Genomic DNA, 72,089 nt, shown 5'->3' on the forward strand with positions numbered 1-72,089 from the left:
TTAGCTGATCATAAACTTGTTTTCGTGAAATTTTAGTCAGTCTCAGTAATGAGAGGACCCCCATCATTTCTACTACAACCAAAATTAATGTGGCTAAAGGTTTTACTTTCTAACTAGTTGTTATATGACTTTAATGCCACGAGATTTCAAAATTCGAAAACAATTTTGGATAATTTCGTAATAATGGTTTTTCTTGAAATCTTATCACATTATCCTGATATTCATATCTCCCATTGCCTTAATGAACAATTTCATTGGATCACGGATAAAGTTTTCAGAGAAAAGCTTATGGATTAATTGTCTTCGACAATTTCTTCTCCCACTTTGCTGAATTTTTGGTTTTTGCCTGTATTTGTTGTTGTTTCCACTGTCATAATACTTATTGTGATATCTTTTTGATTACCTATGTTTGACAATTATTCTTGTCCACCAATCAAGTCTTAACTGACTTCTATTGAAACCTATTGAATTTAAAGGCTGTTGAGTCTTTAAAAATGATTTTTTTGAGAAATTCGTTTAACATCAACAGATGTTAAGCTTATTTGTGACCTGCATGTCAGTTTCAGTAATGATTGGACACCCTTCCGTTCTATTTGAAAAAAAAATTATTTTAGATAGCCGCTTAAAATTCCAGCTATTAGTGTCATGACTTCGATGCACAAGTTTTTATAGTTTTTTTTCAAAAAATTTTGGAGATTTTCTTTTGTAATTTTGGAATTCTAACCCAATATCCTAATACTGATAGTTGCATTGGCTCAGAGAAGACTTTCAATGGATCATACATAAAGATTTCACAGAAAAACTTGTGGTTTAAATGGTTTCGACACTTTCTTCTCACACATTTCTGCTTAATTTTTAGATTAAATTTTTGACTATTTACTTGCGAATGACAAACATCTTTGTCGTCTCATCGAGGCGTCACGTAGCGCATTTATTAGCTTCCTTTGAAAGCTATTGAAATTAAGGGCGTTAGACTACGGGTTTTCTCTAAACTTTCGCGCTTTTAAGGTATTTGTTCATGTTGTTGATTTATTGGAGTCAGATTGTTAGGAAAAAGAACCCCATTACTGTAAAAAAAAGGAATGAAAGTAGAAAAGTTTTTACTGAAAGGTTCAATTGTTAAAGGCTTCGGCACTTTTCTCGCTCATTTTTTATTTTGCTATTTTTGCTTCTTTTTTATTCTTTAGGCAGCCGTATAAAACACTGACCGGTCCCATAAGCTTGTGATTGAGGATTGAATGAATGATGCTACCTGAAGCAGTCAGTTTATTGCTAATAGTCTTAAAGATTATGATATTATACATTTTTATGATTTGTAAGGATTTTTCAATTTTTTTTAGTTTTTGTTCTTTTCTTAACTTATAACTTATTCTCATCATCAAGGTTTAGGACATTCTACATTAAGATTTTTCAGGATTTTTCAATTTTCCAGTTTTTTGTTCTATTCCTCAATTTGTAACTTATTCTCATCATTGAGAGATCCCGTACAATTCCCTGTATTTTATGAATTAACATGCTTACTGATATCATGACGTAAGTGATGTTTTGTTTGTTGGACAATATGCGTTTTCATAAAGTTATTTCAGTGGTGTATTTGTTTCTTTTCCTCTTCCTTTAGCACAACCGCGTAATAACAGATCCCAATGATTCTCAAATATGGTCCAAACTTATTTATTCGTTCAAAATAATTTTGGCTGAATTAGTATAAATAGAAATTGAATTAAAATACATATTCAGATAATAGCTAATGATTTTAATGGCGTCACTAATTTGTGTTTTGGTAATTTCTGTAATTTGTTGTTCGTAGTTTTTTTGAGATTGTCTACATCTTCAGTCCGTTCCTATGGCTTAGTCTAACCAAATACAGGTCCTATTTGTTTCCTTCTGACTTTTCAGTAACTTTGTCAAGAATTATTCTGTTTAAAGCTAATGATTTTCAATGATTTTGAAGACCTTTGAATTTATTTGGTTTAACAAATGTTGATTTTTTTTTAATTTCGCCTCATTATTTCTTGTTTTTGTTGACTTGTTACCTAGTCTGATTATGAAAAATGCCATCTGATTTTTTAGTAAGGAAAAAGTAAATCTGTGTCGTTAGGGTTTTGTCTGCTTGCAATTTGACGTTGTTACTAGGTGCTTTTTATATATTGAGTTTTGTTTGTTTTTCCTTTTTGTTGTTGTTTTTTTTCTCGTAGTCATTTTAATGGCAGATCTCGTTGTAATGAGGCATGGCAATATTCAATTCAATTATTAGTTTGGTTGTGTAACGATTTTTTTAAATCTCAAAAATCTATTTTTGATTATTTCTTCGTCAAAAATGTAAGTCAAAAGACAGTTAAGTCAAAAATGTTGATGAGCGCGGGTCAGAACATCATGTGCAAACGCACATTAACGAGCCTCCTTGTTGAATTATATAAGACAATGCTTCGTAGCATCATTTCCGAACAATGCAGTGCAGTGCTTTTAGAAAAAACGTTGTGATAGGGGAATTTGAATTAGGTAATTACTAGCATACAGAATGAAAGAAGCACATCTTTATCACAGCTTTTGTCAACATTTAACGACTTCAAAAGAGGATCCAAATAAAGAGACAAAACAAGGATATGGAACAGCATATAATCTCAAAATAGGCAACAAATAACAAACAACTTGTAAGTTTAGAATGTTTTATGGAGCCAGTTAAAAGGCGTGATTAATAGTTTTATGGAGCTAGTTAAAGAGCTTAAAAGGCGTGATTAATATATCAAGGAAATCAATAGTTTGTCTTCATCGTTTCTTGATCACATCCAAGAAAATCTGCACCATTAATATTACGCAAATAGGTTACGAATTCTTTCTGATTAGAGCTTCGTGTCAAACCATAAGAACTAATTAGCCAACATTTCATACATAAAATATCGCTGGTTTTCAAAGAACGGACGTTATGAGAATTTTCCTGCCACCCAAAAATTGTCCTTGTTTTTGTTTCAAAGCTTCCAAACCCAGATTCCGATTGTTGAACGAAAGCTGAGCAGTGCAAGCACGCGTGATCGAATCATTGCATATGTTTAACATTTCAGGGTTTGGGTTGAAATCATTAAAGAAGTCCAGAATGTCGCTAGGGTTTACATCAATTGGAAGACCAGAGAGCCGAAGGGTTATAGGGTCGAAACCCCCAACTGAGGTGTTAGGGGGTGCTTTTGGAGTCGGAGCTTGAAATGGAGAGTTTATCTGACCAAAAGATGATATCAACTTATGAAGCTCGTTTCCAGTTACAATTCTGATGTTGACTTTATTGGGTCCCAGAAAAGTCTGGTTCAGTTCGAACGCAGTGGTACATTCGGCTAAACTGGCTAGCAGTACAATTGCATCAGCTATTCTAGCAAGTTCGTTAACTCTCAAAATAATTCGGCTATCTTGCAAAGGCAGAGATTGGAAGAGCTGAATTATGTCATTTTTAATCACAGTTGTCGGTAGGTTCGATAAATGAACCGCAAATTCTGGCTTCTTAGGTGTCGTGTCAATAGGCGGTAGAGGCGGCTTGTTTGGGGTAGCTTCGGTTTTGACAGGAGTTTCAGGTTGATTTTGGGGTGGTTGTTGCGCTACTACAGCTCCGTTTGTCTGTTGTGGGGGTTGTTGTTGTTGACTAGCCTTTGCTGCGTTATTTACCGAAGATCCTTTCTTCTTAAAATCTGATATCATCTTTTCCATGTCCATTTTGCGTTTTGGAGTAATCGTAACCTCGCAATCACTGATTTTAAAGCCACTTTTCAAAGTGCAAAATTGAGCATCTAAGGAATTTTGCATTTGGACAAAAGCGGTTGAAACTGCACGCATGAATGTCACGCTAACGATCTTGCAAGGTTTGAGCAATTCCTGCAACTGTTTCGCCTCACAGCCCTTCGGGATTCCCTCCATCATAGCTATGACGTAATCGCTACTCAACGTTTCCATATCTGCAATCGCAATGGGTCGAAGCTGGGCCAGGGGAAAGCGTGAAATCGCTTCAGCAACTGAACAAGTTTCTACTTGTATTTTGCAACCAATAAACACCGTATTGTTAACTCCAAGAGCTTTTTCCTTCTCAATCGAGTTTTCCAAGATCACAATTGCTTCTCGCTTTTCTGAAAACATGGCGATTCCATTACTACGTACTCTAATTCCCGTGAACAGTTTTTCGACATCAGAGGTCGAGACTCGCGGCGGAAGTTCGGAAACCTTGACGGTCGAATTGGGCAAACTTCGATCACGATCGCCTTCGACCACTTCCATAGATTCCAATTTCAAATCCTGCGTGGTCTCAATGAACTCGGGTTCCGGCAGACGTTCCGGTTCCTTGGGTGCAACCGGTTCCGGAGACTTCGGTTTGATAGTTGCGGTAACAGTGGGCGATGGTTGAATATTGTTGGTGCCATTTTTGAAATCCTCTTCGTTAATTTTGCACACTATTACTTCAATACTGCAAATGCTTTTGCCCTCTAAACCAAGGAAGTGCGATTCCGGGTTCTCACATGTCATCAGATACGCTTCGGAGGTGAAACCCCCTGGGTCTTTTCTGAGAACTATATGCGACTCAAACGTAACTTGGAGAAACTTTCTGACCACGTCAAGACTGGTACAAATTGGCTTTTTAAATAGTATTTTGTAGAACTGCTTAGGATATGCCGATCTTTTCCCACCACGCGATGACGACGACTCGGAGCTTTCCCGAGAATTCGAGGAAACTTTTTCAAATTTGGCTTCGATTTCTTTAGCTTTACTTTCTTGTTTCGATTTATGTTGAAGATAAATTTTAGAGTACTCCGAGCTTTCAATAGCAAGAATACGCATTACATGATCTCCTAATTTCTGATTGTTCATTCGCAGAGCTATGATTTGCTCTTTGTCTTTGTCAAATTCAATGTACGCTTTCGATTCGTCATTGGGGTCAAAAACTACGTGCATAACTTTCAGTTTCTTGAAGAACTCGCGAATATCCCGCTTGTCGAATTTTCCTTTCGGAAGACTCATTATTTCAACACAAACATCGTCCGGGCATTGCTTTGTTTTTGTTTGTTCGCGTTCTTTGGGTTGACTATCGTTGTCACCAGAATCAAGACTTCGAGGAACCGAGCGACGTCGACCTGATTTGGAATCCGACTCTCGCGCGTTTTTCATCTCAACGTCGCGTGATTCTCGCATAGCTGCAGGAGGACTTCGCGACTGGCGATTGTTCGACGGTTCCGAAGATTTGAAACCCGATATTTGATTTTGGTGATCTTTAACCTTTTGGTACATTTGCCCTTCGGATATTTTACCGATTTCAACAGTGCTGCCTAAAACGTATCGACCAGAGTTCGAGCATAAACGCTCAGCGTCTTTTCGCGTAGTTGCTCGGACAAACGCAAATTGTGGTGGTAAGTTGCTTTCTTCATTCGCATAAGCAACATAAATATCATCAACTTGAAGTTTTTCACCTTTGAGGATAAGAGACATTATGTCATCATTATTCACGTGTTCAGGAAGGCCCGTGATCTGAATAAACTCTCCTTTATAGTGATTTCTTTTCAGCAATTCAAATATTTCTCGATTCATTTCAGATTGAAATTCTTTGTACGCATCGTCAAAATCTTCCTTTTTACAGATGTAGATTTTAGAACTTTCATTTAGCAAACGTCTGCCTTGTAACTGAAGACAGCGATCCTGATTGCGTTCATCGTCAAATCGCAAATAGACAGTGCATGAATTCCGTTTGGCTAAAATAATCGGCTTCATGTTTGACTTGCAGTTGTTCCCACCTAGGAAGTCCCGAATGTGAGTGTCAGTGACGTCAATTGATACACGGTCCAACATGCAGTAGAAATAGGACTTGGCGACTTTGCTCGGGGGTGGGGATGCCGACGATCGGGAATCGGCAGTATGCGATCGTTTGTTGCCACTTCGGTCACGCGATGACGACCTTCGATGTCTTGACCGATCGTGATCATCCGATTGCCCTTTTGAACTATTATCTCTCGATGAGGTTTTCGCTAAAGATGGCACATCATTACTGCTTCTGTCTGGGCTGTTCCGTGACGCATGTTGCCTGTCAATTCTGTCAAACGTACTTCTATCGCCTAACTTACGATCCGACTCACGATTGAAATCGGATGGCGAGTCGACGATGTTGCTCACAACCGACGTTGCAACTGCCGGTCCGTCCTTGTTCGGTCGGATGAATCCAGCACCTGGCGGCATTCTCAAAACGGGTGCCATATTAACTCTGGGTCCCATCATTCCGGTGCCAGGCATTCCAGTCGGACTACTCACACTAGCGGGCACATTGTTTGGCATCATGTTCGGTACCGTCATGCCAGCTTCATTCGGAGGCTGAGTTACTGGTGTCTGCGATGACGAGATAACCTGACCCTGTCCAACAGCTGGACCTCTTTGAAAGGGTATTCTAGGTCTGTTAAAGCTATTGGGTTGCGGCGCTGTAACGGATGGATTTGGCTGCATTGTAGAACCTTGGGGTTGAGGGGGTCGCTGTGGAGTACCAGGACGCATTCCGGACGCCCTCACAATATCAAAAGCTCCGGGTCTTGCGGGCCGGTTCTGCTGGGGCGTTGATGTCATACCAGGACGAAATCCCGGTTTTGTACCGTCCATTTGACCTCTCACTGGCATATTACCTCGAACGGCAGGAAATCTTGAAACACGAGGGTCGAAACCACCTCGAGTTTTAAAGCCAGGACCCATTGGACCCCGAACTTGTGGCTGCATCGGATTCTGGAACCCAGGTCTTGTTTGTCCGGAGGCTCCTGTTGGCATATTCTGTTGCCCTCCTTGTTGATTTGACCCCCTGGGTCCTTGAAACCGTGAATTGGGATATGCAGGTGCGCTTTGATTTCCATTGGAATTTGGAAATTGGGGTTGCCGAGGTCTGAAACCAGTCTGAGCCAAACCATACCCTCCGTTTTGCCCGGGTGCCATTTGATTGATCGAGGCTCCTGATCCATTCATAGTTGCCTGGTTTTGCTGCAAATGGTGCGTTTGCATACCACTAGCCGGAGCCGAATATCTAGAATGACTTCCCGCCTGTTGAGGTTGTGGGTAATATTGCGACGTCACCGGCATTGCGGGCGGATACCCGGGGTTGAAAGCCGGGGCATTTTGGGCCATGGCGGCCCCACTTCTGAGTTCGTCAATTTTAGCCTGCATTTCATGTTTGCTGCTGAGAAAGAGCGCAACTTGGGACCCCGAGAGATCTTTGTTGTTGTTGAGCATCGCAAGTCGACCGTCCTCGTCGGATGCGAATGTGATGAAGGCCTCCCCATTGTCTCCTCCAATAATGTGTACTCCTCCATCGGGAATACTCAGTCCTAAAAAAACGCCTTCCTACTGATCTCGACAACCATATAATGACGTCATTCAAAGTTTATTTTTCCATGAAAATTTCATTTTATCCACGGAAGTCTTCAAGTGCGTTTTGTTATTTTTTAACTTCATGGCTTTCTCTCAAAAGCTAGACCAATTTGTAATTGAAAAGTTTTCACATATCATAATTACCATCTTGTATGGTTTTATTAAAAATCTTTGACAAATTCATGCTTAGTGATTAAAATTTTTAATTTTTACCGTTAACAATCCGAAAATTGAAACTTGTGCTACTGAGTAAATTTAACACGTCACATTTAAAAGTCAGAGCCAAATTTCCAAATATTTCGAAGGAATCAGTTCTTTCCTTATTAATGTTAATTATGGCCTTAATTTGAAATCCCAGTTGAAATACAGCTGGGAAATGAGTTTAATTTAATGAGCCCCATCTGAAACAAATCAATAATGGGTAAATTACGGGTAATTTGGCGTTGCGTAAGTTTCTCTGACACCCCAGACTTATTTTAAACTAGGAACTAGCTCAATATTTTATGATTCGTTTTAATCGCATTATCATATTATCGATGAACTTAAAATAGTTTTTTAATACCCTAACTCGACCTTCTTATCTTTCCAGAATTCAGAAAATTTAGCGCCCGAGGCATTTATTCAATCCTCAATGCTATCATTCATTCTGCAAAAATATCAACAAGTAAATAAAAACTCGTTCGTAATTCAGGCCACATGATTTTGCATCTATTCATCTTTCTGTTTCTGATTTTCTATTTTTCCATGAATTGCAGTCAGCTTACAACTTCATTCCCATTGTAGGTTAGTTGACATAAATAACCATTTGGAACTAGTATTTACTGTTATGGAAAAAACAGGTTATATCCTCAAAATTTTATGGCAAATTATGTGAGCGATAGTTAATCCCCATTTTATTTAAACAACAGTTCTTCAACTATTCACCGAACCAATTTGTTCGGTATTGTATATTCAGCACTTAGATTGAGCATGTTAAAAGTTACTAGATCGTCATTTTAATCGAGCTAAAAATCTGCGTCAACCATATTAGCAGTCTATTTTATGTAACACTACCATTAGCATATTCTGACGCTGTAGTTATTTTTCAACTATGCTCAATTCACAGAAAAAAATTTAGCTATGCAAAATAAACCAGTTCTGGACTTGGGTGTTACGTATATGCTCAGCGGGAGAATAATCGTTGTTAAACTTTCCCAAAAAATTAGTTTTGGCCTCAATTTTAGGTCATTCACGTCTGCTTTTAAAAAGTTTCCCCATATAAGACGTTCTTTTTTATTTCTGGTTGCTTCAATTTGACTAAACTATCAATGATTTATAGTTTATAGTTTACTTAATACTCAAGGACGTCACAATTTTGATAGACAGGATAATATATCGAAAAACCAGTTTCAAGCAGCATAATGTCCACCAACATAAAAGATCATCTTTACCTGCATTTACTAAAAGATAATTTACTAAAAAAAGAAAATTTCTTCCAAGTCAATAATTGTCTGATGTTCAAAAAGGACAATTTCATTGTGTCTTTCAGTCAAGGCATGATATTTTCAAAAAGAATGTAAGAACGGCACCAAGAAAATTCTCACGTTGACCAGTTTCTACATTCGTCGTGTTTTTCAGACAACCACGCTCATCTTTACGACAAAATGGATTGTCGAATATTTCTGCAAAATTGCTCGTAGATATAAAACACTACAGTAAAGGCGAAGGCATTTCGCTCATAACCATAGCACTAATCCAAACATTTTATTTATGATTCTTTTCAATCGGTCCATTCTGTTTCTTGCAAAAATCTGATCCAAAAATTTTACACCAGCGCTGATTAAAAAAAATGCTGATTAAAAGCCAATGGAAATGTCCTAAAAACACACTGGTATTGATATTTCAAAAGTATTTACCTATTTTTCCAAAATTATGTTAGTTACTTTTTAACGGTTAATTGTCGCATATGAAATAATCCTTCCCTAAATAATCTTTTCCTTCTGCAATTTAATATAATCAGTCTGTTTGTTGTTTTTACATGAAAAACGAAAATCTCCATTCATTTAGATTTCTCCTTTCCTTCGGTAACTGCAGTATACTGTTGGCAAGTCTGTTAACACCATCTGATGACACCATTTCGTAGAGCAATTCACAGCTCGCAAACAATTAATGTTTCTATTTAAATTGTAGATTTATTTAAATTGGTGTCAGGACAATTTACCCAAAGCCATTTAACCCAACGCCATTATACCCAACATTCAATTTTACCCAAAACCAACTTTAATTTACTCTATTAAAATTACCAAACGCCTATTTAGCCATTTATATAAATGGCCCGTGTGACCTGATATGAAACTATCACAACCGAACATCGGATAATTGAATTAAAAGATCGAAGAGCAATGGGAAAAGTGGCATGGGGTAAAATGGCATTAGGTAAATTGTCAAGTAACCATTTAAATTAAAAGAAACTGATTTTCATAAGATAATAAAATCAGCTACTTTAAGTAAACCAAGACGCTATATTCCAAGAAAAAGTAAACTAAGAGAAAGTTAAACCAGACGTTATATTCCTGTTTTCTGGGTAATGAAATAATGAATTATACAAGAAAAAAAATCGAAAGTAAATATGTGTGAACAAAAAAAATTGTGAGCCTTCGGGTGCACTCCAATTTTGACATCTAGTTTCAAGAACATCCTGAAGAGACTGAAAAATTACGTTCTTAATGAAGCTCAATAATCGTGTTGTTAGTTTTTTGTCAAACTTCTTGAATTGGTGTACAGTTATTAACGTTACAACCGTTTTGTTTTCTATTTTTAATCTTGATTATTCGCTTACTTTGACCAAAGAAATCCGAAATAATTTAAGAAAACGGAAACATGAGAAAACATGGCGACTAATTATAGCTTGTCCCATAAAGTTGAAGCAATCGAACGGTTCAAAAACACTCTCCACATTGCTCATTTGATTTCGGCGTTTTTCGGACGTTCGATTGTTCCATTTTTATGGGACAGACTATGAACAAAATTCAATGGTGTGTCAAAATTTGTAATTTTTTCATCGTTCCTCAAAAATTTTGATTTAATATTCAGTGATAAAATTAAAACTGAAGATAAGAAAACTTTAACTGACGCTTGATTAAAATGGTGTTTGATTTTTGCCTAATTAAAAAGTGATACTTGAGTCACAAATAACCATTTCTGTTTAAAACTCATTGTTGGTAAAAGCGTATTGGCTCCTTGAAATCTTTTTTTGAGGTGCAAACATAATTAAAGCAATAAAGGATACATATCTTGCCAAGAAATCGCGCACCATAAAATATACGCAAAAGAAGAAATCAACGCGGTGGTCACTTTTTGTTTAAAGAACAAACATAGCTGTTAGAAAATAGCTGCAAAAACTTCAAAAGATTGTCGTTTAAAAAAATGAAAAGAATTTGAGTTCTTTATTATTATTATTTATGTCATTGACTAAACGTATGTCAATTTTTGCCATATTCGCTTATTTAAGTACTCAAGAAAAAATTAGAGTCAGAAAAGATCCGTTTTTACAGTGACTCCCAGACACTTGAGACCACCCAAATGTCACGACAATGAAATAATATTGTTAAAGACAATTTTACACAACAGAACGCCAAAAATGCAATGATTAAAAAAAATTGCTCAAGTTATTGAAGATGATGTCTTGAAAACAAATCTTAGGCACCCAAAATTGACCCATTAACTCACCAGCAAGCTTTTACAAAAAATATTCGCAAATGGAAATCAACGGAAAACAATAATTTGCAAGAAAACGTGACACAAATTGCAAAATTCACTCCAAATTTCTGTGTTGAAGTTCGCATTGCTAGTATACAGTGAGTGCACAAGCTTAATTTCGGGGTATAACTGCCTAATTTTGGGCTCAAAAATTTCAATTGGAGCCAGAGTATTTTCGGAAAATAGCCACTGTTGACCAGAAAAACAAAATTGACAGTTTTTGTGCCTAAGTGTCACAAAGTGCTCCAATTTGATGAGGTTTCATTTGGATTATAAATTTCAAAATTCTTGGATTTAGAAGGAATAAGAAGAAACGCAATATTAGCCCCGATTTGCTATCTATCACAGCTTTTAAAATTTTGCGTCGAAAACCCAATACCGTGCATCTTAAAAAACGGCTACGTCATTACGTATCCCTACCAGCGTGCTGAGGATGTCTTAAAGAATTCACTTACCAAAATGGCTTTCAGTTTTCTCGGATTTGCGTCAATTCCAATACCACCAACACAACACATTGCAATCCCATTTATGCAAATTTCTCATGGTAGCAAAAACCAAAAAACGTGAGACATATCCTATATGACTATGCGCTCTCGCATTGCAGCATTACTAGTGGGAATAAATTTACTCGCATCTTAAATATTCCAATTTGACACTGGTAACGACACGTAATGGTTTTAGCAGATTTGGGGAGAAGGCGTCAAAACTACTTAAAACTTATGATTTAAAAAAAATATCGCCGTATCATTTCACTCGCTTGCTTTTTATTGTAAAATGTTTTAAATAATGGTTTTCACGAGATTTCAGTCCATTTCAAAACTTCGGTTATAAATTGGTCAATGTTTAAGATCATTCGACTAACAAGCCATTTGATTAGCACATCTGTTTAATTTTTTTAGCCATTAGCCAGGCCAGGTGACCTATTATCTTGTTCACGACTTACCATTCAGGGCGCCAGACAAAAACGTTAACGTTACATGAGAGAGCAACCACAGCCAATTTTGATCATCCCAAGTCAAATCGTTTTTTGCATTTGCTATCGTTTTTTTTTTCAAACTAAAAAGCTGCCTTCAGAAAAAAGGGATTGCAATTTTAACTACCTTTCAATCAGTATAAATTGCATGTCAAGTATCGAGTTTCCATGCTAAAAACTTTTTTATCTTTTCCAGTAACTTACCTGATTATACAATCCAAGTTTTTAATCATTACTTTTAAATTCTTGCTCATCAAAATAAATCTATAGATTATATTGTTGTTGTTACGCATGAATATACTTCGCGCTATTTATCCATCATTTTTGATTTTCATTGCAATTTTTTAAATCAATTTTGTAATTGAAATTGAGTTGGTTCCTTCAACATGGCAATAGATTTCATTTTTCGGTATCTCCGCTGAAATTTGTCAGTTAAACACGGGTTGATTCTCCAGATAACAAGCTGGCAACTAGCAGTAGAATAATTGAGTGATAGTTTTAGTCGCACATAATTTTGAAATCAATAACTTTGATCTCCCGTCTCATGTTATCGTGCAGTATACTGGTAACTAATCATTAATTTTATCAGATTTGAGAAAAGAATATTTAAACCATTTTTCATAATTGGTTAATCGCATAATTTATCCAGAAGTACTATCTGATATTTTAAATGAATAAAATCAAGATATCATTTTCATTTCCATTTTCTTTTCTCACTTTTCACAATAGATCTTACTTCAATGCTGCTTCAACCTTAATGCATATTACTTCAAGGCAATAAATGGTTTCATTATCACTATGATAACTTAGTGAAATCAAGGGCAAATTCTACGTCAGAAAACGAAACACCTTCACTCCTTTTCCAACAACCCAGCTCAGCAAGCAATAATAAGCTTTGTTGGTATTCCATAGATCTCCGCCACAATGTTCATATAACTTAAACCTTTATCAACAATTTTTGGGTTCTAATTTACTGTTCGTTCAAGCAATATTTTCTAGTCAAAGTTTTGCTAAGAGTTTTTATTCTTTCATTCTTTTTCATTCTGATTTTTCATATAGAAGTGTCTTACGAAACATTATCACAAACAAGAAATCTATAACTGCAGATATATTGACACTTTCAGTAGTATATAATTAAACGTTTATTTCATTTGCTCAATCGTCTCCGATAATGCAAAAAAATATTTGTTTATAAAATTTCTGGATTATTCTACCAGAATCATTCGTTTTCATACTGATTTTTCATATAAAAGTGTCTTAGGAAACATTATCATAAACAAGAAATCTATAACTGCAGATATATTGACACTTTCAGTAGTATATAATTAAACGTTTAATTCATTTGCTCAATTGTCTCCGATTATGCAAAAAAATATTTGTTTATAAAATTTCTGGATTATTCCACCAGAATCATTCTTTTTCATTCTGATTTTTCATATAAAAGTGTCTTACGAAACATTATCATAAACAAGAAATCTATAACTGAAGATATATTGACACTTTCAGTAGTATATAATTAAACGTTTAATTCATTTGCTCAATTGTCTCCGATTATGCAAAAAAAAATTGTTTATAAAATTTCTGGGTTATTCTACCAGAATCATTCGTTTTCATTCTGACTTTTCATATAAAAGTGTCTTACGAAACATTATCATAAACAAGAAATCTAAAACTGCAGATATATTAACACTTTCAGTAACATATAATTAAGCGTTTAATTCATTTGCTCAATTGTTTCCGATTATGCAAAAAAAATATTTGTTTATAAAATTTCTGGATTATTCCACCAGAATCATTCTTTTTCATTCTGATTTTTCATATAAAAGTGTCTTACGAAACATTATCATAAACAACAAATCTATAACTGCAGATATATTGACACTTTCAGTAATATATAATTAAGCGTTTAATTCATTTGCTCAATCGTTTCCGATAATGCAAAAAAAAATGTTTGTTTATAAAAATTTCTGGATTATTCTACCAGATTCAATTGAAGATCGATTTGATGCAGCGGTTGAGACTACATCCCTTTTAGGAGCATAAATGCTGTGGGAGTAATGTACAACGAAATAAAACCCTAGGCCTTTACAGTTTATCCCGTTTCACATGGAGAAAAAGCAAATAGCTCACTAGGCGCACCCGGTTACTTGACAATTAACCCACTTCCATTTTACATAATGCCTTTTTACCCAACCTGAAATTTTACCTAATGCCATTTTACCCAATGCGATTTTACCCAATGCTATTTTACCAAATGCCAATTTACCCGATGCTCATTGATCTTTTCGTTCAAATATCCGATGCTCGGTTTTGAGTTCAACATGCCATTTGAGGTTGCGATAGTTCCATATCAAGTCCCGCGTATCATTTAATTATAAAGTCGGCTAAACAGTCGTTCAGGTAATTTTAATAATAGGGTAAATTAAACTTGGCAATGGGTAAAATGACAGGTTGGGTAAAATGGCATTGAGCAAAATGGCATGGCACGGGCGCACCCAGAGCAATTGCTGTCCAATGGCATCAATCAACTTAAAATTAGAACCAAAATAGTATTCTTAATCAGTTTTGATAACCAAACGCAGTTAAAAACTAACGAACAAGAAACACGAAGTTGCCAGTATGATAACTTCGGTTTTAAAAATTGGCTGAAAATGAGTAAAATTCAATAAAAACTTTGATTAGCTGGTTCATTACAATTCTGTGTTCCTGAAATGAAAAATTGAACTCACTTAAAATTTTTTAATAATAATTTTTTTATCGGCAGTAATGGAATTATCCAAAAATAGCATCCGGGGAGCAAGGAATAGAGGAACACCAGATAACGACTGAACAAACTTTGTAATTGCATCTTTTTGCGTAAAACGACACGCAGTCAAATATTTCAGACGAAAAATAATTTTGGCACTTAAGTGTAGAACATCCATTTATTTACCAACGAAGAAAAGACTCCCTAGCGTGAAGAAAAGAGTAGGAAAAATCGTTAGAATCCAATAAATTGGGGTTACTTTTAAATAGATATGCTAAAAAACAGTCTCCAATAATTTTCCGATGAAGGTGCAAATTATTTCCTATTTTCTGAAGCATTCGGCTAGTGATGGAAGAAAAAATGGCTGTATAAAAATGCAAAACCTGATGCTAGTTAAATTTCTGGATATGGTTCTTCACAATTGCCATGTACAATTCTGTCTGTAATCTTACAAAAAAAATTGTCCGTGATCTATTTGTCAGTGCTCTATTTGTCAGTGCTCTATTTGTCCGTGATCTATTTTCATTTGAATTTTTTGTACAAGTACAGAAAAATTATGAAGAAGCATATCCAGAAATTTAACTAGCATATCTATAAATCTATCATCGACTGAAAAAATCAATTTTGTGACATTAGACACAAATAATTGCCAATTAAAACAGGCGATTAAACTTTCGGCTCTTTTCTGTTATTGCTTATTTAAATAGCCATTGCTGGAAAAAGCCGAGCAAGTGAATTTTATAATAAAAGAGCATCTGGACTTGCATGCGTGACTATTTAATATTATTACCGAACAATTTTCACTTTAAAAACAAAATTTTAATCTAGAGTTGAAAGGAATCGCAAACCCTTCTTTGGATTAAGTGGAACCCATTGTTTCTTCTCCCTAAGATATTTGGGCATAAAATAACTTACTAACGTCGGACGTTTTCGTGTTACTCGAGGTATTAATTCCTAAATTCTTATATTCTTTACATACATAAATTGCCATCTTTTTCACGCGGCTGAGTATCAACCTAAAATAAGTTCCATCCATGGCTTTAAATTGTTAACTTATTCTGATAAATTCGGACTTTACCACGTGGCATAATTTTTCAGCTTATAGCTCACACATCTTTTCACAATTTTGGATGCAGTTTCGCATTTTTTAGCCCAAACCACCATCTTCCGCGAAAATGGGTAGATTTTAAGCCCACATATAAGTAATGTTTTTTGTATAGATATGCACATATATATTTAGAAGGGTACCTGAGAAAAACTTCCTAATATCAGCAGAGCTCGCAGTAAGGGGCAATCCATGCAATCTGATAGTCACTCCCAAATTAGATCCACCGCCACCGCCACTACTTCCACTATTTCCACCTGGCAATCCACCGCCCATGCCAATAGATGACGCTGCCGCCACCATTCCACTTGGACCGACACTTGACGAGGCAGGCGCTCCGTGGTAGCCGGGAGGCATTCGCCCGGTTCCCCCCATTGCTCCCCCTCCCCTTCCCATGGAAACCGGCATACTGGGATTGTTGTTCATTTTATGCTGGCTTTGATGATGCATAATGTTTGCTTTCTCATCGGTTACACGCACAGCAATCAGGCGTTATGGCTACTATCTCTTTCGGTGACAGCAGATTCGAAGAGCGGAGAAATTGCTTTGTGTTTCAGTTGAGGCTTTCCAATTCTAGTCAATTAAACTGGACAATTAAGGGGTGTTATTTACAAACTTGTAAATAAATACAGTACAGCGCTGTCGTCGGTTCAAGCACTATTAATGTATCTAAAAGCAAATTTAATACCAATACGTCTTACTCTTAGTATATTAACAATAACAACAACAGACAGACAACAGGGACAGTGGTCTAGTGGTATGATTCTCGCTTAGGGTGCGAGAGGTCCCGGGTTCAATCCCCGGCTGTCCCCAAATTATTTTTCATTTACTATTTACTAATCAAAGAAGTTAAATTATATTTTCCTCAAACGCCGTTTCCTAATCATAGCTATAAATCAATATATAAGTTGATGGCAAAATGGCTATATTCAGTCACCGTTTTATCTTTTCCGGTACTTTATTCTCTATCGGCCCACTTGTTATAATGACCCGCAGTTACAAATGTGTTGCTATATAACGCTACTAAATAAAAGGATCTATTCTGTTTCGCCCCAGCCCATTCCCCCCCCCCCCCCCCCCAGTGTGTTTTACGCCCCCCAGTTACAAATTATATGTTGTTATAGAGCACGTTTCTATGTAAGAAAATAGCACGTGCGCCTGGGGGGGCGTAAAAAATATACGCCCTTAAGCTGGGGGGGGGGGGGGGGGGGGGCAAAACAGAATAGATGCTAAAAATATCACGTGCGACTGAGGTCACACAAGTTATAATAGGGGAGGGGGGATCAATCCTTTTCCCGTTATTGCCCTTGTCTTAAAGGAGTAGCCTCAGCACCACCCCCCCCCCCCCCCCCCCTTGTTGCTGGCCATATTGACTGCTAATTTGTAATCGGATAATTGAACGAAAAGATCAAAGAGCATTGGGTAAGTTGGTATTGGGTAAAATGGCATTGGGTAAATTGTCATGTAACCTATATAACGACACATAAAACGTAATGGGGGCATAAAAACAATGGGGGGGGGGGGGGCGACACCGAGTTGAATCGGGTAAAAAGTCATGTGCCTTTTAGTCATCTGTTGAAAGAGCTCTGATACCATTTCAGCCGATGAATTGTGACACTGCATAACTGATAATTTTACACCTTAATAATTATACGAAAGCCTTGCAGAAAAATAGTTTCATCTCTTTAAAGGCTACACAAGCTATTATCAAAGAAAATCGAGCAATTTTTTGACCCCAGGCGAACATGCTATTTTTTACATAGTAACGCCCTATATACAAACACGAAATTTGCAATCTTCTAGCCATAAAGGACAATGATGTCACTTCGTGTCAACAATATTTACGAGACACGAAATATATTAAGTTTTAAGAGCCAAGTGACCTTTTCTTTCGAATCTTTTCTGCTTCTATTTAGTAAGCACAAAGACCCATTCTAAGAAGCTACTGATCAGCATGGGAGTAACTTCCTTATTCATTGCTAACTTATAAGTGTTGAAGTTCCTCAATAAGAAAAATGAATCTAAAATATGATAACAATTCACACCATTTTTTTTTCTGAAACGCTAATAATTTGGCATTAATCCAAAACCACAGGGACACCAGCACGTTTTGTTAGAACTATTGAAATCAAGAAAGGTATGTCCCGTGTAATAAGTCGCCAAATGTAATTTTTGAAAATTCGCCAAATTCCGCGTCCATGCCTTAAATTATCAAAATGGACATACCTTCAAAAACGCTATGTTGAATACAGCTTTCTGATAAAGTATTTTTCCAAAAAAGTAATTAATAATCTTTGGTTTATAAATACATTAAAGTTACTTTTCTACTCTTGTCAAACTTAAATATTCATTACGCTAAAATATACTTCATTTTCATAAGCTATACTTCAATTGCATTAGTCAAAATCTGTCAAGCAGCCTATTGAAAAATCAAGTATTTTTATTTCCTAAGTTTGATAATTATTCTCCAATCAGACTCTATCTCGGAATACAAATAACTTTTGCATCAGTTGACCTCCAGCTAAATGCCAAAAATAAAGTAACACAACACGACCAATTTAACATAAGCATTGCTTATACCATTGAATTAGTTAAGACAAACGTTTGCCCAAACTTTTCTGAGATTTTTGTTATCAATAAGTTTTCGTCCACACTCTAGTGTGAGAATTAAAAACAGAACAAAAACAAATTGAGTTCTGACTGAAACACACAGAACAAGGGCACATTATGATCTCCTGTCACAGGGTTTTCACTTCATAGACTTCCAATTCCTATCGAGTTCCACAGACAAAAACGAAAGTGATTGACAATGCAATGTTATGAACAGCAGTCGAAACAAATCAATTTTATTGAAGCACTTCTCAGACCAGCCGTGACACAGTTTCGAAAGTTCTTCAGAGACAACATATAGAGACTTTCCCAACTTTCAGGTAAACTTAAACAGCCCGATTCCGAAATACTTCAAATATTCACTATAATTCCTCACCAAGAAAAAATGTTGACCTGTCTCCTACAAATTAGCACACCTGTCGTTGATTATGAATCCGCGCAACTTGCATATAGGGGAACCGGTCTTTTGGAGGAAGTGAGTTGAATGCACTGAGCTATTCCAATAGGTACAGCCGCCCGAATCTCTTTTTAGTTCAAGTCAATTACTACTTCAATTAAGTCAATTAGGTGTATCGAAGTTCAAGATGAGAACATTGAATTTCATGTTTATTCTGTAAAATTGAAAAGCAAGCGATCCGCAGCGCTTCAGCAAACACAATAATTATCATTTCTCTAACTGTGGACACTATTTACACCATTTTTAAGTATCGCAGAACGAAGTTGCCTAAAAAAGCCGCAAAACCTTACTGACGGCTTGACTGAAGACCTCACTTATTTTTTGTAGTTTGACTTAGTCTCGTTAATCAACGGTCCAATTGGCTTCCAAAAGAGGTTGAGGTGAAACTATTTAATGATTTCAGTTGATACCAATTGCTTCTATTACTTTTATTGATATACATGAATATTTGTCTTTAAATAATCAAGGGTTTTTGAAATTTTAAACCTGTTTTATTTTATTTCAGTTAACTTGTAGCTTAGTCTCATTAATGACAGTTGCTACACTGTTTATTTGTTTATTTCATTTTGTTTGAAATCTTGTTTATTCTATTTTGTTTTCTTGTCTTATTTTCATATACCTGACAAGTCCCATTGGCGTTGAAAGGAGACCCAGCCAGGAATATTTAACGTTTTCAGCGAAGACAACAATTGCTCCGACACAAAAGCAGAATTTTTGATTTTTATATATAGATATTCAATTTTGGCCGCAATTATTGTTGTTGTCTTATTTTATAGTTTATCTTGTCTCGTAGTCCCATTAATGGCAATTGTCATCAGACATCTAATGCGGCATCAATTATTTGTATGCTTGGCAAAGTTTATAACATTTCTTTAAAGTTTCCTATCTCTCCCTCATTTATAGACAATGAAAAAATCTGGAGACATCGGGTCGGAAAAATAAGGGACTGGAAATTACCGGGCCTCCTTGTTTGTTTTTAGCGCCACCTCCTATACTGCTGTTTCACTTAACGCTAGCTTCCTATTTCCTGCCTGACAACTTCTGAACTGCATAAAAGGTGCCAAATAACCTCATTTTCCAAACTTGCTTGCCAACTCCACAAACTTGTTTGCCATTTTTTCTTAGAAGAATATAAACAATTTTGGCGAAAACTTCACACTTACAACTCCTTTTTTGGTCAAAAAAGTATCCATTTTACTGCAAATTTTAAAATTTTCTGTGCTTTTTCCTAATTCTGTTCAGCAAAGATCGCTGTTTTCAAGTTTTTTGCAAGATTTTTCCAGGGGACTTTCACTATGGTACCAAAAAGCTATTTACAGCAGGCTTTCTACTCTCTAAGCATAATGTGTGCTCAGTAATCATAATTTGTGCTACGACGTCCAAAAGGGTAAGAAATTTTGAAGTTTTGAGAATTAATTCTCGTTCTAACCGCTAATTTCAATATTAGGCGCACAAAAAGCACTTTTACAAGCTGCCCGCTTTGAAGTCACGTTTCGGCCCCCAAATTTTGACGTTTTTATTATCAGGTGACGCATAATCATTCCAAGGTATAACAGATCCTCTTTAAGAAAAATTAACCAGCTTACAGAGAAAATCCAGATGGAAGTATGTCCTTTTTCCATATGAAGCTGTATATTCAGTCCCGCGTAAAAATTGTATTAATAAGAATTTTCAACATCAACGCAAAAACATTGTTAAATTGTCGGAGGAATGGCCAATTTGAACAGACAGATCTTCTCCGTAAGTACTTCTGGAATCACTTTGCAATTTTGAGGAGCTAAAATTCTATCCATTTTCAATCCATTTTATGAAATCAATAACAAACGTAAATCATGTTAGTACTGAAAATTCTTCTCAAAAACAGTGAATTTACCATGTAATATTGAATAATTTTATGCGTTTACTTTTGGCAATGTGTGAATAGCAAACCAATTTCAAGTAGTAACCCGACGCAATATTGGATTTCCACAGACAATACAAAAAAAACTCAATTTAAAATCACGATCGAGGACAAATCAGATTGGCTTATACCTCTTTCTCATGCTGTTGTACAACTTCCAGAAGTGCAGCCAGACCAAATCTCAAAAAATGAAAGAGTTTTCTCAAGAAATGCTGAAAACTGTTTTTCATTAAAAGCATGTATTATTATGCTCAAGAATCCCTTATCCTTAAGCAAACTGTTGTTCTTAGTGTTGCATCTCAGCGGTGCGAAATTACTAAAACATAGCAGGCAGATTGTCAGAAAATGGCCACAATAGCTTTGTAGATCTGCAGTCTCAAAAAACAGTAAAAGACAGACCAAAAAAATTCGTCTTTTCATTGAAGGCCGATATGTTATATCTTGATTAAAAATCTGTACAAGTTTTTGCTGCCTCTATTAGCTGCTCTCAAATAACCTTCATTTAGAGTGACACACACCCATTCGACCTTATCACTTTAAATTAAAGTAAACAAAAGTCAATTTAAGAGAGGAAGTCATTTTTGAGAGTGGGTTAAGTCACGAGTGACCGAAAACTTAATTACGCGATTGAACCAAAAACCTCGCTCCACTAAGGGTGAAAAATGACGTCACACACGCACTTCAGTTGAAATTGCATGAACGAATTAACAAAAAGCAGATTTGAAGTGATTGTGACGTCATATGGTCGTAACAAAAATCGCGACGAAATGAAAAAAAACCAAAAGAAGGCCAATAATAGCCCCAGCTATCGCTGTGTGGCTATTAAACACGAAAATGAACAAGGGATTATTTAATGTTTTCGGAGTTCAATGCTCTCAGATTGAGGAAAATATCCTGTTAACATAGAAAGTAGGAATGAGAGGCGCTGGAGTCATCAAACAGTCAGAATCTGAATCCAACTTAAAAATTGAGCATTTTGAAGCAGCGATTACGAAAAGAGACAAGATTTTAGGAAAATTTAGAAACACTCGAAATTTGGAGCAAAAATAACGCAAAAAGTCTGAAGAAAGTTGTTTGAAACTTTACACATTGCTTACTAAACGTTGAAACAGCTAGAAGCGTAATGACGCGTTACTACAAAACTGATTTTAGTTCAAAATTGTATTTACCTTGTTTTTTTAAAAAAATTCCCTGTACGTAGCTTTTTGGCACCATAGTGAATAAATTTCAGTTAGCTTGTTCGCTTTTGGTAGTCAGCACTAGCGATGTTTTCTGAAAAAAAAACAGTTTTGCTCAATTTTTTGGCTTCGATTAGCAAACAGTCCTCGCAAACGGTATCGGTTGCTTCTCACTCTGGCATCCCTGTGGTAGTCCGATTTACTGAATTGATGCCCAGTTGAATACACCGCTAAGATGCAAAACATCAGTTTCATGACTAATCAAATTTGACTAATCAAGTTATCAAAGTCAACAGAAACTAGAGCAAAACAAAGCCACGTTAGTCTAAAGTTTGAGATAGAACACTAAAGATTCTGAACGACTACGCGTATTGCATGATATTCTAAAAGCTGCAGCCAAACACTTCATTTTGATTGGTCGACAAATCTCCGTGGTTGAAATTCAGTTCTCACCAAGTTGCAACAGATTTTAAAATATCTATCATTGTATCACTTCATTCCCAGACATATTATGGCATATTCTGTGCCAATCCCATTGCGTCCTCTCCGAGTCACCAACCTCTGATTGCGAAAAAACCGACGAGTATACCTTATTTTCCTTACCTTCTTAACTGTTTCGTAAGCATTTTTCTTCAAAAAATTTGCGTCATTTAGGTGACAAACCCTTCAGCAAAAACTTTCTGCTAGAATCACCATTAGTTCATATCTGCTACAAACATATTTGGCACAATGGCGTCCTCGCAACGGCATTCTATAAATTTCACAAGCAATGGAGCTTGGAGAATCAGTCATGGAAAACAGCAACAAGAATGAGAGCTTTCTACTCCTTCGGATGACTTCTCGGAACCAATTGAGTCAAACTGGAACAGGCCACGATGAAATACCGATGATAACACAGTTTGCTTCGTAGCGATTGCAGCCGTATCTTATATTTTTTGTACGCTCATTTCACAGAAGAAAAATTCTGTGTTTAAAGATTTTAAAAAAGATGGAAAACAAGAAAACAAGGATCTGAAGACATGCTCAGGTGTTCAATTTATCTCCGAATTTGTTTTCTAAATTCGCTTATGTGTTAGATGTTTTCTCATGTCTTCCTTCTAATAGAAAATCGTAGTCTCTGATTCCGTTTTTTTTTTTCACGTTCAGAATAATATCAACCCCATTGGTCAATTCCATGCATTTTTCGATGGTAATGCAAATCCGAGGAGTGAAAACTTGCTGGTAAGACAATTTATTTCGAGTTTTTAATTACTGTAGAAAATTTCTATCATTATTCCAATTTCATTTGCCTTAAATCGGTTGTGCGTTAGGTTGAATTTATCCTTTTAATCCTATCAGGTTGTGCTTTTGTTAAATCAGTTTCTGAGGGAAATTTTAAACTCAGACCTCTGATTAACTTTAGTTTAAGTTAGCTGAAGTTTTAAATAAAGAAATGATTTATAAACTACTGAATGTTGATCATTTTATTTTATCATCAACTTCCGAGCTGTCAGTAAATGTAGTATAAAATGAACTATTATCACCAATGATTTTTTCGCCGTGAAGCAACTTTTTGGCGATTACCGTAAACCCTTTAAGGTTTAAAATATCAGATTGATTGAATTTGGCCAAGCAGCATGAAGAGTATAGCATAACTCAAACCAAGAAACCTTTATATCTTAAGTTAAATCTTAGCCAAAAAAAAAAGTTTTTCCATGACCTAAAGGCGTTTCTGTGACCATAATTTTCAAGTCCTAAAGCCCCTTTTTGGCTATTACTGCAGACTCTTTTAAATTTATTGAAAATAAATTGGATTGAGTTTTTCGAGCTTCGTGAAGAATGCTGCAAAAATTGTGTCCAAGAGAAACTTACAGCTCAGTCTAACTCCATTATAAATTTCTCATCAACTAAAGGTTTTCTTCAGTCTTCGCACAAAGTTTTGAAAACAAAACATAGCCGGCAGACTGCCGGAAAATAGCCGCCGTTGATACACTTGATACAAATAGGGATTGAAACAGAAAAAGAAGAGGCAAATTGACCAAATTCTTTTCTGCTTTTTTTAAGAGTCAAAAAGTGCAGTTTCACTTAGATTCTCAAACTATACTTAATTCAGCTTAAAAACTGAAAGCTAATAAGCTTAATACCAATGTCAGCTAGCAAAAACTAATGAACTTTGATAACCTAATTCTCAATGGCTTAATGACCGAGCTTTATGGATTTATCCAGTCTCTTTTCATTTTGATCTTTTGACTTTGACAGCATTCATCGCATTGCGTAATTCAATGCGGGAAATTACTTAAACTCCATTCAGTTGATACACTGAGTGAAGGAAGTCAGAAATCAAACGTGAAAATTGTCACTTATGAAAAACGTGATCAAAAAGTAAAGCGAATTCAAAAACAAATAGCAGGACGAGTCCTGACGTACAATTCAAAGAAATTTCATTGACTATTTAAAAACCAGACCTGGAACGGACTATGAGTGAATTGGAAAAACCATCTCCAAAAAATCGGATCAAAAATACTGATAAATCAATGTCCAAAAAACACTAGCGAGAAAGAGAAATTGGTTCAAACAAAAAACTAGGCCTAGTATGGACTAAGAATTTGAGAAAATCATAAAAATCCGATCCAAAAATCGAAAAACCAGTAAAAATCAAAGAGAAATTGCTGCATATGAACTAGAACCACTAGCGGGAAAGCGAATTTTCGTTCAAACGCCTTTTTCTCACTAATTTAAAATAAAAGTGAAAAAAATGTACGCCGCAAAACCACTCCAATTTGACTTCAAAATTTATGAAAATGTGTGAACAGATCTTAAAAGACAACGCCCCAGTACAATTCAAATTCGCGTGAGCGCTTAAATAATATCCGTCGCGAGGATGACGGCCGCTATTAAAATCTGCTTATTTTTTAAATTGTATCTCAACTCTTTATCGAGTTCAGTTTCTATAATCTTATTCAAAAGAATTTCTATATTCGTTCTGACAAGAACCTAATACCTTGTTAGTTACTGCGTTAAAATTCAAATTATTTCATTGACACCTGTAAAAAAAAATTGCTCTCGTACATTATTGATTGCTATGAATTATTGATCATCACTTTTGATATCACTGATCATCAGTTTTCATTTGAGATATCAGCGAAAAGGATTGGTTTGCAATCTGTGGTGTTACTGTTTATCAAAAATTATCTTTCAAATCGTTCTCAACAAGTAATTATAGATGTATTTCTGTTGATGTTATGCCACAAGGTTCGGTTTTTGGGCCTTTACTTTTTTTCTTGTTACATGCTGCCTGTAGATGATAAGCTGAATGAACTAAAAATTAACATTTCTACGCAGATGATACCGTTTTTTATTTTGTATTCGATTCGACCCTATGTCAATGGATGTTTGATGATATTTTGACTTCGATTGAATTTTGGTTCAGCAAGGCAAAATTTAAATTGAATGCGGATAAGAGTGAGTATATGATTATTCGGAAATTTAAAAGTGTTGAACATGATCTTTTACGTCTGCCAGAAGATGGTGACTACACTGAACAGGTAAAATTCTAGGCTGTTGTATTGATCGTCAACTTACTCTGCATCCCTCAGCTTTGTTCACCATCCGACCACGTCACCTTTGTTCCTTCGAATTCATTTTATTATCTCCATTAAGTGTGGTCAATTCAATACCAAGTTAAAACATCAGTTCTAATTGAGTTAATTGGACTTTTAGTTTTATCAGGTATTGACTACAGTAACTCGCTTTATCACGGTCTGCCACAGTTTTTGGTAGCAAAACTTCAAGGAATAATTAACTCGATTGTCACCTTCAACAACACCTCGTCGTACCTGAAGCAACTAAACTGGTCGCCAATTAGGCAACGCATTGGGTTGAAATCTTATTGTATGCGTATCGCTTCTTACATTAGCCTGGCAAACTCACACTATATTTATCGGAACGATTGAAACGAAACACGATGGTTACAAGGCCTCAATGTTTCCAATTTAATTGTTCCCAAATTTCGCTCTAAGTTTGAAAGACGTTCGCTCTCGCATGCCGTCGATGTTGAGTGGAATAAGATCTTTTGAGTTGGAACATATACCATCTACCATTTTATTCAGGCGAAAACTGACAACAGTTTTAATTTGCCGGCACTGTCGAGATTTCAAATGAAGCTTAAACCAATAATAATAATAACAATAATAATAATAATAATAACAATAATAAACATAGCTGGCAGATTGCCAGAAAATAGCCACAATAGATTCGTAGATCGGCAGTCTAAAAAAAAACAGTAAAAAAGACAGACCAAAAAAATCGTCTTGTCATTGAAGGCTGATCTGTTATATTTTGATTAAAAATCTGTAAAGTTATTGCTGCCTCTATTAGCTGGTCTCAAATAACCTTCATTTAGAGTGACACACCCATTTGACCTTATCTCTTTGAATTAAAGTAAATAAAAGTCAATTTCAAATTGAGAAAGTCATTTTTTAGAGTGAGGTAGGTCAAGTGTGACCAAAAATTGAATCACGCGAATGAACAAAAAAACTCGCTCCACTAAGAGAGAAAAATGACGTCACACACGCACTTCAGTTGAAATTGCATGAACGAATGAACAAAAAATCGCTGTGACGTCATATGGTCGTAACAAAAATCATGACGAAGAAATAAAAAAAAACCAAGAGAAGGCCAATAATAGCCCCAGCTATCGCTGTGCGGCTATTAATAATAACAATAATAATAATAATAATAATAATAATAATAATAATAATAATAATAATAATAATAAATAATAATAATAATATAATAATAATAATAATAATAATAATAATAATAATAATAATAACAATAATAACAATAATAACAATAATAATAATAACAATAATAATAATAAAAATAATAATAATAATTATAACAATAATAATAATAATAATAATAATAATAATAATAATAATAACAACAACAACAACAACAATAATAATATAATAATAATAAAATAATAATGAAGAATTGAAGTTTTCTTTGTTAAGGTTGTATCAACTGCTTAAAAAGATGTAGGTCACGTCAATAAGCCTTGATTTCAGAAATTGTAAACGTGATAGGTTAAAGATCGTACCATCTTTGACAACAGGTGATTATTACATTTTCATAGCTGAATCAAACTCAAAAACAAAAACTACTTTAAAGCAGATTCAACAAATGTTCTGATTTACCTCTAATTGTTTTATGGTTAGAAAAAGAGCAGTCCCTGATGTTCCATAACTTTGTTTAAGCGATCAAATATCAATTCTTCAACCGACAGCACAAATTTACGATACAGCAGAGCTCATCAAATTCTGTTGGAAAACTGCTTCCGGCTCAACAACGAATAAATTACAAATTTAAAAAAAAGTACGCTCAAAGTAATCACATATATTGATTGCCTAATCAAACTGCTTTAAAAAAATTCCTGTTTCACGCAGATGTGTTTCGCTGTGTTCATCGTCTGTTTTAACCTGTAGTTCAGGTTGCATAAATTTCGGTTATAAAAATCAAAAATCAAATTATAACTCCAGCAATCTTTTGAAGCTGTCAACTCTTATCTATCAAAAATATCAATATCGACAGCTAGTTCATAATTTTAAAACTAAAAGGCATCATGTTATTTTTTAATATTTCCCGGAGAGCATTAATCACTCTTGTTGGACGGGTTTTGTAGTCCCAACCATCGATCTTTGCTTATTAGCTAAAAAAATAAGATCACGCCAGGAGTTTAGTTACTCTAACAACTAACAAACCAATTTTTAAGCAATTTTTCAGTGGTAGGAGACTCCATTGAATTTTATTATCACTTTAAAGTCCAGACTTAGTAGCGGAAAAAGAGGTCAACTATAGCTTTAACTCCTGGATTTTTACAAAATATAATTAACTAATGAGAAACTAATGGGTGGTGTCTCAAAAACTTCCGATTTGAGCTAATTATTTCAGCGGAATTTTTTTAGCACCCTTTTAAGATTAACTTTTTCGATTCCAATTTACGAAAACAGTGCTTTCAGTATATGTCCCGGCAATTAACGAACTTTTGGTTGAAGAAAAAAATTACCAAATTAAGTAATTTTGTTTCGAAAAGATTACCAAAGTAGTTTCTATGAGATGAAGTCGAAGACATTTTATCAGGAATCCGGAAAAAAATTTTTTGATAGGTTGAAAAATCAATTATTTTGACTAAAAATATTTATCGGAGAACTAATTGAAGCAAAAAGATGCAATTTCAGCTATTTTACATTGTTATCTCTATAATTTTTGATGTCCTATTACGAATATTCTGAGCAGTTGTGCTAATGGTAATATTAGATTGCGTACCTTCTACCTAGAAGGCGTGTATATCTTCAAAAACTTGTATTGACCATTTCAAACATTATTACTTCCTCAAAATCTTTTGAGTGCCGGAGAGTTGAGTATAGCGCAAATGGCAGCGCTTGACACAATCCCATTCACTTCTACAATTTTCTAGAAAATGCATCCTTGAAGCAAAAGTATTCACTAATCTTTTATGACAAACGCACAAATGTGTCCATTTCGCAAATCTTTCGACCCTCATAAATAGTTTTTGTCCGATTTTTTTCTGAAAGAACGGCATCGGCATGTTGACTCTTCGAAATCATTGAAACCGAGAAATTTTGCTGATGAAAACTCAACGTTCTATACAATTATTTTATCTTCTACCAAATATAGAAATATTTTTGAAAAATTTCCATTGATTCCCTTAACAAGTTTAAATTTGATCTCACAAGTCACGAGGCGCTCAGTAGTTTGAATTTCAAGAACATTGCAGGCCAAAAAATGGGGAACTTCAACAATTTCAAAACAATTGTATGAAATTCAACATCTGAAATTTCCGATTTTTTTTTCTTATATTGCCATCATAAAGTGTAATTGCTATGCTATTCAAAAACTGGCTGTAGTTAATTCGCATATAAAATTTATATATCAGGTGGAATCTTGTATGAATCGTTTTTATGTTTTCATGTCTTTTTATCATTAAGAGACAAAAGAGCTAAAATACTCAGGACCTTGGTCGAGATAATGGTGGCAAAAAGTAGTACTTTAGAATGCGCACATTTCAGCTTGCGTAACAAGTAGTTGTTTTAGACTTCACGATGATGTTCCGAGTGACAACTCCGTTTTAAGTCCTCAGTTAGCATCGCAACTCAACCCTAATAAAGTGAGCTACAATAGCCAAGCCAAGCAAAGGCGAGGAATTCTTACAATACTCGAGGAATTTAAATCCATAAGGAGTTGGAGATCTGCATTTAAAAAATGCGACACTTTACTGAACTCTTCATAATAGTCAATCGAAGTTTGTTACTACTAAACCACTTCTATAACGTACTTAGTGTCAAATTGAAAACTTCCTGCAACTCCGTTTTATATGCAAAGCAAATCGGTACAATCTGCATGATATGAATAAAAAGCTATCTTGCGGCCGTTCAAAAAGGAGCTCTGATCGTAAAAAAAAACAGGTAAAAATGAGGGGGCTAAAACAAAACAGTGTGGTACCGCATTTTATTTTTTTTACTCCGAAGGCAACACATCTTTAAGCAATGCGTTCTGGAATTTACCAAAGATGCTCTAAAAAGAAGCAGAATTTTACGCTAACTTCAAGAAGAAGAATATAACGATCAATTGTAACAAGGAAAGCTGCTAAGTCACGTAAAAAAAAAAACGCTTCGCGGCTCTAAATTAACGTTCATTTGTAACTTTTATAAAGGTTGTTGCATTTGAATTTACAAATTCTACGAGCATGCTCTTCAATCTAACGTTTAATAACTTTCATTTAAGAACCCGAGGAAAAATCTGAAAATTTTACTGAAAATTTTCAGATTTTTTACTGAAAATTTTACGAGCACTGAAAATTTTACGAGCGGGGTCGGAATTCTGTCAAGCATTGACATACCCGTAGACAAAGCTAAAACTAGCTTCTTCATGTCGTTCAAGATAATTCGTTCCCCGTTTCTCTTGACAGCCATTCGACTGAATTGAAGCAATAAAAATTTCAGCTTTTGATGAGCAATTCGTTATCATTGGAAATCTGATCTCGAAACTGTTACCTCTAGTGAGCAGCAGCTTTATTTGAAACGGTTATACTTGTTGGTTCCCTGGAATAGAGAATGGTTTAAAAGGCTGTTTGTCCAGCGCCAGGATAGTTTTTAAACAGCGCCTACATAATTTTAATATATTTTCCCAATTTTCTTTTTCCACAATCAATTTCCTTCACAATCAATTTCCTAGTCTTTAAGTCCCAAACAGTTTTCTTCATTTATATTAACATCAAATTCATTTTTTCAGAGCTTTTCCTTAAGATACATCCAACACTGCAACTATGAAATCACGAGCAATGTTAGATTTTAAACCAATCTTAGACATTTTTCCGTTTTCAAAAGTTTTCTTTCGGTACTTACAACGTAATTTCTCGATGTCGATCAGAGAACTTAAAGGCAGTTTTATAGCGTAGGCAATCTACGATATCGAACCTCTTCAACCTTTTGTAAATGCACTTTACTATTAGCAGTTGGTAAATTGTTTTTAAACAATTGTAGATAACTTAAGATCTTCAAAGTAAGAAATTCGGTAACCCGGAAGATGAACTCGACAGATACAATCGAAACTCGTTTTATTTTTTCTTAGATCACTATTATATCTAAAAAAAATCTTTCCATTATTATTACGTCGTTGGCTTTGCTAGACTCGTCGATGCAATTTAGATTCCAGGAATGGACGTTGCAACTAATATCTGCATCTTAGCCGTGTTCGAGGCAAACCGAAAAGGATCCGCTAAAAATAGAAGGAATTGCAGCTTACCGCTTTAATTTGTTGACGTCCGTCTAGAAAGATAATCAGTCAAATCAAATCTGAAAAATATCCGATTATAAGCCCATATTTGAACAGGTTGTGCTATCACTTTTGCTGCCAATGACGAATATAAAACGAATGGGCTCTAATAGACCATTCTCACATATTGGGCTCTTTCAAACCGCGATCATACCTACTTTTAATGCATAATAAAACTTTTTTATAACCAAATAACAGCTTATTAGAAAATGGGATCTTTTCCGTTTGTGCCCACCCCCCCCCCCCCCCCACCAGTACGTTATGCGCCCCAAGCTACAAAGCACGTGCCATTACATAGCAATTAATTATGTAAAAATATGGCACATGCTTCTGGGGGTGCATATAAAAAGCACCCACTCAGCTGGGGGCACAAACGGAAAAGATCCAGAAAATGGTAACATGAAATTGCGGTTCTAATGAACAATTCTGAAACAGTTTCTCTCGATTTTTAAATGCATCTAGACGAAAACATTGAAAGCTTCTAAGCCAAGGATATACCATTTTTCAATTTTCTGATCCATCTAATGGACGAGCAGTGACCCCCCCCCCCCCCCCCACTAAGCTAAGAACCATCAGAGCAACCAATGAACAGTGCACCCCCACTATGAAACATCACAACAGCTTGATTAAATTAAAATTAGTCAGCTCGAATTCTGCAACAAAGGTAGGATTTTTCCCGTTGGTGCCTGCCAGTACAAGGACGGAACAGTAACCCCCCCCCCCCCCCCATGAATCATCACAGCAGCTTATTTACCGCAAAAACGCACTGTATTTTTTAACTTACAGAGATATGTTAGGCTCTCGGAGCCGCGTCAAAGCGTTGAATTGATGCTATATTAAATAGGTGCGAAGCCCTCACTTCCTCGCAACGACCCTTCTAGGTACTATCAACCCAGTTACATCACGGCAGCCTCTGAGATAGATAATGGAGCGGCTTTATTGCTGTTGTGGTTTATCAGCTCGTAGCTGAGGGAACTTGGTCCCCATCGGCTTCATTAACACAATGCCCTGTTATTTCTGCATGTGTTACTATCGCAGGCCATTTGCCACGAGCAGATGTTGGTTTCAGAAAAAGCTTCAAATTTCTACAGGATCTCCAGAATTTGATTTTTCAGTTCTGCAGATTGACCAATATCAGTGTGCGGAACTTTTCCGTTTATGCCCCCAGCCCCCCACTACGCCATGCACCCCCCTTCTTACAGAAGACGTGCCATTGCATAGTGAATCACTATGTAGAAAAATTTGCTAGCGCATCTGGGGCGCAAATATTAAAACATCCACTGATCTGGGGGGGGGGGGGGACACAAACAGAAAAGATCCCAGTGTGCTTCGCGAGTTGACTTACTATTCTGCATGTTTAGAATTTTCGGCAGTTTAAAAACTCAAGCATTATCAGATCAGTTTTCGGCATCGAACAGTTCCAAAGATCACTGTTCCCAGTGTTCAATTTAACAACTTTTACGAAACTGAGCACTTTTCCCGACGGTGATACAACTGAAGCCATACGGACGACCCAGAAGCAAAACCAATTTGCAAAAATCAAGTTTAACTCCAATTCACATATAAAATTTGAATGAATGCCCTTGTACTGGAGACTTCCAATGGAAAGGTTTTAGAGACAAGCCTTGTATGTAACGAATGAGGTATCATATATTCAAACCTGCACACACAAGCCACCCACTTATAGCCGATTCGCAAGCTCGGGAATTAGAATTTGGGAACTTCAATATCCTCTCTCTCCCTGGTGGACAAATCCAACACTTCTTCAAATTTATTCCAGCTAGAGATAAATACACTTATTGTTCTCTTTCTGGGTGGAAACAATTTGAATAACGAAAGCTGACATAGAAGAAATTGCAAACGTTGAGTTAGCAAATAAATTTACAAATGTTGCAAAAATAGTATTTGTCATCGGAATACCCCCGCGTGATGAAAATTTTGCCAGAGCTCAATTCTTAAACGATTTACTCAAACAAAAGACGGACGTCAACTGGAAATTGCGTAGCTCCAATCACTATCTCAAAAGCAAAAAGTGTCGAAAAATCAGAGACGATGTGCATTTGAACTATAACGGAATCATTAAACTTAAAAATTTGCTCAAAGATAACATCCTTCACAAATTGTACGACCCAGAGTTACGACGAAAAGTTCACGGCCGAACAATTGAGTGCCACAATTCCGGATTTTGCAATTGTTGTTCCTTCAGTGGATAGTCAAAGCGTTTGTTTTCCCTTTTCTTTTTCTGCTCGCAGTGACTTCAGGTTAAATAGAGACAAAGAAAGAAACCTTTTTGTGTATACTTTGCTTGCAGTAACCTTCAGGTCACACAGAGATAAAGACTAAACCTTCGAGGCATTATTTGAAAGCAAATACAACAGTAAAAACCCGATGAAAATACACCAGTCCTGAGAAGTACTAACAGCAGAACAAACGAACAAAAAACACGAAACAGCTGTGCGACTTGCTCTAGCAAAATCAACAAACACAAGTTTTGTTGCGTTCACTGTCACAAATCTCTCTGCCTAAAACCAGAGTGTACTGGTTTCAATAAAGTCGTATCGACGTCCTAATCAAATATAAGAAAAACTTACTCCACATTTGTAATGAATGCGCAGGGAAAAAAGGCAACACGAATTTAATCGAAGCAACTGATAATACAGCTCTGAATGACCAACTTAAAGAAATCCACAGAAAATGTCTAACTTTGCGTACAGTATAGAGCAAACAAACATATCACTGGATAACATGCAAAAGGAGATCAAAAGTCTTAAGAACCCAAATGAACCTTACGCAAATACTGTTGGAGCAAACAACGCCGGAAAAGTAGTGTAAAAACCACAGACTTTCAATAAAAGCTCTCGGAATTAGGGGAATTAATAAGTCAAAATCCAGAAGGCTGCTGACAGAATGCAAGAAGGCCTCTGCCATGTAGAGCAAATATTAGAGCACCTAAACATCAGGGACAGAAAAATTACCAAACTTGTGAGACTTGGAAAATACAATTCTAAAAGTAAAAGAGAAAGAGTAATCCTTGTTCATACAGCAAGCGAACTTAGTAGAGATCTCATCCTGAAATCAGTCAGCCGCTTGAAAGACTATAGGTACAATGATAGATCAATTTATCTCAGTCCTGAATTGTCACCCGAGGACGCAAAAAAAGAGAAAACAACGCTGTAATGAAAAGGCAAGAACCGATCACTATTGGAACAGATTCAAAATTGCGACGTATTCGGCATCTTGAACTCGAGAAGAAAAAGGCGACATTTGGGTTATCATTCCAAACGTCAATGAAGAAAGTCAAACGAGTAAAGAATGACTACATAGAAGCGCTAAAGTACTCACCGTCAATGCTCGAAAACTGCTAGATCTAAACAGACGAACAAGTTTCGCTAATAGTCTTTCAACTTGCGACTATTACATTGTGTGCATAACAGAAACATGGTTAACTGCTGAGGTCACCAACGAAGCATTATTTCTAACCTCTTATTTTAAATATCGAAAAGATAGGAAAATCACTGACTTCAAAAAAAACATGGGAGAGATCTAATGGCTTTTAAGTTATCTCTTAAACACAAAAAATGTGGATTTTCCTTTAATCCACGATGACTTTATTGTTGTTAAGATCAACCTTTCAATGTCTTTTCTTATAATATGTTGCATATACAAAGCGCCCGAGCAAAGCAACTACTGGTGGGCAGTCAACGATTTCCTAAACCTTCTTGAAAAATTAAAAACTCTATTGTGGATACCAATTCGTTAGTTGTGCTTACAGGTGACATCGATTTTACAGAAACTTCTTGGTCGAATGTGTCTTCAACAAAAGACAATGAAGAATTCATTTTAGATCAATTTATAGAAAATAATCTCTCAAAAGTAGCTCCAAGTCAATTAGATGAGTTTTTATGCAACAATCCAGAAATAGATCTCAATTGTACCTACGACCGTTCGCTGTTCAAGAGTTTTAGTATTAATAACAAACCTTGCTCCGACCATTTTCCAATTTGCCCTCAAAAAAACCTCCTACTTGATGCACCATTATTTCAAGCTAGTGACAAGTTTGCTTATAAAAATACTAACTGGAAAGAGTTTAATTACAGCCTTACATTTGATCCCTTCACTCTTTTTGCTTCAGTAATGTCGATTTTCTTTTTGAGCAATTGTACACATGGCTACAAATTCTACGAAATAAGAGAAAATACACAGTTTGTCACAAAAAATTGGGCAAGTTTACAACCATGGATCTCAAATTGAACATCCCATATGATAGATAAGTTAAACACTAAAAAGCGAGTTGAAAAATCTAATCTCAGCTTCAAACAGAAGATTAAAAAAATAGAAGTAGAGGTTCGCAAATAGGTTGATAATAGTCCCTCAGTTTATGAAGCCGAAATTTTTGAAGGCCGACATTTCAGCAAAATACAAAAATATCTTTCTTCAATTCGCAAAAATCCACAAGTACCTCCTATAATGTTTGGAAGTGTATGGAGCTAACCACGGATAAAGAAAAAGCTGATAGCTCCAACTTCTTCTTTGCGAGCGTTTTTAATAAATAAAAAAACAACATGCTCAAAACAAAATCTTAATTTCATCAAAGTTGATTCCACAAAAGCCGAAAACTTGCTCATAGATCTTAATATCCACAATTCTACTGAACCACACGGCATTGGAAATTTGCTGCTGAGAAATTTTAGTAGTTCAATCAAAAAGTCAGTCATATTCTTGTTCCAAACAATAATGAATAAGGGAACTCGTCCTACATATTGGAAAGTCGGCCAAATATGCCCCATTTTCAAAGACGGTAATAAATCAGATGTAACTTGCTACCGACTCATAAGTCTTTAAAACTGCATGTCCAAGGTACTCGAGAAAATTGTTTTTGATGAAATATACGAATTAGTAAGACAAAAACCCTGTGAAAATCAATTTGGCTTCAGGAAAAAACGATCGGAATCTTTGCAGTTACAATTATTTTTCGACACAGTGTACAAAGAGTTTGATAATGAAGCGATTAAAGACTTATGCATCTTATATTTCGACTTTGCAAACGTTTTTGACACTGTACAACATAATATTTTGATACAAAAGCTTTATAACATTGGCGCTGGAGGGAAGTTAATTCAATTGATATCGTCGTATCTAAAGAATCGCAAACAATATGTGAAAATCAACAATGAGGTAACCGATTTGATGGAAGTCACCACTTGTGTCCCACAGGGCTCTGTATTAGGACCTCTTTTCGTCATTATTTTCATCAACGACTTACCTGAACACCTAATTGAAGTAATTTGCTATGACTTCGCTGATGATATGAAACTGAAAAGTGAGAAGCAATGCAATACTGAAACCGCACTTTCTAGTTTGTCATTTTGGTTCAAAGAAAATCAAATGAGACTAAACTATAACAAAACTCACCTCCTGAACATCAATGATAATTAAACGGCGTCTATTGACAACCATAAGCTAGATCAAGTAAAAAATACGCAAGACCTTGGGCTCCAAGTTTCAGAAAACCTAAAGTGGAATGAAAACTGCTCCTTTAGAAAAGGAAAAGATTTAATTGCCTTTTTAAGCTTAAAAGAATTATTTCTCAAAAGTGTGAACAAAAATCTACACTGAACGCTTATTTAGGTTACGTTGTACCGATAGTTGCTTATTGCTCACAGGCATAGTTTCCGAAAAAGTCGCAAATTAGAGAAATTGAAAAGTTATAAAAAATTGCCACAAAATGGATTTTGAGCTATAAACAGCAACTTATTACCTTGAATTTGTTGACTCTCAGCCTTTATATTGAAATGCACGACCTATTATACCTTATTGCATTAAGACAAGGTAAATTTGACGTTGAACTATCGAACTTAGACAGTATTCAGGAAAGTACCACTCGTCAACAGAGCCGAGGTGAACTACAAATAAACAAAAATCGATTATTAAGAAGCGAAGAAAATTTTTTCCAACGGACAAAGATTCTCTACAATTTAGTGCTCAAAGTTTATTCGAATGATGGTAGAAGCTTGAATAAAAATACTGTGTTAAAAATTTTGTGGCATTATTTCTGCAATCAGTACACAGAGGAAAACAAATGCACTTGGCGCAATGTATGCAAGTGTGGAAATTGCAACAGTATTCGGAAACTTATGAATCTGTACAATTGAATGGGAGCAATACGCTGAAGAACGAACTTCCAAGCCTAATCTACTACTACTACTACTACCACTACTACTACTACTACTACTACTACTACTACTACTACTACTACTACTACTACTACTACTACTACTACTACTACTACTACTACTACTACTACTACTACTACTACTATTACTACTACTACTACTACTACTACTACTACTACTACTACTACTACCACTACTACTACTACTACTACTACTACTACTACTACTACTACTACTACTACTACTACTACTACTACTACTACTACTACTACTACTACTACTACTACTACAACTACTACTACTACTACTGTTTGAACACTTAAATTCCATAAAAAAATAAAGGAACAATGACAATAAGTACAAACAAGTTAATGGAATGCATATAATTTGAGCCTATTTGCCTTTATTTAATCCAGGAAATGCTGTTCGACAAAACTGTTGAAGCGGGACTTAGACTCTCTTTTCGCTTTCTGTCGTAAGGTGATATAGCTCATGTTGTTCCTTGAGCAATCTTCTTCAAGTTGGTCCAGCCACGTTTTGCGTTGACCCCCTGGAGCTCGTTTAGCAAAACGATATTTTTCTGTTGGCTCCCAGGTGAAAGCTCGAAGCGCTAGACGATCGTCATTCATCCTCAGGACATGGCCAAACCATTTCAACCGTTTAATCATGATCATTTCAGAAAGTGTCAACATACGTGATCTAGCCAGTACTTCTTCGTTTGTCACCCTCTCCATATATGATAAACATAGTATCCTTCGCAGACAACTGGTGTGAAAGCTCTCAAGTTTCCGTTGCGTTGATTTGTTCATGGTCCACGTTTCAGAATTATATAGGACCAATGATAACACGAGAGCTCTGTATAACTTGCATTTGAGGGGAATATTAAGTTGTATGCTCTTCCAATGCTTCTGAAAGCTCGCAAATCGCTGTCTCCCTTCCGCCAGCTTGACACTGATTTCCCTTAGGTCACCATGTTGCAAGCTCACGAAAAAATACTTGAAAGCTCACCAGATACTTGAAAGCTTCTACATTTTCGAACTCCACTTCATCTCCATCGTGGACACTGCAGGAGAAAAACGCGAGATCTTCCAGCCTTTTCTCTGCCGCAGTATCGTGACTCGTGAATTTGTCGGCCTTTCACAGTCGCGAATTTCCTAGTGCACTTCCGAGAAGTGAGGCCTTTCTCTAGCCCAACAAACTTTGACGCGGTGTCTTCGACACTCTTTGAATTCTTAGACTTGCAGAATCTGGCTTCATGTACTTTGCAGCCTCTTGCAGTGTCGAAGCGACGTTTACAACCTGAACATACACAACTATAGTCATCCGTGACCGCAGATGATCTGTTATTCGCCGTAGACACTAGATCAGCAACAACTGATCTAGATCAGCAACCACTGACCTCTCGTCGCTGCTAACTGTCACAAGCTCTGCCTTCGCTGAACTTTTCAATCTCAATTTCTCACCAGCTAGTGTCTCGAACCAGCCCGCATTCTTCTTGCCCACCAGCACTTCCCTGCCAATGAGGTGTCGGGACTGGTTTTTGGCCTCAATGAGAGTCCCAAAACGGCCTTTGTGGATTCCTGTAAGAGCTTCTACCTTCCTTTGAGCAATGGGTACACTGGCTCCGGGTTTTTCGCATTTAACACCCATATTCTTTGTCTTCCCAATATTGATCATTAGGCCAACAGCCTCGGCTAAAGATTCAATTCTATGTAGATTTGCTTGAAATTCGGAATCAGAGACGCCCAATAGGGCAGCCTCATCGGCGAAATCAAGATCAGCAACACAGCGTCCAATGTCGATTCCTCCGTGAACTGAATTAGCCAAAACATAGTTCATCACAAGGCCAAAGAGAATAGGCGACCATGCATCGCCCTGGCGAACGCCAGTTTTTACGTCGAACATCTGGCCCTTCTCGCCCTCTCCCTTGACGCAGCACTTGAAGCCTTCGTAACTGTTGCGGATGATATTCAAAACCTTTGGTGGGAGCCCGTAATGTTTCATTATCTTGTACATCATCTAGCGGTCCACCGAATCCAATGCAGTGCGGAAATCAATGAAACAAAAACTGAAATCCTATTGGAAGGTCATGCATTTCTATAGTATTTGCCTCAATGCAAACAACTGGTCAGTGCAGCCCCTGCTCTTTCGGAAGCCCCATTATTCTTCTCTTATCACTTGATCAAGTGCATCTTTGCATCTATTCAGGATGATTGATGCAAAAACCTTTCCACGCACCGAGAGCAGTGAAATTCTGCGATAGTTCTCACACTCAGATCTTTTTCCTTTGTTTTTGTATAGCGGGACAACTTCTGCTAACTTCCAGTCTTGTGGAAGATTTTCTTCAGTCCAGCACTTGTTGACAATGTCCCACAGCCATTCAGCGATTCCGTTACCATTTCAGCAGGAATATCGTCTGGTCCACTTGCTTTACCGTTTTTCAGTTTACGGACGGCATATAGAACTTCATCAAACCGAATTGGACCTAGGTCTATTTCAAGACTCTCGGATGCTTCCACTATGCTCAATACAGAATTGCCGCTCGTCGCGGCTGGATTTAACAGATGCTTGAAGTGCTCGGTTCAACGTTCCAACCTTTCTTCTTTTGTTTTCAGAGTCTCGCCTGTGGTTGAAACTAATTTACTTATATGAGGACTCCACGTTTCAACTGTAATCCAGCGTTTCAACTGTAATCCAGGGTTTCTGCACACGCTTTTCTGGGATGAGTAGTTTTGTTGCCGCTTCATTAAGAGCCGTTCGAAAATTTGCCCAAGATTGTTCTACGCCTTCAACAATATCGCTCTCATCAAGATAGCGTTTCACTTCTGCGCAGAAAGCTTCACGCGTGACTTCATCGCGCAATTTGGCAGAGCAGACTTTCGGTTGACTGCGTGGCTTCTGTGCCACTAATTTGAATCGCACTTCAGCAATGACCATTTCATGATCGGTGAGAGTGATCTTTCCCCTCCTTGTCCTAACGTTGTGCAAACAACTCCTGTGCCTCGAACCGAATAAGATATGATCTAACATCTTCTTTCGCATCTGTTGGTCAAGTGGGTTCAATGTACACCGGTGCACTAACCGGTGTCAAAACCAGGTTCCACCAATCAACAGGTCATGAGAGACACAAAAGGACATCAATTTTTCTGAGTTATCATTCTCCTCGCCAATTCCAAAGGGGCCTCGGCAAGGCACGTTGACATCAGATTGTTGACCAGGTTCCACATAGAAGTCTCCGACAAGGCAGACTCTCTACTTTTGTTTGAAACTGGATACCAAGCTGCTCAACTGATTCCAAAAATTGTCTTTTGCTAAGTTGTCAGCATCATTTGTGGGCGCATAACACACAATCACAACAAGGTTAGCTCGTCTCTGAGCTGCAAACTTCACATAAGCCATTCGCTCACTAAAAGCAACTTGCTCAATTATGCTACCGGAAAGTCTTTTCGTCACTGCAGTACCAACTCCTCCTTGTCTCGCTTTTGCAGTCGATAGCCAGGAGTCAGTGAGGAAGAGCTTGTGGTCGCCAAGATCTATTTCCTGCTCCTCCAGTCTTGTTTCCCGCACTCCCAGAACGTCCAAATTGTACTTCTTCAGGTCCATTTTCAGGCTCTCTAGTGAACCTGATTGAGCCGGTGTCCTGACATTGAGGGTTCCAATTCTGAGATTTCTGTTCCACGGGAGATTCTCCGCACCCCATGCACGGGACTCGGGGCCATTTGTGTTTGAACTCATTGCATTGGGTTTTAAGGCTAAAATACAACTAATCGCGCCACCATGTAGAGGACCGTTGCCTCGTTAGCTCGGTGGTACTATGCATCTGCCCCACGGGCAGCTGCTGTACCACTTACCCCAGGGGGAAACGCGGGGAGGAGAGGTTGGATATTGCTCCTACTACTAATGCTACTACTACTACTACTACTACTACTACTATTACTACTACTACTACTACTACTACTACTACTACTACTACTACTACTACTACTACTACTACTACTACTACTACTACTACTACTACTACTACTACTACTACTAATACTACTACTACTACTACTACTACTACTACTACTACTACTACTACTACTACTACTACTACTACTACTATTACTACTACTACTATTACTACTACTACTACTACTACTACTACTACTACTACTACTACTACTACTACTACTACTACTACTACTACTACTACTACTACTACTACTACTACTACTACTACTACTACTACTACTACTACTACTACTACTACTACTATTACTACTACTACTACTACTTAGAGGTTTTACGCCGCTGCTAGGATTTGGTCGGTAGTCGACGATCCTCGCGGGTAAAATTTATAGTTAGACCATCCATGCTAAAAAACAACGGAGATGCATAAGTGAACCGAACCGGAAGTTCGCATGACAGTCTTGGTCTCTAACGATCGGAAAAAATTTTCTGAATACACACTGTTTCGGAAAACCGGTCTAGTGTAGCAGAACCCTAAGTAGTCGGGCATTTTTTGTTTTCGACGTTTCATACCGTGAAAATAATTTTTTTTTTGAAAAGTAGGTTCTGAGTCGGTATTGGGTGTTGGGAAACAATTTTTTGTCAGTGTGTTGTACTCCTTGTCTAGTATATCATCTGTCTTTGCGTTTTTAGATCAATCGTACTGGGAGTTCAAGTTTTGCAGGGTTTTGCCCATTAGCAGCAGGCTCCTCTCTCTTTGGGCAACCTTTAGTGTTTCCGTCTGTGCAATACATATTTCATATTTCAGAGTTGATTTGATTGCTAACAATGAATGATACAGTTTGTACCTTCACGCCGGAACCCCCCGCGCATGAAATTGTGTTGAAAAGCCATGATTATATTGAGACGACTTCGGAAGTTGCTGGCCCAAGCACGTCAGCTCCCACTACTAAACGAAAGCGGTCCCATCTAACAACACCAACGCCCAAGAAGAAGACGAGGAATTGTGCAAATCAGGAGAATGATAAGGACAGCCAGCTAGACTCGCAAATAAGTGCACACCGAACTCCGTATGGCCGCTTGATGTACAGTAAGTTTTTATTTAGTGAGATCAGACTTCGTAGCTATATATATATACGGTATCCATTCTGAGTTTTTTTTTAGCCGACCCGATATCAGAGGCTTCTGATCTTGACGAGATCCAACATTTGGATAGTCCCAGAGTGCATCGTGTGATAAAGAAGTCACGCTGTTATGTGTGCGGAAGGAAATTGGCCGATATGGCACAGCACTATCAAAAATCCCACTACAGGATGACGAAGACTGTGAGACTTTATCTCTTGGATTGTAGAAGGCACTTTAATCGTTCCGGGTCATGTAAAGATCCTGTTTATGATTGCACGCTGTGCTTACGTCGCTTCGTCAACCAAACTGATCACAAGAAGAAGGGAGATGAGAGAAATCGCAAAATTAGCAACGGCCTCCGTGATCACTTTGACAATGATATAGTCCGCATCAACAACCCCAAGGACCCAGGAGAGATGCCTGAATTCATTCAAGACGAGTTATCTCAACTCAGAGAGCCCAAGGTGAATGGAGGAGTGCTCCTTGAGTATTTTGTGCGTGACCTAGTGAAGAGAGCTAGCAGAAAGAATAACAGCACGGACGCAGTTCATAAACGAGTGACAAAGACTTTTCAACACCATATTAATCGTTTGTGGGTTACCACCGGGCAGTTCAAGAGACATGAAGAAGCAGCGAAATTTATTGACGAAATAAAGAAGAATGGGAACTACAAGGCTAGTAGTATGGTTCTTTTCATTGTCGTTCTCAAAAAGTACCTCAGGTACATAAAGCGAAACCAAAAACAGGTGAGACTTCCGTATGACATTTGGGTTGATGTTCTGAGCGAAATTTCAAGTGATTACAGACACCAAATGAAGAAAGATCAAGTTTTGTTGATGAACAAGAAGAAGGAAGAGACCCCGACAGCAGATGAATGTGCATCGATGTTACGCTGTGTCACGGACCACCTTGATAGTCCGACGTCTGATAAGTATTCATACAACTTGCTGAAGGGTCTGGTCTTCTTTTACTTTCACTCCTTATCCGGTACCAGACCTGGACCAATTCTCAACTTAAAATACGAACAGTGGGCACCAATGCGACGAGGCGAACCCGTGTACTCAACAGATCACAAGACAGGTGCTCAATTTGCTGTGAAATTCGAGCTCACCGTGCCCCAGGTCCCATGGTTCGAGAAAATGTTTTCCGCATTCAGGAAGGAGACCGGAATGGAGCCCTTGTACATATTTCCCACCATCCTTAACCACAAAGAGAAGTCGATCGCACGTTTCGTGAAGGACTCGTTAACTGAAGTAGCACCGAAGTCCCTCCTCACTAAAAGTTTTAACCCGACATCAATGAGAAGAGTGTTATCAACTTACATGTATGGGCTAAAAGAAAAGAATCCACAACTCTACCAAGCACATTTAAATCAGACTGCGCACGAGGACAAGACGGAATCGAGACACTACGTGATGGACCTTATAAACACAGGGAAGGTACTGCAAGAATATGGGAAGCTTTTTCGCCTACCAACAGAGAGAATCAGAACCCTCCCCTCTAACTTAACGCCTGAAGAATTCGACGAGATGAACAGAGAGACCATCTATTTCAATTGTAGCGAGCCCGGTGACCCCATTTTCCCCCATTTGTACGAACAAAAGGCTGGACCAAGCGCTAGCAGAGAAGTGAGAGAGGACCTCAGTGATAATGAGTCGGAAATGGATGAGGAGGACGTGACTGCTATGTTTGAAGTGGAAGCCCATGAACAACACGTCGACGACATGGAAGATGACAGCGACCTAGAAGCAGAGGAAATGGGTAACTATCTTCAGTCTGATGGTGAGGGGGGGATGAGGACGACGAAGAAGAATTTGACCCGCAGCAAGAAGATTTCTCAGACGTAGATGAGAATCTCTCGGTGTTTTCTTCCACTGTATCCGCCAGAAAACTCCAGAGTGTGGTCCCGGACAGCAGGAGGAAGGAGTTTATTGCTAGTCTAAACAAATTCTCTGGTAGAATTAATTGGAGAGCGGAGGAGAAAGGCCTACTTTTACTTTTTGCTCAAATAAAGACAACGCCGAATAAGCAGCAGATTTCGGCAACCATTCGTGAAAAACTGGGTAGAAATCCCCATAAAAACACCGTCAACAAGATCTATGACAAACTTAAAGCTCTAGTGAATCGGCTGGCCGAGTAAGAGACCTACAAACTTTAGTACTCAAACTGGTGAGACAGGACTTCATTGCTAACTTTGTTAAACTTCTTTTGTTTTATAGTGATGTTGATGTTGTGTTAAGCTTACTGTTGTTTTACTATCCTTGTTATGCCGTCTCACCTTTGTTTATTGTTTTAATTTGTTTTAGCTACTGTGTAGCCTATCTTTTGTTATATATACATTTATATTACTCGGATTATGCATTTCAAAAACTGCTCTAGCAGTCGGGTCCGTGGCCCGTTTCAACCATGTTTCAAAGCCCATGTATATAGAAAAGGATCAAGAGGAGACGTTAATTCAAATGTTGGGGCTAGATCTTGTTTTCTATTGAGATCAGAATTAGAGACCAATATTTCAAGTGGAAAAGTGCAAGAAGTGGGGTGACTACCCAGTAGTGGCTATCAGTAGGCTACGTGATCAATTTTTTGATGAATTTTTGTGTCAGGTGTCACTGTTATTAGTGAGCACAGATTTCACTCAGAGGCTTGTAGAAACTTTTTATACTTTCTTGCAGTGTCCATACAGGTAGGTTGTAGCTCTAGACAGTGAAAAACATGTTGTTAATCAACAACATGTTGAAAATGAGAGAAGTTTTTATCTTCAATATTAGCAGTAGGCTCCCCTCTCTTTCCACAACCACCGCTATGTAGGTACCACAAATAATGATTTTAGATACCTAGTTCCTATACTAGGATGTCTTTCTAGGCCAAAACAATGATATTGGTGCAAAAAAAAGTCATCCAAAATGTAAATTGGGAATCTCACACACGTATAAGCACTAGCAGCGTGGTCTGCTCACCAACCTACTACTAAAAAGTTAGCCCATCTTTATAGCTTGAAATTTGAAAAAGCCGAAAACACAAATTGTAGTGGTGCTAGAGAGCTTTCAGAAAGACTTTAGATCACTTTCAAGAGCCTTAGGAATGTGCAGAAATCAGCCTATGAAAAAATATTATCACTCACGTCTGTGCTAAAAAGGGGTGTAGCAGCTAGGTCTGATCACCCACGATATTAGGGTCCACTACTAGGCCGGTAGTGGGCATTTTTCCGTCCGGCAAGTTAAATGTTAAGGTCTTATCTAATAGTAGCGATGTCGAGCTACCCTCCCAGCCAGGTTTCCGCTGTCTAAGGCCCCTAGTCTAGGCTCTGCACATAGGACGTAGTTGATCATACTGAGGAGCGGCGTCTCAGACAGCCGCTGATAACTACACCCGCTGCTCTATATAGCACGAAGGTCCCGTGCCCATACTACTACTACTACTACTACTACTACTACTACTACTACTACTACTACTACTACTACTACTACTACTACTACTACTACTACTACTACTACTACTACTACTACTACTACTATTACTACTACTACTGTTTCAACACTTTAATTCCAAATATGAAATAAAGGCACGGTTGGCAACAAATACAAACAAAACAAGAAGAGTTATTTGTTTGGTTATTCTGTGAAGTGCTGTACGACGAAATTGTTGAAGGCATTCTTTGACCCGGTTGCTGCTTTCTCCTGCAATCTGGTGAACGATACTTTGTTTCGTACACAGTCTCCTTCGATTTGACTCATCCACGTTTTCCGTTGCCCCCCAGGAGCGCGTCTAGCATGGACGTATTGATCGGGCGGGTCCCAATCGAAGCCACTGCGGGCTAATCTTCCTGGTTCCATTCTCTGGATGTGTCCGTACCATTTTATCCGTTTGAGCATGATCATCGTGGATAGTTGGGGCATTCGTGATCTTGACATAATTTCTTCGTTCGTTGCTTTCTCCAGATATGACACACGTAGAATTCTCCGAAGACAACCACAGTGGAAACTCTCAAGTTTTCTCTCCATTAATTTCGAAAGAGTCCAAGTCTCTGAGCTGTACAGCACGGCTGATAAAACGAGTGCTTTGTACAAATTGCACTTGAGGTGCACGCTGAGCTGCTTGCTCTTCCAGAGATTTTGGAAGTTAGCAAACCGTTGTCTACCTTCTGCAAGTTTGCAATTGACTTCCTGCAGGTCTCCATGCTTGAGGCTGACATATGATCCGGGATACTTGAACGCTTCTATGTTTTCAAACTCGTTTCCGAGAACATCTTGTACTTTGCAGGAAAACACGCGTGTGGCAACTGCTTTAGGTTTGCCACAGTATCTCGATTGGTGAACTTTTCGGCCATTGACTGTTTTGAACTTTCTTTCACACTTGTCACAGGTAAGGCTCGCCTCTAGTTGCTCGAACTTTGACTTGTCGACGACATTCTTTGACAAACCGGCTTTGCAGAATCTTGTTTGGTGCACTTTGCGTCCGGTAACTGTACTGAATTGCCGCTGACAATTCTGACATCTTAAAGACTCTTGGTCAGCCACCACTGACCGACTCTCATTTTCTAGCGACTCTGAATCTGCTACCGCAGATTGTTGTTGTGAAGCTACCAACGCTGGCTTAGCCACCGCTAAGCTTTTCAATCTTATCTTCCGGCCATCTTGTGTTTCGAACCAGCCCGCTTTCTTTTTCGTTCCCAGCAGCACCTCCGTGCTGATGGTTAGTCGTGACTGGCTAGATGTCTCTGCCAGGAGTCCTAGTTTGCCTTTATGTGTTCCAGTGAGTATCTCCACGTTCTGTTGGATACTAGGCACTGCAACAACATTTGGGCTGTCGCATTTTACGCCCATATTCTTTGTTTTGGCCACATTAATCTTCAGACCAGCGGCTTCCGCAAGGGCCTCGATTCGATGTAGGTTTTCTTGCACCTCACTGTCTGAGACCCCCACGAGAGCAACATCATCAGCAAAATCTAAGTCAGCCACCAATCTCCCAATGTCTAATCCTCCATGCACCGAGTTAGCCAAAATGTAGTTGATGACAAGGCCGAATAGGATTGGGGACCACACATCACCCTGCCTAACGCCCGTTCTGACATCAAATAAGCGTCCTTTCTCACCTTCAGATGATGTTTATCACTTTTTGCGGAAGACCATAGTGTTTCATTATCTGGTACATCTGCTCACGATCGACAGAATCGAATGCCGCTCGAAAGTCTATGAAACAAAAGCTAATATCCAATTGAAACTACTACTACTACTACTACTACTACTACTACTACTACTACTACTACTACTACTACTACTACCACTACTACTACTACTACTACTACTACTACTACTACTACTACTACTACTACTACTACTACTACTACTACTACGGCATTTCTGAATTTGGACCACCAAATCCACGGATTTAGCATACCCCCGCGAACAATGAAAACGCGTTTCGGGTCCAAAACACATGCCATAACGTGATAGGTCAACGTATTTGTAATTCAAAAATCGAAAAAAGCCCCGAAAAAACAGTTCATAGGACCATTTTTAAGTTGATCGAAAATTTTTCATTTTTTTTTTTGCAAATTTTAGTATTTTTTTAGACTTTTTCTCACAATTTTTCCAAAAAAATTGCATTCTGAATAAAGTACGGATCACGCACAATCCGTAGCAAATTGATTGATGGTTTTAAATTGAATATTCGAGGATTTATGAACCGAGGGGAGTAGGGTACCAAAAGCGGCCAAACACCACAAAAACTGCGAAATCCAGAAAATGCATTTTCTCCGCAAATACACGTTCTTTTGCAAAAATTTTTTGATATGTGTCCTGTCGCAGTACTTTAAAGCATAATTGGTATTTGCAAGATAGTGCGTAGTCTTTTTAGAAACGACCGTTTTTTCAGCTTTTGATTCAGGTTTGTACTAGTAGACCTCACCTGCAAAACCCAAGGATCCGAAAATAAGTGATTTGGCAAAAATCATCATAGAAACCTGAAATTTTGCATGTGCCTTCCCTTTAGTACAACAAAATCATATGCAAAGTTTTGAAACAAATGATCTTATTGATTTTGAGAAAAAAGGGTTGAAAAAAAAGCGTTCTTAATTTGGGAGGCGGAAGTTTCCCTTAGTCTGGCCACTTCAGCATTTCTCCTGAACCCATGAGAATTTGCCGCTAAAACAACTCATTTGAAAGTCGAGATTTTAGGCACATGCCGGAGACAAATGCGGCCATAAAAAAATGCCAGTGACAGTTTTTTTTTTTAAGAAGTTGTGTTGATGTCAATTTCGAAATCAGACCGTTCATCAGAAAACTTGAGGCCATTTCAAAGCAATAGTTATTTAACTTTTAAAAAAAGCTGCCTTTGATTGCTGCTGTAATGCAGTGATGGTCTCCTTAAAAAAACAGACCTACAAGTTTTAGAAGGGGGCAAATTGAAACAATTTTTCTGCAAGGAAGTCCTAGAATTTTTCATTTTTGAATGATCACTGACACTGACTTAATTCGTTCTACGCCTCGTTTTTTTGCAGCGATCAGGTATTTATTTTTACCGGGATGAGGCTAAAGTAAAAAAAATCTGTAAAAAACGTTTTTGGTGATATTTAGAGCTGTTGATTGCATCAGCGAAATTTTTCTGAATTTGGGTATGGAAAATTATTCCAATTCCAATCCGCTTATATAAAAATACTCTAGGTACTCTAAACGTACCTAAATGGTCCAAAAGCGCAATTTTTATAATCTTAGCAGATTTGTCTGCAAATGGCATTGAAAAAAAACATGAACCAATGGTTCTGCTTTTATATAAGTATTCGCATTTACTGCAAATCTATAAATCAAAAATATTTCAATTTGCTTTTCTCTAATCAATCCTGTACTTGAGATCTTCTACGCAAAAATTGGACACAAACAAATATGTCCACGTCAACTACAATGTAGGAGCTTTGCAACGATATGTGTTTCATTTGGTTAGTTATTCAATTAACATCCAATATCTTTACTTTTTACAAAAATTTTTAGAAATCAGCACGAAAAATGACAGTTTTGAAAAAAAATGATACTTACAGCCCTCTTACGATCCCAATTAGCTAATGGCTGCAACAAAGGGATTCTTGTCTTCAAAGTGCATTATATATCAATTCACTTGAGTGATTATTCGTTGAGAAATTTTACATCATATACAAATCGAAATTTCAACTCGCTGACCAGTGCTTCTAGGAGACATAAACGCACCTAAACGGTCAAAAAGTGCCCGTTTCTTTTTCCTTGCGCAATTGTCTACACAAGAGCTTTTCAAAACTTTATATAGGGTCATTGTACCAGTCTTAAAAGTGGGCGGACTCAGCCACTATTTACCAAGTCATAATAGCTTCGATTTTTCTTTTATCTTTGAAGCCACTTTAGGTACCCTTGAAGCAATCGTTTACAAAAAATAAAACATACGACTGCACAGCCTATCTAAAATGCATTAAAGTGAGCTATAAAGAACGCAAATTGAGCTAATATTTGTTACGTTCTGAGTAAAACAAACAAACATCGAATCTTGTCTATTTTGGGCCTAAGCGTTCAAAGGGTCGTTTCATGGTCAAAGCGGTCAAAAAACGCATGTTATATTATCATCGCGCAATTTTGTAAACAAGATCTATTCGAAACTTTATATAGAGCTATTGTACTATTAAAAAAATGGGTAGACTTAGCCAATATTTACCAAGTCATAAACGACTCGATTTTTCTTTTATGTTTGATGCCAATTTAAGTACCCTTGAGGCTTTTATTCATAAAAGTAAAAAAAATGGCTGCAAGTCCTATTTTATGAGCTTTAAAATGAGCTATATATGAAGCAATGTAAAACAATATTTGTTACCTTTTCAAAAAAAAACAATCACTAGTTCTATCTTGCCTTTTTTGGACCTAAGCGTTCAAAGAGGCGTTTCATGTTCAAAGCGGCCAAAAAATGCCTGTTTTATTATCTTCGCCCAATTTTCAATACAAAAAAACTTCAAAAATTTATATACTGCAATAATGTCGATCTTAAAATTGGTCAAAAATACCCTCAGGATGACAGAATAGATAGAAAACTTGAAAATATTTCGTTTCTCCAGGTATTTTTGCTTCCTAGAGCAAAAGTTTAGAGAAAGAAAGTGCAAATTTATTGTTTTAATATAATCTCCCTCATTGAAGAAGTTCAAAAATACAATTTTTAACTCATTGGACGCCTATTTATACACCACAGGATGACAGAATACATAGAATCCTTGAAATTCGTTTCTCCAGGTATTTTTCTCCCTAAAGCAATGTTTTTCCGCAAAAAGCCTGGAATTTTTTATTAGCGCAAAATGACGCACGCAAAAGAGGTTTGTGATGAGGGGTCAAAAAAAATCCCCAGTGGGCCAAATGGCCCACTGGGGATTTTTTTTTATGTTTTTTGCAAATAATTTTTTTCTAAAAATAGGCAATTTATCAATTGAAACTGAGTTTCGGTGCAAAAATTTGACACTTGAAGGAAATTGGTGGTTAGCAAATATTTTTGCAAGGCAATTTGTTTTCCTGGAAAGCCAAAATGTTTGAGATAAAAGAGTGATATCGTGCAAACAGTTCTTCAAAAAAGGATCTCATTGAAAAATTTTTCGAAAACTTTTGTGAAAAGAGTGTTTTTACAAATCGCCAAATGCATGAAACGCTAATGTAACAAAACACTTGAAACTCACAGATAACAGACTAATCCAATTGCAGCCGGAACTTCCAAAAAAACGCAAAAAACGTTGTTTTTTAGTTGTTTTTTTAATAGGAACAATATTTTTTTTCACGGCTCTCCACGTCAAAACGAAATACGGCTGTCTTTCCGTAATACGCCTGGAATTTTTTATTAGCGCAAAATGACGCACGCAAAAGAGGTTTGGGATGAGGGGTCAAAAAAAATCCCCAGTGGGCCAAATGGCCCACTGGGGATTTTTTTTTAATGTTTTTTGCAAATCATTTTTTTCTAAAAGTAGGCAATTTATCAAGTGAAACTGAGTTTCGGTGCAAAAATTTGACATTTGGAGGAAACTGGCGGTTAACCGATCTTCTCTCAAGGCCATTCGTTTTCCTGGAGAGCCAAAATGTTTGAGATAAAACAGTGATATAGTGCAAACAGTTCTTCAAAAAAGGATCTCATCGAAAAATTTTTCGAAAACTTTTGTGAAAAGAGTAACTTTACAAATCGCCAAATGCATGAAACGCTAATGTAACAAAACACTTGAAACTCACAAATAAAAGACTAATCCAATTGCGGCCAGAACTTCCAAAAAAACGCAAAAAACGTTGTTTTTTTAGTTGTTTTTTTATTAGGAACAATATTTTTTTTCACGGCTCTCCACGTCAAAACGAAATACGGCTGTCTTTCCGTAATACGCCTGGAATTTTTTATTAGCGCAAAATGACGCACGCAAAAGAGGTTTGGGATGAGGGGTCAAAAAAAATCCCCAGTGGGCCAAATGGCCCACTGGGGATTTTTTTAATGTTTTTTGCAAATCATTTTTTTCTAAAAGTAGGCAATTTATCAAGTGAAACTGAGTTTCGGTGCAAAAATTTGACATTTGGAGGAAACTGGCGGTTAGCCGATCTTCTCTCAAGGCCATTTCTTTTCCTGGAAAGCCAAAATGTTTGAGATAAAACAGTGATATCGTGCAAACAGTTCTTCAAAAAAGGATCTCATTGAAAAATTTTTCGAAAACTTTTGTGAAAAGAGTGTTTTTACAAATCGCCAAATGCATGAAACGCTAATGTAACAAAACACTTGAAACTCACAGATAACAGACTAATCCAATTGCAGCCGGAACTTCCAAAAAAACGCAAAAAACGTTGTTTTTTAGTTGTTTTTTTAATAGGAACAATATTTTTTTTCACGGCTCTCCACGTCAAAACGAAATACGGCTGTCTTTCCGTAATACGCCTGGAATTTTTTATTAGCGCAAAATGACGCACGCAAAAGAGGTTTGGGATGAGGGGTCAAAAAAAATCCCCAGTGGGCCAAATGGCCCACTGGGGATTTTTTTTATGTTTTTCGCAAATAATTTTTTTTCCAAAAGTAGGCAATTTATCAAGTGAAACTGAGTTTCGGTGCAAAAATTTGACATTTGGAGGAAACTGGCGGTTGGCACATCTTCTCTCAAGGCCATTTCTTTTCCTGGAAAGCCAAAATGTTTGAGATAAAACAGTGATATCGTGCAAACAGTTCTTCAAAAAAGGATCTCATTGAAAAATTTTTCGAAAACTTTTGTGAAAAGAGTAACTTCACAAATCGCCAAATGCATGAAACGCTAATGTAACAAAACACTTGAAACTCACAAATAAAAGACTAATCCAATTGCGGCCAGAACTTCCAAAAAACGCAAAAAACGTTGTTTTTTAGTTGTTTTTTTATTAGGAACAATATTTTTTTTCACGGCTCTCCACGTCAAAACGAAATACGGCTGTCTTTCCGTAATACGCCTGGAATTTTTTATTAGCGCAAAATGACGCACGCAAAAGAGGTTTGGGATGAGGGGTCAAAAAAAATCCCCAGTGGGCCAAATGGCCCACTGGGGATTTTTTTAATGTTTTTTGCAAATCATTTTTTTCTAAAAGTAGGCAATTTATCAAGTGAAACTGAGTTTCGGTGCAAAAATTTGACATTTGGAGGAAACTGGCGGTTAGCCGATCTTCTCTCAAGGCCATTTCTTTTCCTGGAAAGCCAAAATGTTTGAGATAAAACAGTGATATCGTGCAAACAGTTCTTCAAAAAAGGATCTCATTGAAAAATTTTTCGAAAACTTTTGTGAAAAGAGTGTTTTTACAAATCGCCAAATGCATGAAACGCTAATGTAACAAAACACATGAAACTCACAAATAACAGACTAATCCAATTGCAGCCGGAACTTCCAAAAAAACGCAAAAAACGTTGTTTTTTAGTTGTTTTTTTAATAGGAACAATATTTTTTTTCACGGCTCTCCACGTCAAAACGAAATACGGCTGTCTTTCCGTAATACGCCTGGTATTTTTTATTAGCGCAAAATGACGCACGCAAAAGAGGTTTGGGATGAGGGGTCAAAAAAAATCCCCAGTGGGCCAAATGGCCCACTGGGGATTTTTTTTATGTTTTTCGCAAATAATTTTTTTTCCAAAAGTAGGCAATTTATCAAGTGAAACTGAGTTTCGGTGCAAAAATTTGACATTTGGAGGAAACTGGCGGTTGGCACATCTTCTCTCAAGGCCATTTCTTTTCCTGGAAAGTCAAAATGTTTGAGATAAAACAGTGATATCGTGCAAACAGTTCTTCAAAAAAGGATCTCATTGAAAAATTTTTCGAAAACTTTTGTGAAAAGAGTAACTTTACAAATCGCCAAATGCATGAAACGCTAATGTAACAAAACACTTGAAACTCACAAATAAAAGACTTATCCAATTGCGGCCAGAACTTCCAAAAAAACGCAAAAAACGTTGTTTTTTAGTTGTTTTTTTATTAGGAACAATATTTTTTTTCACGGCTCTCCACGTCAAAACGAAATACGGCTGTCTTTCCGTAATACGCCTGGAATTTTTTATTAGCGCAAAATGACGCACGCAAAAGAGGTTTGGGATGAGGGGTCAAAAAAAATCCCCAGTGGGCCAAATGGCCCACTGGGGATTTTTTTAATGTTTTTTGCAAATCATTTTTTTCTAAAAGTAGGCGATTTATCAAGTGAAACTGAGTTTCGGTGCAAAAATTTGACATTTGGAGGAAACTGGCGGTTAGCCGATCTTCTCTCAAGGCCATTTTTTTTCCTGGAAAGCCAAAATGTTTGAGATAAAACAGTGATATCGTGCAAACAATTCTTCAAAAAAGGATCTCATTGAAAAATTTTTCGAAAACTTTTGTGAAAAGAGTGTTTTTACAAATCGCCAAATGCATGAAACGCTAATGTAACAAAACACTTGAAACTCACAAACAACAGACTAATCCAATTGCAGCCGGAACTTCCAAAAAAACGCAAAAAACGTTGTTTTTTAGTTGTTTTTTTAATAGGAACAATATTTTTTTTCACGGCTCTCCACGTCAAAACGAAATACGGCTGTCTTTCCGTAATACGCCTGGAATTTTTTATTAGCGCAAAATGACGCACGCAAAAAAGGTTTGGGATGAGGGGTCAAAAAAAATCCCCAGTGGGCCAAATGGCCCACTGGGGATTTTTTTAATGTTTTTTGCAAATCATTTTTTTCTAAAAGTAGGCAATTTATCAAGTGAAACTGAGTTTCGGTGCAAAAATTTGACATTTGGAGGAAACTGGCGGTTGGCACATCTTCTCTCAAGGCCATTTCTTTTCCTGGAAAGCCAAAATGTTTGAGATAAAACAGTGATATCGTGCAAACAGTTCTTCAAAAAAGGATCTCATTGAAAAATTTTTCGAAAACTTTTGTGAAAAGAGTAACTTTACAAATCGCCAAATGCATGAAACGCTAATGTAACAAAACACTTGAAACTCACAAATAACAGACTAGTCCAATTGCAGCCAGAACTTCCAAAACAACGCAAAAAACGTTGTTTTATTTGAATAGGAACAATGTTTTTTTCACGGCTCTCCACGTCAAAACGAAATACGGCTGTCTTTCCGTAATACGCCTGGAATTTTTTATTAGCGCAAAATGACGCACGCAAAAGAGGTTTGGGATGAGGGGTCAAAAAAAATCCCCAGTGGGCCAAATGGCCCACTGGGGATTTTTTTTATGTTTTTCGCAAATAATTTTTTTTCCAAAAGTAGGCAATTTATCAAGTGAAACTGAGTTTCGGTGCAAAAATTTGACATTTGGAGGAAACTGGCGGTTGGCACATCTTCTCTCAAGGCCATTTCTTTTCCTGGAAAGCCAAAATGTTTGAGATAAAACAGTGATATAGTTCAAACAGTTCTTCAAAAAAGGATCTCATCGAAAAATTTTTCGAAAACTTTTGTGAAAAGAGTAACTTTACAAATCGCCAAATGCATGAAACGGTAATGTAACAAAACACTTGAAACTCACAAATAAAAGACTAATCCAATTGCGGCCAGAACTTCCAAAAAAGCGCAAAAAACGTTGTTTTTTTAGTTGTTTTTTTATTAGGAACACTATTTTTTTCACGGCTCTCCACGTCAAAACGAAATACGGCTGTCTTTCCGTAATACGCCTGGAATTTTTTATTAGCGCAAAATGACGCACGCAAAAGAGGTTTGGGATGAGGGGTCAAAAAAAAACCCAGTGGGCCAAATGGCCCACTGGGGATTTTTTTAATGTTTTTTGCAAATCATTTTTTTCTAAAAGTAGGCAATTTATCAAGTGAAACTGAGTTTCGGTGCAAAAAATTGACATTTGGAGGAAACTGGCGGTTAGCCGATCTTCTCTCAAGGCCATTCGTTTTCCTGGAAAGCCAAAATGTTTGATATAAAACAGTGATATAGTGCAAACAGTTCTTCAAAAAAGGATCTCATCGAAAAATTTTTCGAAAACTTTTGTGAAAAGAGTAACTTTACAAATCGCCAAATGCATGAAACGCTAATGTAATAAAACACTTGAAACTCACAAATACCAGACAAATCCAATTGCAGCCGGAACTTCCAAAACAACGCAAAAAACGTTGTTTTATTTGAATAGGAACAATGTTTTTTTCACGGCTCTCCACGTCAAAACGAAATACGGCTGTCTTTCCGTAATACGCCTGGAATTTTTTATTAGCGCAAAATGACGCACGCAAAAGAGGTTTGGGATGAGGGGTCAAAAAAAATCCCCAGTGGGCCAAATGGCCCACTGGGGATTTTTTTTATGTTTGTTGCAAATAATTTTTTCTAAAAATAGGCAATTTATCAAGGGAAACTGAGTTTCGAAGCAAAAATTTGACATTTGGAGGAAACTGGCGGTTAGCAAATATTTTTGCAAGTCTATTTGTTTTCCTGGAAAGCCAAAATCTTTGAGATAAAACAGTGATATAGTGCAAACAGTTCTTCAAAAAAGGATCTCATCGAAAAATTTTTCGAAAACTTTTGTGAAAAGAGTAACTTTACAAATCGCCAAATGCATGAAACGCTAATGTAACGAAACACCTGAAACTCACAAATACCAGACAAATCCAATTGCAGCCGGAACTTCCAAAACAACGCAAAAAACGTTGTTTTATTTGAATAGGAACAATGTTTTTTTCACGGCTCTCCACGTCAAAACGAAATACGGCTGTCTTTCCGTAATACGCCTGAAATTTTTTATTAGCGCAAAATGACGCACGCAAAAGAGCTTTGGGATGAGGGGTCAAAAAAAATCCCCAGTGGGCCAAATGGCCCACTGGGGATTTTTTTTTCATGTTTTTTGCAAATAATTTTTTTCTAAAAATAGGCAATTTATCAAGGGAAACTGAGTTTCGAAGCAAAAATTTGACATTTGGAGGAAACTGGCGGTTAGCAAAAATTTTCGCAAGTCAATTTGTTTTCCTGGAAAGCCAAAAAATTTGATAAACTGGAAAGCCAACGTTGATATCTTGCAAGATTGCAGCAAGTATCTTGCAAGTTTTGAATCATCTCAAAATATTCTAGCAAGATCTGAATGCGTTCATCTTTAGGAAACGACTTCACTGATTTGAAAATAAACGCAAAACACGCCAAATAACCCATGAAAACATCATTAGCACAATCTGAAAGACCAAAACACGATGAGAAGCTTGCTCGAGAGAATGCCCAACATAATCTTAGAATTCGCCCTACGTGGACAGATACATCACGAGGAAGTCATTTCCTAGCTTCACAACTGCTGCCGACTGCTTCGATTTAAATAGAGGAAAGACATTTTTGTTATAGCTGTTTGTCAAAGTTATGCCTGTTATGTTTAACAATTGACCTGCACTGCCACATAAATTTGGGCGAATTTTTTTTCGTGTTTGGTGTTTGTTAAATTTCTGGTCGAATTTTTGCATTTTAATCATTAAACTTTTGAAAGTCTTGAAAATGAGAAGTGTCTTTCTTTTGTCGTAGTTTCACAACCCTTTTTAGCCCAATTTCTGATTCGGCCATCATCCCCATAACACTTACCCAAATTCCAAGGAGTAGTAGGAGTGGAGTAGGAAAATGGGCACCAGGCCAATTCCGAAATTGGTCAAAAAATCCATTTCTGAATTTGGGCAACCCTCTTCTGAATTTGGGAGGCGGAAGTTTTTCGTAAAATGGTCTTCTTAATTTGGGTAAAATGTTTTTCACGGCTATTCTGAAAATGGTCGAAGAAATTGCCCAAATTCAGAAAAGGCTACTACTACTACTACTACCATTACTACTACTACTACTACTACTACTACTACTACTACTACTACTACTACTACTACTACTACTACTACTACTACTACTACTACTACTACTACTACTACTACTACTACTACTACTACTACTACTACTACTACTACTACTACTACTACTACTACTACTACTACTACTACTACTACTACTACTACTACTACTACTACTACTACTACTACTACTACTACTACTACTACTACTACTACTACTACTACTACTACTACTACTACTACTACTACTACTACTACTACTACTACTACTACTACTACTACTGTAGCAGAGAGCAATTTGGGTAAGGGCGGCCGCGGTTTCTGGAAAACGTCCGAGACGCCTCAATTTTGATGTTTAAACTCAAATCAACCCCTGAGATTGATTATTATGAGCTATAGTTGACGATTACCGAAACGGCCTTAAAAACAAACCAGTAGTGCTCGTGCTATAGCCTTTCAAAAAATTTAATTGTTTTTTCTTTTCTAGCGTTTTTCTCCTTTTTTAACAGTAAAAGACCATTAAAATTGAACGTTAGTTGATAGATTTTTATCTCTATTTTCTGAAACATGTATTTTTTTAAATTTCTGTTAAGTATTCTTTGAGATATTGAGCTATAGGAGAGGGTGCCTTTTTTGGCCGAACAGTAAGGAAAATTGAACAGGCAGTTTCTCTACGAAAAACTAATTTTTTTCAAAAATTTTTTTTGTTCCTGTCTTGTATGACTACTTTCGGTCATTTTTGTTCTTATGAATGTTTGACGTAGCTTTTTCAGATGCGGTGAAAATTTCGGCCTATGAAATCGGTTTGACTAAGTCGAGTGCGTTTGGACATCCTCAGATCCGAAATGAGGTGATTTTTGATAAATGACCACAGGGTTCTGAAATTTGGCATGCAAGTTCGGAATAGTACGACAACCCACCTCCCAAAAAACTGGAGCTTTTTATGAAGTGAAAAAGCAGAAAAAACACTTTGAAAAAAACGGCCTTCAAATATGGGTAACAGTTTTTGGATAATTTTTGGCCCAATTCTGATATTTTTTAATTGATTGCAGATTTTTGCCTCAAATTTAATTTTTTGGAAGCGCAAAGATGAAAAGTAGGAGGTGACATGCTGGCCATGTGTAAAAAAGTTAAAAAATATGTTTTACTTGTGTAAAAATATTAAATGAAAATTTAAAAGAAAAGGTTTTTCATAAAAAACTGTGGCCATTTTGATCTGGATTGTGCTAGTGTTGGAAAACTAACTTTTCCATAAACTAAAAATGCTGCGTTTCAAATCTCATTTTAAAAAAGACAAATGCAGGCAAAAAAAGTTGTTCAAAAACAACCCCAAATTCTAAAAAAACACAAGATATTTTTTTTTATGTGTTGTCGCGAAATCCTTGATTTCGACCGTTTCCTTATCCAAAGAATGATTTTTTGAAAAGCAAATCTAGTGATCTCTAAATGATCAGAATGAAATTTGGTTCAGAAATCAATATATCAATAATTTTTCTACTCAAATTTATTTTTGGCACGAAAGTGCAAAATGGGTAACGGTGTGAATTTTGAAGTCAAATGAGCAAGGGTTACAGAAATGTCTACAAAAAAAACAATATAATGATCCAAAAACGCCAACTCTAAAACGCTGAGTTCTTTCAATTGTTATCTGAGAGGAATTTAAGTTATGGCATGCATCAAAACAACGCTTCTGGAGCATAAAAAGCAGCTATCACCAAAATATGAGGTCAGTTGGACGAAAATGAGAAAAAAATATTTGAAAAATTTGATAGCAGAAAGAAGTTTTTCCAATTGTCTAAATGAAATGAGCAAAATAATATTTTAGTGTCTCTGTGTGCAGGTTGCAAAACCTATTGAAAAAACCTTTTAAAGCACGTTTCTCTGATAATCAATTTTTTTTTAAAATGGGTACCTTGTTCGAGATGTTCAATCGGCCATTTCAAAAAAATTTTTCCCTAAAGAAGAATGAACTACAATCGTACTATTCTTTGGAACTAGTTTATTTTTGAAAAGACCTCTCCATATTGGCCAAAACTAAACTCGATAAAAAATTTAAAAAAACAGAAAAAACCTAATGCGTCAGAAAACAATTCTACGACAGCAAAAGTAAAAAACGGAAAAAGTTATAGTGTTTTTAATTTTTTGATCAACGAAATCTTTTAAGTTTTACTCAAACTCTTTCGGGGCATCCAGAAACCATTTTTCAAATAAAATTAAACCAAAATCGGCAAGAAAATTGCCAAAATCTGCACAGTTGTTAAAACAACATATACAAAATTAAACCACACTTGTGGCTGTTTAACTTTGTTTTTGTTAAAACTCAACGCACTATTCTGTTTCTCAGGATTTTTAAAAAACAATTATGGATCAATACCTTCCTCTAATTATTTTTGAGACAAAAAAGTACTTTTTTCAATTTTGATCAAAAAGTGGAATATGGGTAATGGTGAGGTTTTTGAACTCAAATGCGCCAGGGATACAGAAATGTCTACAAAAAAAACAATATAATGATCCAAAAGCGCCAATTATAAAACGCTGAGGTCTTTCAATTGTTATCTGAGAGGAAGTTAAGTTATGGAATGCATCAAAACAACGCTTCTGAAGCAAAAGAAAACGGCTATTACCAAAATTTGAGGTCAGTTGGACGAAAATGAGAAAAAACTATTTGAAAAATTTGATACCAGAAAGAAGTTGTTCCAATTGTCTAAATGAAATAGACAAAATAATATTTTAGTGTCTCTGTGTGCAACTGGCAATATCTATTGAAAAAACCTTTTAAAGAACGTTTCTCTGATAATCAACTTTTTTTTAAAATGGGTAACTTGTTCGAGATGTTCGTTTGGCCATTTCAAAAAAGTTTTTCCCTAAAGAAGAATGAACTACAATCGTACTATTCCTTGGAACTAGTTTATTTTTGAAGAATCCTCTCCATATTGGCCAAAACTAAACTCGATAAAATAAAAAAAAACAGAAAAAACCTAATGCGTCAGAAGACAATTCTACGACAGCAAAAAGAAAAAACGAAAAAAGCTATAGTGTTTTCAATTTTCTGATCAACGAAATCTTTTAAGTTTTACTCAAACTTTTTCGGGGCATCCAAAAACCATTTTTCGAATAAAATTAAACCAAAACCGGCAAGAAAATTGCCAAAATTTGCACAGTTGTTAAAACAACATATACAAAATTAAACCACACTTGAGGCTGTTTAACTTTGTTTTTGTTAAAACTCAACGCCCTATTCTGTTTCTCAGGATTTTTAAAAAACAGTTATGAATCAATTACTTCCTCTAATTACTTTTGAGACAAAAAAAGTACTTTTTTCAATTTTGGCCGGAAAGTGGAATATGGGTAATGGTGAGGTTTTTGAACTCAAATGCGCCAGGGTTACAGATATGTCTACGAAAAAGACAAGTTAATGACCCACAAAATGCCAAGTTTAAAACGCTGAGGTAGTGAAGTTGTCGAACGGATCAAAACAACGTTTCTGAAGCGAAAAATACAGCTATTACCAAAATTTGAGGTCAATTGGACGAAAATGAGAAGAAACTATTTGTAAAATTTGACAGCAAAAAGCAGCCTTTCTTGTTGTCTCAATAAAATAAATCGATAACTTCACTATAAATATGGAGCATTGACGCTTACAAAAGATTAAAGCATGCAACATAAGCTTTGCCTAAATCAACCTTAACGTTTACAGTTGAGCAAAGTTTTATCAGGACAAAACCTAAAACAAGTCACAATTTATACTGGAGGAGTCTCTGGATTCTGGAAATAGGCTTAAAATGACGAACGCAAATAGCAGATTTTATGGCGGCCAGAAAAAATGGGGGACCATCCAAATTGGAGGCCAAGCCTCCAATTCGGGCGGTCCCCCATTTTTTTTGAAATTTTTTTCTTTTTTTTTTCAAGTTTTTCAAGTAAAACACAACTTTCTTTGCCAATAAGAAGCACACTGTTGCCTACACACAAAATTGAAATAATTACTAGTAACCCAAGAAATGATTTTTACACTTTGCTGCAAAACTTAAATAAAAATGGGCAAAAGAGAACAAGAAAAATAAATTTTGGATACAACAAATGGACCTTATCGCAAGAGACCTAGGCCAGCAATTCTGAAATGAATCAAAAAGACACACAGTGATAACTTCACTGTAAATACGGAGCCATTGACGCTTTCAAAGGATTAAAGCTTGCAACATAAGCTTTGCCTTAACCAGCCTTAACGTTTAGAGTTGAGCAATGTTTTATCAGGACAAAAGCTAAAACAAGTCACAATTTATACTGGAGGAGTCTCTGGTTTCTTGAAATAGGCATAAAATGACAAACACAAATAGCAGTTTTTATGGCGGCCAAAGAAAATGGGGGACCATCCCAAATTGGAGGCCAAGCCTCCAATTCCGGCGGTCCCCCATTTTTTTTGGAATTTTTTTCTTCTTTTTTCAAGTTTTTCAAGTATACCCAACTTTTTTTTGCCAATAACAAGCACACTGTTGCCTAAACACAAATTTGAAATTATTATTAGTAACCCAAGAAATGATTTTTACACTTTGCTGCAAAACTTAAATAAAAATGGGCAAAAGAGAACAAGAAAAATAAATTTTGGATACAAAAGATGGACCTTATCGCAAGAGACATAGGCCAAGAATTCTGAAGTGGATCAAAAACACACACAGTGATAACTTCACTATAAATACGGAGCCATTGACGCTTTCAAAAGATTAAAGCTTGCAACATAAGTTTTGCCTTAACCAGCCTTAACGTTTAGAGTTGAGCAAAGTTTTATCAGGACAAAAGCTAAAACAAGTCACAATTTATACTGGAGGAGTCTCTGGATTCTGAAAATTGGCTTAAAATGACGAACACAAATAGCAGATTTTTCGGCGGCCAGAAAAAATGGGGGACCATCTAAATTGGAGGCCAAGCCTCCAATTCGGGCGGTCCTCCCTTTTTTTTGAAATTTTTTCTTTTTTTTTCAAGTTTTTCAAGTAAAACCCAACTTTTTTGCCAATAAGAAGCACACTGTTGCCTACACACAAATTTGAAATAATTATTAGTAACCCAAGAAATTATTTTTACACTTTGCTGCAAAACTTAAATAAAAATGGGCAAAAGAGAACAAGAAAAATAAATTTTGGATACAACAAATGGACCTTATCGCAAGAGACCTAGGCCAACAATTCTGAAATGGATCAAAAACACACACAGTGATAACTTCACTATAAATACGGAGCCATTGACGCTTTCAGAAGATTAAAGCTTGCAACATAAGCTTTGCCTTAACCAGCCTTAACGTTTACAGTTGAGCAAAGTTTTATCAGGACAAAAGGTAAAACAAGTCACAATTTATACTGGAGGAGTCTCTGGTTTCTGGAAATAGGCATAAAATGACAAACACAAATAGCAGTTTTTATGGCGGCCAAAGAAAATGGGGGACCATCCCAAATTGGAGGCCAAGCCTCCAATTCCGGCGGTCCCCCATTTTTTTTGGAATTTTTTTCTTCTTTTTTCAAGTTTTTCAAGTATACCCAACTTTTTTTTGCCAATAACAAGCACACTGTTGCCTAAACACAAATTTGAAATTATTATTAGTAACCCAAGAAATGATTTTTACACTTTGCTGCAAAACTTAAATAAAAATGGGCAAAAGAGAACAAGAAAAATAAATTTTGGATACAAAAGATGGACCTTATCGCAAGAGACATAGGCCAAGAATTCTGAAGTGGATCAAAAACACACACAGTGATAACTTCACTATAAATACGGAGCCATTGACGCTTTCAAAAGATTAAAGCTTGCAACATAAGTTTTGCCTTAACCAGCCTTAACGTTTAGAGTTGAGCAAAGTTTTATCAGGACAAAAGCTAAAACAAGTCACAATTTATACTGGAGGAGTCTCTGGATTCTGAAAATTGGCTTAAAATGACGAACACAAATAGCAGATTTTTCGGCGGCCAGAAAAAATGGGGGACCATCTAAATTGGAGGCCAAGCCTCCAATTCGGGCGGTCCTCCCTTTTTTTTGAAATTTTTTCTTTTTTTTTCAAGTTTTTCAAGTAAAACCCAACTTTTTTGCCAATAAGAAGCACACTGTTGCCTACACACAAATTTGAAATAATTATTAGTAACCCAAGAAATTATTTTTACACTTTGCTGCAAAACTTAAATAAAAATGGGCAAAAGAGAACAAGAAAAATAAATTTTGGATACAACAAATGGACCTTATCGCAAGAGACCTAGGCCAACAATTCTGAAATGGATCAAAAACACACACAGTGATAACTTCACTATAAATACGGAGCCATTGACGCTTTCAGAAGATTAAAGCTTGCAACATAAGCTTTGCCTTAACCAGCCTTAACGTTTACAGTTGAGCAAAGTTTTATCAGGACAAAAGCTAAAACAAGTCACAATTTATACTGGAGGAGTCTCTGGTTTCTGGAAATAGGCATAAAATGACAAACACAAATAGCAGTTTTTATGGCGGCCAAAGAAAACGGGGGACCATCCCAAATTGGAGGCCAAGCTTCCAATTCCGGCGGTCGCCCATTTTTTTGAAATTTTTTTCTTGTTTTTTCCAGTTTTTCAAGTATACCCAACTTTTTTTGCCAATAACAAGCACACTGTTGCCTAAACACAAAAATGAAATTATTATTAGTAACCCAAGAAATGATTTTTACACTTTGCTGCAAAACTTAAATAAAATGGGCAAAAGAGAACAAGAAAAACAATTTTTGGATACAAAAGATGGACCTTATCGCAAGAGACCTAGGTCAACAATTCTAAATTGGATCAAAAACACACACAGTAATAACTTCACTATAAATACGGAGCCATTGACGCTTACAAAAGATTAAAGCTTGCAACATAAGCTTTGCCTTAACCAACCTTAACGTTTACAGTTGAGCAAAGTTTTATCAGGACAAAAGCTAAAACAAGTCACAATTTATGCTGGAGGAGTCTCTGGATTCTGAAATAGGCTCAAAATGACGAACACAAATAGGAGTTTTTGAAAGTGTACCAAGTTCCTACAGAGGCTTTAGCCTGTTATGTTGCATGAACAAACTGTTCACGGGTATCATTTACCAGCCTTTGCGAACATAGGTCGAGAGAAATCAAATTTTACCACCAAGCCAATATGATTTCAGACACAAACTGTCAACAATCGACGCAGTTTCGCACTTGACAAGAGCAATCAAGCATAACATCACCTGCAGTGGCAAATACTATGCCTGCTTCATTGACTACGAAAAAGCGAACAGGAACATGCTGCTTACAAAACTGATAAAAGTGGGGATGCATGGGACCATTATACACAGAACACAATCAGTGCTAAAATGCAACTTCCAGCAGATCCTTGATAAAGATTTCTTGTCAAACGAGATTGAACAGAAAACAGGAGTAGCACAAGGAGACAAATTCTCACCACTCTTGTTTAGTTTATTCATAGCTGATTTGTATTTTGAGCTGAAATGCAAGGGTCTAGATGTTATATTTTACGCTGATGACTTATTACATGGAAGCAATTGCAACAAAGTTTGAATAATCTGAACACGTATTGTAGCAGGATCTAGTTGAAAATTAACGTAAAGAAGACAAAATGCAGGAAATTCAGAAGAGTTGGCCGTTTAGCTGTTGATGAACAATTCTATATATCGAAAAGAGAAGTTGAATTTACTAACACCTTACTGACATATTGATAAAACTATGGTAAAGCGGCAACAATTTCTGCAGCATAGATTACAGTGATACTGAGAGAACGGAAAAACGTGTGGTAGGAAACACAACAAACTGCAACAATCAAGATTATTTTTAACGTTTTTCTACAATTTCCTTTTTTGAATTCCATAAAATTGATTCGTAGTCCAAAATGCCAGCAAGTTTTGCGATGAAAGAGCAACCCACAAGGTTAATTACGCTCTAAATGAGCCTGATTATAAAATGTAAAACCTGCCTTTGTTGTGAAAATGTGACATCACATTTCAAACAGACAGATGGAATTTGGCTGAAATTGTCTACGCTTCTTTTGTAAAAAGCACTCAATTATCTGTGAGTTCAGAATCAATTAAATTTTGTCTTCTGAAGTTAGCTTTTGTAAGTTTTGTCTAATTTTCAGCAAAAAATAAGAAGCTGAGCACTGTTCTTACGCGAATGAAACGAAAAGACAACTCACCAAAAAAACTTTTTTTTCGAAGCAAAAAAACACAATTCAGGAGTAACGACACATTTTCAGCTTTTTCCTCAAAAAAATGCTTTATCTAGACCTATTATCGGCCATTTTTTTGTGATTGGCCACAAAATTACAAAATACTACCCAAATTTTACTCTAGTCAAATAAGTCATATGACTGTGAGTGAAAATGAGTATCGGGCGAAAACTTAAAATGGTCGAAAAAATAAAAGTGTAATATGGGCACCCTCGGATCTTAATATGGGTAACTATTTCAAAGCTTAATTTGGTCATCGTAATATGGTTAAGGGTACATTCTGTGGCCAAAGTGTAATATGGGTGAAAAATGGTCCATATTACACTCCTGCTACAGCTACTACTACTACTACTACTACTACTACTACTACTACTACTACTACTACTACTACTACTACTACTACTACTACTACTACTACTACTACTACTATTACTACTACTACTATTACTACTACTACTACTACTACTACTACTACTACTACTACTACTACTACTACTACTACTACTACTACTACTACTACTACTACTACTACTACTACTACTACTACTATTACTACTACTACTACTACTACTACTACTACTACTACTACTACTACTACTACTACTACTACTACTACTATTACTACTACTACTACTACTACTACTACTACTACTACTACTACTACTACTACTACTACTACTACTACTACTACTACTATTACTACTACTACTACTACTACTACTACTACTACTACTACTACTACTACTACTACTACTACTACTACTACTACTTCTACCACTACTACTACTACTACTACTACTACTACTACTACTACTACTACTACTACTACTACTACTACTACTACTACTACTACTAATACTACTACTACTACTACTACTACTACTACTACTACTACTACTACTACTGCTGCTGCTGCTGCTACTGCTACTACTACCACCACCACTACTACTTTTGTTTGGAAGTAAACCCGACTTTAAACAAAAACTGAGCATCATGTAAAGTTTTTTTCCCGAAAATGAAGAGTGAGAGTTTGTTGTTAATTTTTTATCTCTTCCGTTTTAGCCTCCTATCCCAGCTTTGATGGATTTTTTTGCAACAACCAATTGCATGTGCCATGTTTTTACATAATGATTTATTATGGCACCTGCTCTGTACATACGTATGGGATGTATAACGTACTGGGGGGGGCAGATCAGGAAAAAATTTACCTTCCTTTTCCAAAAATTAGCTCATTAGATTTAGGTTTTAATTAAGAGATATTAAAAGCCAATTAGTCTAATTCTAAACCTAAAGAAGAACGTTTTCGTTATAATTAGCATCGTCAAGTAGTCAATTGTACACTATGTGTTTTCAACCAGAATTGAATATATCAACAATCATTACAAAAATTAAAGTTCTTGATCTCTTGGAAATGATCCAATTGTTTAAATCGATCTTTTGAACTTCCGGAAATGTTTGATTTTCAACTTTTGAAAAATGCCTCTAATTTTTTTCATTTCCCAAATTTTGAGGGACTGTTTGCCGACAGTAGCATGACCTTTCAATTTTTAACAAATATTCTTCGTTAAGTCTCTTTCGAACAAGCTGACTCTCAGGTCGAACTAATACTTGATTTTATGCTCCTACTCCCGGTATTCATCGCGCGTTTTCAGTTTCGGTTTTTACTGCTTTAAGTGCAATGCTTCCACGGCAATCGATTTTCAGTGTCGCTCCACGGGTCGATTTAGCCTCTGACGAACCAGAGAAGTTGCTAACGTATTGCTTGACCACTGAATCACGTTCCTGGTGTTCTTTCAGCCTCGTGATAACATGACTGCAAGTTTGACCAACATAGGTGGATTCACATCCACTACAAAAATTTCATAAACAATCTGAGATTTCAGATTTTTTTTAAATCAAAACTCGACTTAATCAAAAGCGAGCAAGTTTTCATTGTCCTAGTAGTTAAAATAATATTTTACTGAGATATGTTTTGTAGTTTTTTTTTCATTCGCACGCTTAAAATGCTTTTCTAATGTATCAAAAAAGTGGGGGTTAATTGCCAACAATTTTGCTAATGGTGTATCTTTTTATCTTTTTTCTCGGTATCCCTAGCACGAGTGTTTCGAGAGTTTCAATTACTATCCTGATTTGCTTTATGTGCCTCATCAAACTTTTCAGATTAACCTTGCAACGGAAAATGCTATGCACAGCGCCTTCACATATATTTTTCTTTGGTTGCAATGGGACACAACTACGAAAGCTTAAAATTGTAGAAGCATCAGCTGTGTTACGGTACCATTTGTATGAATTGCATTTCTATACATACGCATATTTTCATGTCGAGAAAATGCTACTATTTATTTTGTAAACTGGACGCTTTTATGCAATGCGTTTTCTTTTTTCGAGCAAATTTTTCTTGTTGATTTCGTGGTACATAAATCTCGTCAACATATCGCGCAAAAGAAATTTTTTCTAACGACTTCTTGTTTAGATAATTTGTTGCAGTGACTACAGAAACACACAATATACCTTTTTGTTTTATAATCTTTTAACGTGTTTTCTGGCATTTCCCATAAAACTAATTTCTCCATCAATCACATTCAGCTCCTTAGTCATTTCACAAATTTTTCTTTAACAACCGGCTCATTTCCCGCTGGGATTGTTTTTAAGCCAGCTCTAGGAATATAGTTGTCTTCTTTTAGATTATACTTGAACGATTTCATACAAATATTTTCCAATATCACTTCCAAACATGCGGCCAATGCTAGGCCGTCTTTTTGGCAGTATTATTTTTTTACAATTAAAGTAGACACCCGTCACAGCCAATTTTAAAACAAGCTTTAATGTTGATCTTTCTATATGTGGAGCGTGGTCAACTGAGCGGAGGCATCTGATTGATATTTCTATTGCCTTCGAAACAGGCACATTCGTGTATAAAATTTTTACGTCTAACAGGACTCTCTGTTTGTTGTTGTCAAGCACAATTAGCTCAAGTTCATCGCGTGCATCAAATGTGGAAGTTTCCAATTTTGCTCCGGGTGGCTTCTCAAAAAGCGGTTTCAGAAATTTGTTTAAGTTGTGATGATTATTCCTAGGAATCGAGAGAATCGGTCTCAGTTGTTTGACTATTTGCGAACTTTTGCTAATTCATACATACGAGCAGGCTGTTCTCCTGTTGTTTGAAGTCTGTAGTTTATTTGTTCACTTATCAACAATTGTTTCCTCATTTCTAGCAATGTGCTGTTTACTTCATTTTCAAGTTTCCCAAATGTATACTTGTACATCAAGGTAAAGTACATCAAGGAGCCCTTTCTGATATCTTTCCTTTTTCATTACACAAAAACCATTCACTTTGTCACAGGGCATAGCCGAAGGTTTGTTCTGCTTGAGTCTTTTTTTACGTTGACAAGGCCAGGGTCTATAGGGGTCTCTCTCACATTTCTGTCACAACACTTGGTTGCAGACTTGATTCCTCACAGCTTTTCAACGGAAGTTCGTTTTCGGTTAATGACCGGACAAGCATATCCAGAAAAAAATCCAATTGATTTTGTTATTGGTTGGATGATTTGGGCCATAAGAAAGCTTTTCGTTGACAAACACGGGCATTTCAAAACCATCGAGTTTTCTGGTTGCAAAGTCATTGGCTCATTCAAAGTCATTGCAAAGTCATTTGCTCAATATCGTCTTTCATTAACTAGACATGCTTATAAGCTGTGCGAATAACTAGTCCAGATGTTGTCATCAGTGCAAAAACTTTTATCATTACCATCAAAGACCGTTGTTATTCGTCCCATTGGCCATAGAGTGGGTGATATGTTCTCTTCCTTGATTACAACTACATCTTTGATGTCAATATCTGTTTTTCGCGTTTGCCAGTTCTTCCTTTGTTGTAAATTTGACAAATATTCTGTTTGAGCTTTTCTTCCAAAAGTCTGATAATATTGTCTATCCTCTTCTTCTGTCGTGTCAATGAAATTGTCTCTTGTCCTGTTTTTTTTGTTCAGGCAATGCTGTGACTGGCCATCTTTTCAGAAATTGTCCTGGTGTAAGCGCTGCTAAGAAATCATTGGCATCATTTGAAACGGACGTAATACGCCTTGACTTTCAGATTGCCTACGTTTAGTTAACGAAACTTCTTTTCTCCCTGGTTTCATCTTTGCTGAATTGATGTACTCTTTCGCAGATATTGTCTGTATTCCCGGCAGACACGGTGTCCAGCTGATCCCCAGGGCCCGGCCCAATATATAACAAGGTTGACATCATTTTTTGAGACCCCGACACCATCTTCGCCTCCGACGCTGACAAGACAACCTGGGCCCCCGGCCCTACCTATACCTAAGGAATTCGTAGTAAAAACTGAACTAGCATTTTCAACTACGCCCCCGGGGTTGACAAGACAGTCTGGACCCCCTGCCCTACCTATACCTGTAACCAGTAGAAAAAGAGCTCGCTTATTCATAAACGCCCCACGTGCTGACAAGACTACCTGGGCCCCTCGCCGTAGCTATGCCTCGGAAACTAGTAGAAAAATAGCTCAAATCTTTATCAGCGCTCCTGGCGCTGACGAGACAACCCGGGCCTCTGGCCCTACCTAACCATTGAAGAACGTTGGTAACTTAAGAAGTCCCCTTGCCCTTGCCAATCTTGGTGTTGATGTAAGCATCTGGGCCACGGCCCTACCTTTACCGCAAACCTCCTCTGGTCTAGTGGATTTGTGTTTGTTAAGTTGCTGAATGTCTTTGTTTGTCGCATCTCTGGTGCTGTTGCTTGCATCTTTGGTGGGATGATTCCTGATGAACTTGTTTTCACGAAGACAATTTCGCTTTATGAAGATGTACAGTTGAATGCGTCCTTCCCATATATCTTCCCCTTGTAATGAGACTGAATTTTAAGTGCGGATCATTAGTTGAGACGTAGACTCATCACTATCAGTTCTTTTGTTTGGCGTTGGAGAGCTGGGTTTTTTGCGTTTCACCGAAATTGTTGTTCACTGTTTCAGCTCTGAAGATTGAATTCTTCTCTTGATGCTGCTGAAGAACCTTTGGGCACAGACAATTTTTCTTGTAACTTTATATTTTGACGAATGCCGATTTATCATCAACGAATATGCGTTAACTTCTTATGATGAAATCATTGTCACGTTTTCAGAGTGCACCTTTACATCATTTTCGGTTTGTTCTCCTGTAGGTGACAAGATTTCAAGCGAAGGCCAATAGTTTTCAGGTTGCCGCAACCACTTTGATCCGTTCCACTGAAACTTACGGTTCAACTGATCAGCTGCTGCTAATCCTCTTGAAGCAAAGTCTCTGGATCCTAATGATTATCTCTTGATGGAACATGTTTCCAACTACTGGCTGCAATTTCTTCTGGTATTTTTGCTACTCGATTGGCGAAAAAGGTTTTCCATTTCCTGGGATATGCTTGAAGCCAAGCAATTTAAACCGTAGAATCTGGCCAAGTAAAAACCTTTGATTTTTGGAAATTGTTCGTCGCCAATAGTATTCATCACTGCGTCAAAAAACTTCATCACTGCTCCTGGCAGGGCGGCTCAAAGCTCCAGCCTTGGCACACAAACGTATTTGATTGCTGCAACTCTTGTCTTTCCTGTAAGAATTTTTATTTCAACGAAATCATCTGTCTCATGTCTGATGAAACCGACAGCAGCATATGCTGTAGTTGAAGCGTCGCAAAAGACGTGCAACTGCAAACTGATTTCTTGGTTGGTTTGAGAACCTTCCGTTGAAGACTAATTTTTTCAAGATCTTTCGGTTGTGCTCGAAGTCGTAGGTACTGCTGTAGAATTGGGTCCGATAAAAGTTGATCCCAGTTTGAGCCCATCCACAGCAGGTGAACAAAAGATTTTTGTTGAGTAGTCGTTTATGATAGCCACCCTAGTGTGTCAAACAAACGTAAGACTTCTGAGAGGCTTTGCCGTTTAGTAAATGGAGTTCCCTTGTCAAGATTCACTGTGAAACTAAATTGATCACGATTTAGATTCCACCTTATCCAAGCGTCTTAATGGCATGGTCTTTGCTTTCATTATCTTTTCGTCTTCCGTTTCTCTGAAACTGACCGCAAAATTTGGAACACGTCTTGGGTTACTAGCTACACATTTCCTTATATCAAAACCTGATGAAGTAAGAAGCGTAATAGAGGCTTACTGTAGGTTCTATGCGGCTTTTGAGTCTTCGAATCCTGTAAGCAGATCATCCACATACATATCAGTTGCTAGCGACAAACGAAGATTAGTGTTTCTTGTTTCTCAGTGAAGAACTTTCAGGTGTCTAGTTGAAAAGAAAGACGAAGAAGCAATAAAGTGGGTTACCCGAGTCATAAGATATGTTTCAAACCCGTCTAAGTTTGGATCTTTCCAAAAAAATCGGTGGCAATTTGTGTCTTCCTTGTCCAATTCCACTTGTCGGTATATTTTTGCAATTTCACCAGATAGTGCTACTTGATGTAGTTGAAATTGGAACATAATGCTCAAAAA

The 72,089-nt window shown here is 36.8% G+C and overlaps 1 protein-coding gene and 1 non-coding gene across 4 annotated transcripts; one reads left to right on the plus strand and one right to left on the minus strand.

Moving 5' to 3' along the window:
- Positions 1 to 2,475: 2,475 nt before the first annotated feature.
- LOC142351944 (uncharacterized) lies at positions 2,476 to 30,947 on the minus strand. 3 transcript variants are annotated; one of them, XM_075404220.1, is made up of 3 exons: positions 30,878 to 30,947; positions 16,068 to 16,593; positions 2,476 to 7,319 (listed from the first exon to the last, which is right to left on the minus strand). In XM_075404220.1, the coding sequence occupies exons 2-3, from the start codon at positions 16,372 to 16,374 to the stop codon at positions 2,908 to 2,910; spliced, it is 4,719 nt and encodes a 1,572-aa protein (XP_075260335.1). In that variant the 5' UTR covers positions 16,375 to 16,593; positions 30,878 to 30,947; the 3' UTR covers positions 2,476 to 2,907. The 3 variants fall into 3 exon arrangements, with proteins under 3 accessions (XP_075260335.1, XP_075260336.1, XP_075260337.1); XM_075404221.1 differs by having other exon boundaries at positions 16,068 to 16,497; positions 30,878 to 30,946; XM_075404222.1 differs by lacking the exon at positions 16,068 to 16,593 and having other exon boundaries at positions 30,878 to 30,944.
- On the plus strand, positions 16,665 to 16,736 carry Trnap-agg (transfer RNA proline (anticodon AGG)). The gene has a single exon. It is a non-coding gene; the product is annotated as a tRNA-Pro (tRNA).
- Positions 30,948 to 72,089: the final 41,142 nt, after the last annotated feature.

This window comes from Convolutriloba macropyga, chromosome 13 (assembly GCF_964194025.1).
Source record: "Convolutriloba macropyga chromosome 13, txConMacr16.3, whole genome shotgun sequence".
NCBI classification, from domain to species: Eukaryota; Metazoa; Xenacoelomorpha; order Acoela; family Convolutidae; genus Convolutriloba; species Convolutriloba macropyga.

Coding starts and splice junctions, on each gene's coding strand:
- LOC142351944 (XM_075404220.1), bottom strand. CDS start 16,374: ATGCATCATCAAAGCCAGCATAAAATGAACAACAATCCCAGTATGCCG. Junction 7,320..16,067: donor TATTAGGAAGTTTTTCTCAG/GTACCCTTCTAA, acceptor GCGTTTTTTTAG/GACTGAGTATTCCCGATGGA.